Source organism: Pantherophis guttatus, chromosome 4, assembly GCF_059756535.1.
Source record: "Pantherophis guttatus breed Tessera chromosome 4, ASM5975653v1, whole genome shotgun sequence".
NCBI lineage: Eukaryota > Metazoa > Chordata > Lepidosauria > Squamata > Colubridae > Pantherophis > Pantherophis guttatus.
Genome location: NC_142066.1, coordinates 20,795,265 through 20,867,353, shown reverse-complemented (window position 1 = coordinate 20,867,353; position 72,089 = coordinate 20,795,265). Strand labels below are relative to the sequence as shown.

At 38.3% G+C, this 72,089-nt stretch overlaps 2 protein-coding genes across 2 annotated transcripts; both read left to right on the top strand.

The window, feature by feature from the left end:
- The first annotated feature begins 16,954 nt into the window (after positions 1-16,954).
- Positions 16,955-27,485, top strand: LOC132711582 (vomeronasal type-2 receptor 26-like). Its single transcript, XM_060690952.2, has 5 exons — positions 16,955-17,212; positions 20,209-21,060; positions 25,579-25,806; positions 26,383-26,509; positions 26,587-27,485. The coding sequence occupies exons 1-5, from the start codon at positions 16,955-16,957 to the stop codon at positions 27,483-27,485; spliced, it is 2,364 nt and encodes a 787-aa protein (XP_060546935.2).
- An 18,390-nt stretch (positions 27,486-45,875) lies between these two features.
- LOC132711584 (vomeronasal type-2 receptor 26-like) lies at positions 45,876-71,338 on the top strand. The gene is made up of 8 exons (XM_060690954.2): positions 45,876-46,093; positions 46,641-46,926; positions 47,358-48,206; positions 52,519-52,746; positions 63,747-64,042; positions 64,575-64,860; positions 70,234-70,360; positions 70,440-71,338. Exons 1-8 carry the CDS (start codon positions 45,876-45,878, stop codon positions 71,336-71,338), a joined length of 3,189 nt encoding a protein of 1,062 aa, XP_060546937.2.
- The last annotated feature ends 751 nt before the right edge of the window (positions 71,339-72,089 follow it).

The following is a 72,089-nucleotide window of genomic DNA, read 5'->3' as shown; positions in this document are numbered from 1 at the left end:
AATTACATGAGAGATAATAAAATACATCATTACTGTGATATATATCAATATGTTAAATGAAACATGTTGTGATTGGTACTAACCTTTATAAAAAATGTGGCACGGATAATAAATAAAAAAAAGTCGAGAACACTTATTTGGACATTTATTCTCAGCACCATATATAGTACTTGTAACAATAACTAATCAAACATAACACACAACATTTACAAAGAAACAAAATTCAAATAATGAAAATCTTTGACTACAAAAATAAAATACACAATAAAAATTATCATATTTTCTATCAAATTAAATTAAATATATTCAATACATTGAAGATTAAACCAAATTCAATTCAGATAAATTTATTTCATAATAATTCGCATTTAAAGTTTAAGTATGAATTATTATGAATTTTAAGTCTTAAACTAAACCAAAAATGAAACTTTATTCAAACAAAATCCAAAATTCACAAAAAAGAAAATATCAAATTGTATATCATATTAAATTTTATGTTAATAGTTATTTTATTTAAAAACTGATTCAATCCAAGTATACATTTAAAACGAAATAGTAGATTAGAAGAATTTCTCTCTAAACTTTTTCACACAGAATTCTTCTATAAGTTCATCAAAATCTATTTTTCTGAGGGTCTCATTTTCGATGCACAAAATACTCAATGAAGACAACCTCTTCTGGGTCATTGTGCTTCTTAATTGATTTTTGATATTTTTAAGTCTTGAAAATGACCTTTCTCCAGTACAATTAGTGACTATTAAACTGAGAAACAGCCGTAAGATTGATTCCACATTGGGGAAGGCTACTTGAATATTTTCTTTGAATATTATTTGATACAAGTCTGTGGTCTAGGGCAGGGGTCACCAACCTTTGCAGCTTTTAGTCTTGTGGACTTCAACTCCCAGAGTTCCTCAGCCAGCCTTTAACGTGTCCCGCTTCCCTCCCCAAAGCCCTCGAGGTGGCTGCAGGAGGGGCGGGAAGAAAAGAAAAGGCTTTGAAGGAGTGTGTGTGTTTGGCAGCGCTGAAGTGAGCCATGCGATCCTGCCACCTCTGCCTCTTCCTTCTCTCTGCCTCCATAGAAGTCGGAGGGAAAAAAGCAGTTGCTTTGCTGAGCGCTTCTCCGTGTTTCCAGTGAGGGCGGCTGACTTGGGATGAAATGTGGAGAAACGCTCCTTTTTCCTCTCTGACTTCTGTTGGCAGAGAGAGGCAGAGGTGGAGACAGCAGCGATCGCAGCTGGCGTTGTTACCCAGTGGGCTCCCTTCACATGGCTCACTTCAGTGCAGTCAAACACACACACACACACCTTCGAAGGCTTCAGAAGCTTTTCCCCTCCTGCAGCTGCTTGGAGGGCTTTGCGGCATGGAAGATGCCAACTCCCAAGGTTTGGGGAGAGAAGCAGGGCGCGTTAAAGAAAGCTAAAAGGGAAGCAGGGTGGGGGTGGATGGCAAGCTGGGGACACCTGGAAGGCAGCCTGGAAGGCAGGCAAGCATGGCAGAGCTTCAGAGAAGGAAGGAAGCTGCTAGCTCTCTTTCCCACAGCCGGGTGGCCCTGCCATGCTTGCCTGCCTTCCCGGCAGTCCCAGGAGCCAAGCCTGCTTCCCTGTCTTCGCAAGCTGGTCTTGGGGACACTTGGAAGGCCACGTGGAAGGCAGGGAACCATGGCAGGGCTACGGGCTGCGGGGAAGGGAGTAGGGGAGGCAGGTTGGGATGGTGGGGGCGGAGGGGGGCCAGGGGCAGCTAGGTAGGCCGCAACTCGCAGGCTTACCTGGCAGGTGCAGTACTTCAGGCAGGCAAGCTGCAAACAAGGACCCACACAGGATCACTGAGGAGTGACTAGGTGGAGGGGGCGGGGCGAGCGAGCGTCGGGCAGCTGGAGCGAGCGAGTGGGACCGGTTCGGGGGCGTGGCCAGCCAGCAGCAACCCACCACTGTTGCAAGGCCAATTACACTGAACCGTTTGTTAAATTACTGGCTCGCCCCGCCCCGCCCCCACTATTTATTGGCAAGGGGCGAGGCGAGCCAGCAATTTAAGAACTGGCAGAATCCCACCACTGTGTAGGCCCCTCTTGATCTTGAGGCCCTAGGCTGAAGCCTAGTTAGCCTATAGGAAAATCCGGCCCTGGGCATGGGGCAAGTCATCTACTGTATGATCTATGACCTCCAGACCACCCCCTGCTGCCAATGGATCTGTGCTGACTGCACCGCCCCACACAGCCAACAAATGGTGGGGTGTGGGGGTGCCCTGCCTTCTCAGTTCCCACTGTCCAACAGGATTCTAAAGCTTTGCCACACAGCTCTGCAAGGAACTGATTACGTTCCTTCTTCCTGATCCCACACAGGCTAAACTTGCTTCCAGACACTGTCTTGCCCTGTGCGCATGCTCGCCACCTCCTATGCTGGCTACTCTCACCGCTTTGAACTACTCTCTTCTTTGAATTAGGGCTTATTTTGGAGGGGTAGTGCTTATATTGCGAGCAACATGAAAAATCATGCTAGATCATATTTTCGACGTAGGTCATTAATTTTCAATTTTACTTTGTAAAAGTAAGTCTTTCTCCAATTATTTTGTAAATTTTACTGGCAGCCCTTAATGGTGGTCTTTGGGACCTGAATTTCCATTGCTAAGTGATGCAATGGTAAGTTGTGACATCACTTGACCATGCGGTTTAGCAACAATAATTTTGGCAGACCCCAGTTACCATTGTTAAGTGAGAATTGCAGTTTTTAAAGAATGGAATTCATGTGAAACTCCCAATTTCCTTCTAGCTTCCCCACTGATTTTGCTTGTGCAAAGCTAGCAAAATAGACTATAAATCACAATCAAATAACTGTGGAATGCCATGACAGTCAGAAATAAAAGCTAATTCCTGACTTCCAGGATTGTGATCATATAAGCACAGTAAGGAAATCATAAGTATCACTTGTTCTGCACTGTTACAATTTCAGATGGTTGCTGAACAAGCAGTCATTATACAATGAACACCTATACTTAAGGGTTGCTATTATTGTTGTTGGTATGTCACTAAGTCCTCTCTGAATCTTTGCAACACCATGAACCATAGCACTCCAGAACCTCCTATCCTCCACTATCATCTATAATTTGCCCATATTAATGTTCATTGTGCTGATGACACTACCTAACCATCTCATCCTTTGTTATCTTTTCTCTTTTTGCCTTGCGTTCTCATAATCCAGCAAATGAAGGAAATTTGATCTCTAGTTCCTCTGCCTTTTCATTTGTACTTCTTAGTTCTCAGTTCACATACTGCTGAAGCCTACCTTGTACCATTTTGAATATAACCTTGCTAGTGTGTGAAATGAGTTCAATTATATGGTAGTTTTATACATCATAGTATTTATTATACATTATTTTATTTTGTTGATAGTTGTTCATTTTGCAATTCTATGTTAATTTTATTTCAGAAATCTGATATGTTACTCTATCTCTGTTTTAGAATGATAATTATTTATTTGTTTGAGGGCTTACAACTTTAAAGAAACATTCATATGTATGTTTTGAATATATGAATTACTTTTCCCTTCCTTGGTTTGTTCCTCTCTGATTGCCTTTGTGTTTCAGGTTCATTCTTTTCTGAGAAGTGTCAATTTCAACAACAGTGTTGGTGAAAAGATCTCCTTTGATAAAAATGGAGAATTCATTGGTGGAGTTGATATTATCAACTGGATCACATTCCCAAACCAATCTTTTCTTAGGGTTAAAGTTGGAATGATAGATCCCACAGCTCCAGCAGAAAAGTTCTTCAATAATTCTCTAGATTCCATCACCTGGCCAGTAGACTTTAATCAGGTTTGTTTTTTAAATATAGATTTCTCTGCCTTGATTTAAATACCTTTATTTAAAAATCTCACAGTATCATCGCTGACTAACCTGAGAAAACCAATTTTAATTAACTAGCAGAAAAATTGTCTTTGAACAGTGATGATGGTTAATGAATGCTATAAATACAATTTGTGTAGAGATTTTTTTTTTTTTTTTTTTACTTTTCTAGCAATTACTATTGAATATTAGGAAATATACTTTCCTGGCTCCCTGTTAATTACGGGCAATAGTTTTCATGGTTTTGAAGTAAAAGCTGAAGCCAACACACTAAATCTCTTCAGTTTGCTGACATCAAAATTCAGAAGTTGAGAAAACCAATCTTAACTAACTAGCACAGAAATTGTCTTTGAAAAGTGATGATGGTAAACGAAGGCTATCAATACAATTATTGTAGAGATTTAATTAGTTATAATTTCAGAGCAATTACATCTAAAATTATGTCATCCTCCTACTTCATTTTTACTCTGCTGATTCCACAGAAACACTGCAAGCACTTCCTTTCCTCTTTGTATCTTAATATATTCTTCTTCATTTGTTAATAGGTATTACCTGTATCTTTGTGTAACGATCCTTGTGAGACAGGACACAGCAAGGAGAAGAAAGGAGTGCTGTTTTGTTGCTATGATTGCCATCTATGTCCAGAGGGGAAAATATCCAAGGAGAAGGGTAGGAAATTTTCAATTATACTAGACATACTCTCCATGTCCAGAAGATCAATATCCAAATCCCAGGAAAAATATGTGCATTCCAAAGCGGATCACCTTTTTTGTCCTATGAAGAACCCTTGGGGATCAGTCTGACTGTTCTTTCTCTTTGCTTTTCTTTAATGACAACTTTGGTAATAACAATCTTCATGAAACACAAACACACTCCCATCGTCAAAGCCAACTACCGGAATCTCACTTATACACTCTTAGTTTCTCTTCTTCTCTCTTTCCTTTGTGTCTTTCTATTTGTTGGGAAGCCCAATATGATTGTGTGTCTCTTTCGACAACCTGCTTTTGGCCTCATCTTTTCTGTGGCGGTTTCTTGTGTCTTGGCCAAAACCTTTGTTGTGGTTCTAGCATTCATGGCCACCAAACCCGGTTCCAGATTGAGGAAATGGGTTGGGGGAAGGATGGTCAGTTTCATTCTTCTATCCTGCTCCCTTATTCAAATATGTGTTTGTGCTGTGTGGCTGATAACATCCCCACCATATCCAGATTTTGATGCACATTCAATACCTGAAGAACTTATCCAGAAATGTAATGAAGACTCAGTCATGTTCTACTGTGTTTTGGGCTTTATGGGTTTTCTTGCTCTGCTTAGCTTCTCTGCTGCTTTTCTAGCTAGGAATTTACCTGACAGTTTCAATGAAGCCAAATTCATCACCTTCAGCATGGTGTCCATCTTATCATTAATGATTAGCTTAATGATAAGCACCAGCTCATGAAGAGAAAGTTTTAATAAATCTTTATGTTTGCCTGATATTCTTTATATGTACATGTTGGAGAACTTCCTCATTTCAACATTTAAGCTAGAGAACAATGAACAAAGACAGTGATGTTCTATGTTGCCCTGCCCCCTGGAGATTTGGATAGCTAGGAAAGTTTTTTTTTCCTTCTGGATGGCAATTATAACTGGTCATCCTAATTCATATTCAATAGAAAGTGTAAAAAGAAGGGCTTCCGGCATTGACGTCAGCGTTGAGTGGGCGAAGGGATGGGTCTCTATTCCTGAAGCTTGAAATATCTTCACTAAGGGCCTGTTTAGGGCATTACTGATCCTGTAAAGAATGGCAAATTAAAGAGGAAGTTCCAGAGAATCGGGTGGAAGGCAAACCCCCAAGTAGACTGGAGCGGCACTCTTAAAACTTAGTGAAGAAGGAACTGGTCTTTAAGATCAGCCTGGAACGCTGGCAGCCACAAGAGTGGGAAGTGAAAATTTAAAGTGACAGCTTCATTCCGGAATGTGAGGAATCCCAGAAAGTGGTGAGGAGGTTTTGGCAAGAGATGGTGCGAAATTAGTAAGACGAATAAGAGGAAAGACAAAAAGTGTTGAGAAGGCGGCCTCTAAAAGAGAGCAAAGCAGAGAATTGAGAAACAGATTGGATTAAGAAAATCATGAAGAAGGGGAGAGTCCAAATAGAGGAGCCAATAAAAAAGAAAAGATTCGAAACAGATTAAAGAGATTGTGAACGGGAGAGGAAACAGAAGATACCATTGGGGATGTATTGACTGAATGAAAAATGGCCATTGAAGGATTTTGAGAAACTGACATGAAGGATTATAAAAAGTTGAAGGGACAATTGGACAGTGGAGAACGAAGTGTTAACCAAGGAAACTGAACTTTGAGGAAGGAAAAGATAACTACAAACAAGAAATTACTGACACAAAAAAGGGGACAGTTTTTATTGAATATTTTGGAGACATTGAATATACTAGAAGGAAGACAAGAAGAGGAGACATCTGGTGGATTGGTGGATATATTGAAGACAAGGAAAATCTGAAGAGAAGGCAAGATTGCAACAGACAGACACGAGCGGGTAATAAGTGATAAGAAGGAAAATGATTATAGATATTGATGTAAATGAAATGGTCAGAATGAATTGAATTAAGGTATAGAGATATAACTGAATAAGTGAATTGATTGAAGAATAATATTATTGTATTGTAAAGAAATATACTCAGTTAAATAACAGTGATAATAGAAATTTAGAAAATTGTACAATTATAAATATTGCGATTAGAGTTATAAAGTGATAAGAACATCATAAAATATAATATATAAGGGTGAGAGAGAAAACAGGAAAATATTGCTGTTAAAGTATAGTAGAGTTAATCCTCATCTTGAACTTAAATCCTAATACTGGTATATTGATATATGTAAAGTTGGAAGAATATTGTACAGGTGAGAAAGATGTCAAGCACAGCAACAATAACCAAAACCTGCAAAAAAAAAAAAAAAAAAGCAGCCACAAACATTACACCAACAGGTCCTCCTACTAGTCAAAGATCGATAGTGACTATGTTAGGAAAAGAAAAAAACAGAAGAGGCAATGAATACACAAAGTATGCTGATAGCATTACAATTAATACAAGAAACAATGATGAAGACCCAGGAGGCCATAGCAGATAACCACGAGGAGACGAGAGTACATCACAAAGAAATTAAAGATGAAATTGGGAAAATGAAAAGTGAGATAAAAAATATGAATGATAAGATAGGGAATATACAACAAACAATGGTAGAAAATGAACAGTGAATCCAAAAAGTGGAAACAAAAATTGATCAGATTGATAACCCAATGGAAATGTGGGAACAGAAATCGATGCAAATAAAATAGAGAATTGGTCGAATCGATCATATTTCTGGAAATGGAGAAATCTTCTTATTTCCTTAGATTTGAAAATATTTTTGAAGAGAAAGAAGAAGATTTAGGAGAGAAAATGGCAGAAATCGTGGTGGAGATATTAGGAAAAGATAAACAGGAAATAAGATGAACTATTGATGAAGCCTATTGAGTATACACAAAACACTCACGAAGACATAAGTTGCCAAGGGAGGTACACATTAAATTCACGAAACGGTCAATAAGAGACGAAGAATATAAAAGGACCAGAGACATAGAGAGGCAAAGAAATCATAGTATTGAAACAGGTACCAAGAAGGATAAGAGATCAAAGACGCCAATATCAATTTTTAACAAGGCAATTAATTAAATATAAAGTACTGTATCGATGGCTGATACCTGAGAGTTTACTTGTCACATGGCAGTAAAAAAGTATAGGATCGATTCACTGGAGAAGGCAAAAGAATTTTATGAACACCACTTCGTGCAGGGGGATGATCAAGGGAGTAGGGAAGAATTAGAGACTAGAAGTCAGGAGGAAGAGAAATCGGAAGAACTAGAAATAGAGAAAGACTTACAAAAGAAACAGGAAAAAGAAAGGGTAGGAAGAGAAGGAGCAAAAGGAAGGGTAGTAAGAGAGACTAGAAACACAAAAAGACAGATCAAGTAGATGATGGGAGAAGCAATTAAGCTTTTCTCGGTAAATATTAATGGATTAACTATCCCAAAGAAACCGACGCTAATATTTAATAAATTAAGGAAATTGGAAGCTGAAGTGATATGCTTCCAAGAGGTTCATATACAAAAAGAATATAGAAAATTATTAGAAAATAGAAAAATAGGAACATTATACACAACTTTAGCAGATAAAAAGAAAGGGGGTATTGCCATATATGTAAAGGAAAAAATAACATCAAATCTATGATATACAGACGACAAAGGTAGAATTTTGATGGTGGAATTGGAGATAGATCAGAAACAAATGCTACTTACAGTAATTTATGCACCAAATAATGTATTGTGAGCCGCCCTGAATCTTCGGAGAGGGGCGGCATATAAATCGAATTAATTAAATTAAATTAAATTAAATTAAATTAAATTAAATTAAATTAAATTAAATTAAATTAAATTAAATTAAATTAAATTAAATTAAATTAAATTAAATTAAATTAAATTAAATTAAATTAAATTAAATTAAATTAAATTAAATTAAATTAAATTAAATTAAATTAAAATCAACAAGAATTCTTTTACAAATGTACACAAGAAATTAGTAGCATGGACTAGGAAAGGATTTGTATTATTTATTTATTATTTATTATTCGAATTTCTATACCGCCCTTCTCCTTTCGGACTCAGGGCGGTGAACAGCCAAAATAAAAACATTTATACATAAATACAATTAAAAATAGATTTAAAATAATTAAATTTGGCCCATAGTTTAAAATTTATCAATTTAAAATCCATATCAAAATTTAAAACCAACTATAAAATCATAAAATCAAGAGAGACCGGCTAACTGAAAGAGATGAGTTTTTAGGGCCCGACGAAAGGTCCGGAGGTCGGAGATCACTCGTATCTCTGGGGGTAGATTGTTCCAAAGGGTAGGTGCCACCACAGAGAAGGCTCTCCTCCTGGGGGTCGCCAGCCGGCATTGTCTAGCCGACGGCACCCTGAAAAGGCCCTCTCTGTGGGAGCAAACTGGCCGGTGGGAGGCTATTGGTGGCAGAAGGCGGTCCTGTAAGTACCCTGGCCCTAAGCCATGGAGTGCTTTAAAGGTGATCACCAACACCTTGAAGCGCACCCGGAAGTCCACCGGAAGCCAATGCAGCTCGCGCAGGAGAGGAGTCACATGGGAGCGCCCAGTCGCTCCCATAATCCCCCGCATGACCACATTCTGCACCAGTTGGAGCCTCCGGGTGTACCCCAAGGGGAGCCCCATGTAGAGAGCGTTACAATAGTCCAGACAAGAAGTGACGAGTGCTTGAGTGACTGTGCGTAGGAAGTCCCGATCCAGAAAGGGGTGCAACTGGCATATCAGGCGAACCTGATAAAAAGCCCCCCTGGCCACGGCCGTCATATGCCCTTCTAAGGACAGCCGTGCATCCAGGAGGACGCCCAAGTTGCGGGCCCTTTCCATGGGGGCCAATGATTCACCCCCAATAACCAGCGATGGCGTCAGCTGGCTATACCGGGACGCCGGCAGCCACAGGCACTCGGTCTTGGAAGGGTTGAGTCGAAGCCTGTTTCTCCCCATCCAGACCCGCACGGCCTCCAGGCACTGGGACATCACTTCCAAGGCATCGTTGGGATGGTCTGGGGTGGAGATGTACAGCTGAGTATCATCAGCGTACTGATGGAACTCCACCCCAAAACCACGGATGATCTCACCCAGCGGCTTCACATAAATGTTGAACAGGAGGGGCGAGAGGACCGACCCTTGTGGCACCCCACAAACAAGGCACCTCGGGGTCGACCGCTGCCCCCCTGTCAACACGGATTGCGACCGGTCGGAGAGATAGGAGAACCACCGCAAAACAGTGCCCCCCACTCCCAGTCCCTCCAGCCGGCACAACATGATACCATGGTCGATGGTATCAAAAGCCGCTGAGAGGTCTAACAGGACCAGGATAGAGGAGTAACCCCTATTCCGAGCCCTCCAGAGATCATCCACCAACGCGACCAATGCCGTTTCCGTGCTGTACCCAGGTCTGAAACCGGACTGGAGCGGATCCAAATAGACAGCTTCATCCAGGTACTGTGGAAGCTGTCGCACCACCACACTCTCAACAACCTTCGCAATAAAGTGAAGGTTGGAGACTGGACGATAGTTAGCCAAAACAGCCAGATCCAGGGATGGCTTCTTGAGGAGAGGCCTCACCACCGCCTCTTTCAAGGCGGCCGGCAGGACACCCTCACTCAAAGAAGCGTTGATAATTCCCTGGAGCCAGCCTCGTGTAACCTCCCGGGAAGCCAGCACCAGCCAGGAGGGACACGGGTCCAATAAACATGTGGTGGCGTTCAGCCGTCCCAAGATCCTGTCCACGTCCTCGGGAGCCACAGGATCGAATTCCTCCCAGATAACATTCTCAAGGCCTGCCTCAGTCATCTCGTCTGAACTAACCCAGTCAGTGGCCAAGTTTTCCCGAATCTGAGTTATTTTATCATCCAGATACTGTACAAAATCCTCAGCTCGGCCCTGCAAGGTATGATTGGGGACTTTAATTCGGTGGTGGAAGTTGAGAGAGACTATAAAAGTAGTAAAAAAAAAAAAGAAAAAGAAAAAAAGTGTGTTACCAAGAGCCTTTTTTGATATAGCATCTGAGTTCAATCTGCGAGATGTATGCAGTGATACATCTGCAGTGATTCATATACAAAAAGAATATAGCAAATTATTAGAAAATAGAAAATTAGCAACATTATACACAACTTTAGCAGATAAAAAGAAAGGGGGTATTGCCATATATGTAAAGGAAAAAATCATATCAAATCTAAGATATGCAGATGACGAAGGTAGAATTTTGATGGTGGAATTGGAGATAGAACAGAAACAAATGCTACTTACAGAAATTTATGCACCAAATAAAAATCAACAAGAATTCTTTACAAATGTACACAAGAAATTAGTAGACATGGACTATGAAAGGATTTGTATGATTGGGGACTTTAATTCAGTGGTGGAAGTTGAAAGAGATTCAATCATGAAAATACCAATGACTATATCAAATAAATAATAATACATTTAAAAAAAGTGAAGCAATCAACCCGTGGTGAAAAGGCATTCCATGAAAGCCCACAAATAATTTCATTACAACAGCTGGAATGGCATAGAGTGCAATGGGATAGAGAATGTGGTGTAAGAATGAATAGGATGGGATAGGATGGGTTGGGATTGGATCAGTGGTGGGTTTCAAATATTTTTACTACCGGTTCTGTGGGTGTGGCTTGGTTGGCGTGAAATGGCATGGCATGGCTTGGTGGGTGTGGCTTGGTGGGAATGGCAGGGGAAGGATACTGTAAAATCTCCATTCCCACCCCACTCCAGGGGTAGGATACTGCAAAATCCCCATTTCCTCCCAATCAGCTGGGATTTGGGAGGCAGAGAATAGATGGGACGGTGCCAGTCAGAATTTTTACTACCGGATCTCCGAGCTACTCAAAATTTCCACTACCGGTTCTCCAGAACTGATCAGAACCTGCTGAAACCCACCTCTGGATGGGATGGGATGGGATGGGATGGGATGGGATGGGAGGGGAGAGGAGGGGAGAGGAGAGGAGAGGAGAGGAGAGGAGAGGAGAGGAGAGGAGAGGAGAGGAGAGGAGAGGAGAGGAGAGGAGAGGACAAGACAGGACAGAACAAAATAGAATAGAAGTACAGTAATGCCTTTATAAATACATATATTTACAGCTCTATTCCACTTTATGGAGCTAATGTTTTTATTTTTTGTCTTGTGGCTCATGCGTTCCTGCCTCTGCAAGTCCTCACATGTCTTGAAATTGTGAATGAGACATATGTGACTGTCTCACTATCATTATGAAATTAGCCAGTTTACCTCTTCCAAATGCTATGGGACTCCATGAAAATAGGAGCAACTGACACTGAATAATGGTAATTATTGTCCCCATCCTATTCCAACCCATGGCTGGGAGCCCCAAAGCTCTGTGAGTTGATTTGTTAGTATGTTGCACTGCCTAGTTTTGTCTGAAGAACATCTCCAGGAGGCAGATCTCTCTGGTCTATTTCACAGATCTTGTAGCAGACAGAGACATTTCTACATAGAAAGAAGACACTCATCGAAGATGTTTCTATTCGTGGAGATATTGTTAATAGTATTGCCTAAAATGATGTGCAAGAGTCCTATCCTTCAATGTGACTTTTGGGAGCCTCTTCCTATTCGGCACACCTATCATCAGCTTGGAGATATTAATATTGCTGGCATTATTTCTGCATTCGTGATATTTTCTGACCCCATTGAGTTCACTCAACATCCTTCACAGGCATTTCATGATGGACTTCTGTAAGTATATCATTAATTTACTGTCAAGTTCTGAACTTTGTTGGTAAATATATCATTCTTGAAATATTTCCACTGGTGGTAAAAACTCCTGATAGAAACATCTAAAATAGGATGCTTCAGTTTATTTTATCTGATGTTATATTTTACTTCAGTTTCTAAGTAAAGTTGAAATAGTTGAAATGGAGATCAAATCTCCATTTACAACAAATCACATCTCAATATCTATTAATATACAGGTATGTATGGCTTAATTCCATACAAATTAATTCCATATGAATATGAAGCTGTTACTACCGTTAAGGAAGAAAAAGCATATATTTTCCATGACATGTTTTCTCATTCTTTATTTCAGGTACCAAAATGTAGCAATTTCCTTTTGCATATAAGACATTCTTAAAAAGCTGCAGTTTGATAGTGAACCATTCTCACATATAGAAACAAGAATTATTTCACACATTCCACAAAATATGTTGTATGAAAGGATTGTAAGTGCATTAATGTGATTCAGACCTTTCTTTTTTTTTTAATTTTTATTTATTTCTTTGCAAACAAAATATATAACAACATATAGATCGCGGTGAGAACCTTACATAATACATTATCTTCAGTCCAAATATACAAATAAAAAATAAAAGCTACGCTAACCTTATCCTCTTTTTATTCTATTATTTAGCCAAGTATACCATTGGTCCCAATATTGAAAATATGTGGATTCTTTTTGATCTCTCAAAGTTCTTGTTAGCCTATCAGCTTCTGCATATTCAATAATTTTCACTAAGATCAAGTCTTCTGACGTTAGGTCTTTCCCCTTCCAATTTTGGGTGAGACATATTCTTGCTGCAGTTGTAATATATACAATTAAACACCATTTACTCGTGCCTATCTTGTCTGGCCTAATATTTAATAGGTAATATTCCGGTTTCGGTTGCAATTTATATCCAGTGATTTCTAGCAGCCACCTCTGAATAAGTTTCCAGAATTCAATTACCCTGGGACAAGTCCACCATACGTGAAAATAGTACCCACCTCCCCACACTTCCAACAGTTTGGGGAGAGTCCAGGAAACATTTTGGATAATCGAGCAGGAGGGAGGTGCCATCTGTACAGCATCTTATACAGATTTTCCTTATAAGTGATTGCCATTAAAAATTTCAGTTGTCTGGTCCAAATTTCTTCCCATTTCGTCAACTTGATTGAGTGACCAATATTTCTCCCCCAGGCAATCAATCTCATCTCCTATCCAATAACTTATTAAGAGTTTATAGTTCTTGACTAATTTTTTCCTCCTTTCCTAATATGATCTTATCCATCTCCTGCAGGGTCATATTTATACCTCCTTGCTCCTTATTCTTTTTATATTTAGAGTTGATCTGAGAGTAAGACCACCAGTCCAATTCCATTCCCTGTAAATCTAATTCGGTTCTTGTTTTTAGGAGACCTTGGCTATCTAGCAACTCCCGGTAAAATAGATGATTTTCTTTGTTATAAAGCGGAATATGTGTTGTGGCTTCTAACGGGACCAACCAGGAGGGGGTCAAAAAGTAGAATTTATCCTTAATTTTCCTCCATGTTTCAATTAAGATATTTCTTAAGTAATGACCTGCGAAACTTGTGTATTTCTTTACCTTGTCTTGCCACAGAAAATAATGCCAACCCTGTTGCAGCCCTGAACCTTCCAGAATCAATAGCCTTCTCCTTCTCAGCAGAATCCAGTCCCTTACCCAAACTAAATTTGCAGCCTGATAGTAATACTCCCACTTAGGCAAGCCAAATCCCCTTCTGTCCTTCACCTCTTGGAGCATTTTAAGTTTAATTCTGGGCTTTTTATTCTGCCAAATAAATTTTAGAACAACTTGATTTAACTTTTTGAAGAATTTGTTATCTAATCTGGCTGGGGCTGTATAAAATAAATATGTCCATTTTGGGAGAATATAAGATTTTATAGCCGTGATCCTGCCTAACAGAGAAATCTGTAGCTTCTTCCATTTCTCTAAATCCTGTTCTGTTTGTTGAAGAAGTTTCAAATAATTATCTTCCTTGATTGTTGAACATTTAGCAGATAATATAATACCTAAGTACCTTAATTTATTAACAATTTGGAATCCCAGGTTCAATTCTAATTCCTTCCCCTGCTTTATTGTCAAATTTTTAATCAAGACCTTAGTTTTTTCTTTATTTACTTTTAGGCCCGCCACAGTTCCGTATTTTTCTAGTTCGCAAATCAAATTCGGACCCGATATAAAAGGGTTTTCCAATACAAATACAAGGTCATCAGCGTATGCTTGTAATTTATACTGTTGATTCTTAATATGCAGTCCTTTTATTCCCGAATTTCACCTGATTTCCCTCAATAACGGTTCCAATGTTAATATAAATAAAAGCGGAGAAAGTGCTGTCTGGTTCCTTTCTCGATACAATTTTTTTTCCAACACTTCTCCATTAATCAGGATTTGGGCTGACTGTTTCGAATAGATTGTACGAATTGCCTGAATAAACTTCTCCCCAAATTGCATATGTTGTAACAGACCAAATAGAAAACGCCAGCTCACTTGATCAAAAGCTTTTTGCGCATCCACAAAGACCAAAGCCAACTGTTTATCAATGTGGGTTTCAAAATGTTCTAAAATGTTCATAATTATTCTCACATTATCTCTGATTTGCCTGCGAGGTAAAAAACCATTTTGGTCTTCGTGGATAAATTGGCTTAGAAAACCTTTTAATCTATCTGCCAATACCACTCAAATAATTTGTAATCTGCATTAAGAAGTGAGATCAGTCTGTAGTTCTGGATCAAGGACAAGTCATTACCCTCCTTCGGGAGAAGGGTAATTATTGCTTCTGTCCATGAATCCGGAGTCAGTCCCTCCCTAATTATCCCGTTAAATAATTCTACCATGTGGGGGCGTAAAACTTCCCAAAGTGCCTTATAGTATTCCTTTGGGAGGCCATCCATACCGGGAGTTTTCCCCGTTTTTTGTCTTCCCAAGGCTCTTTCGATTTCCCCTTCCGTTATCTCCCTATCCAGTATTTCTCTAGACAAATCCGGGATTTTTGGTAGGTCAGATTCTTCTAGATATTTCCTTATTTCCTCCTCAGATTTGTCTTCTTCTCTATATAAATCAGTAAAAAATTCCTACACTATTCTTTTCTTCCCTCATCATCTATGTCTCTCAAAATATTTTCTTTATCTATATCCAGAATCCCAGCCAGAATATCTGCCACTATCTCTCTTAGAGGCTCTCCCCGGTCTTCCACAACATTCTGTATCCTTAAGTAGAAAGCTGACCTTTCCATCTCCAGGAAAATAATCTGTTCTTCAAGGACCCTATTCACCGAAAACTGCTCCCTCTCATTCCCCTCCAATCTCTCCTCACATCGCCCCACTCTCTTCTCTACATCTTGTATTTTGCTTTCCTGTTGTATCAGCACCCTGAACACCCTCTAATCTCTCATTCAATGTTTTAATATCTTTTCTAACAGCTCCCAACTCCCCCTTGAGGTCTGATGTCAGATCTTCTAAATTTTTGGAGATAACTTCCTGATTCTTTGTCATCACCTCATACATTGCCTGCAACATGCCCTGAAGACTTGATAATGTGGGAGGTTTCCCTGCAGCAGCTAGGTCATCCAAAGATTTAGAAGATGAAGATGAAGATGTAGGTGTAACCAGGGTAGCAATCGTTGGTAGTGTCAAAACTTTTCCCCCCACTTTTGTAGTTGTCACAATTGTTGTATTCGACATCTTGCTTACAGGGGTACAGCCAATCGCTTTCAGATTTAATTATGGTAATTATATAATTAATTAATGACCTAATCAAGAAACAACTTTAAATTAGCCAATTCCAAAAATAGATTATATTCCGAAACCTTCAAATCAGATTTAGACAATAGGAAAATAATCAATGAGGATAGTTCATTCGGTCAAATATAAAAGCAAATTCAGATTACTCCTCTTCTGGGGACTCAGTATATATTGTAATTTTAAAATTCACCACTGGAGGGTGACAAAATACTGTTCCATACAATCAATAATGATCCAGAAGAAAACAGGAAGAGAAGAGCCCTGGGGAGGGATAAATCTGTCCCTTCAAATCACAATTCCTAATCCACATAGAAGTCGCGAGTAATCACCATCCATCGACGAAAGGAGGGTAGGGGGGATCCACCCAGAAACTTTCAAACAATCAAAAAATAAAATACTGTTCTTTTTCTGTAGTATTTCTTTCGATCAGCTCAACTCAGCAGTGGCCAAAGTGTTCATGATGTAGCAAACAAACATCTGCTTTCTCCATTTTAGCTCCAATGAGAAAATAGGCACTCAAATTATCTCTCTTTACGCCACCACATGCATTCAAGATGGGGGGGGGGTCAAAAGGATCAAAGATCCATCTCAGAGTAAGGTAATTTAAATTGGAAAGGGGCTCCTTGCCCGACTGCGATCGGGTTTCCCTTCCAATGCGTGACAGTTTTGGAGCTGCCATGGCTGGCGCCGTCTTCCCAGCCTGTGACAGGAGAACTTCGCCTTCGCGTGCCGGATTGCCACTCCTCACGCACTATTGCTCCTCTCCGCTTACAGCCGCCTCTCCAGGGCCGCTGCCGCTGTAAAAACCGCCCAGGCTAGAAAGTTTGCCAGAACAAGGCAGCAGTGATCTCCATGACCGTCTTGCTAGCACGGTGATGTCACAGGAAACCAATACAGACCTTTGTTAATGTGCTGTTTCTAATTCTGTTTTACAGAATAGTTTTTCAGAATTACCAGCATATCATGGCATTAGTGTTTACTGTAAAGGAGATCAATGAAAATCCCCAGATCCTATCAAATATCACACTGGGCTTCCACATTTTTAACAGCAATTTTAGTCCAAGCCGGACTTTCTTTGCCTCAATGATTCTACCTTTCACTCAGGGCAAATTCATCCCTAACTACAAGTGTGGGATCACAAATACCTTGGCTGCAGTCATTGGGGCACCTGACATGTCTCTTCACATGGCAACTGTATTGGGAATCTACAAAGTTCCTCAGGTAAGATGTGCTGAAGATATACATTATCTTTTTTTTTTTTTTTTGTAAATATTTTTTGTTTATTTTTTCAAATTTAAACATAAAAACATAACTTTCAAGAGCAAAAATCTCGATCTGGTCATAGATGGTTACCACGCTTACATTCCTTTCACAAGCTCAATTCACAATTTCCATTACATCTTTTATAAATAAACAAAAAAAGAAAAAAAAAGAAGATAAAAAAGAAATTCAAAACTTAAGAAAAAAAAAACAATTTTACCTCAAATTTCACATTTTCATCTATATAAATCCATTATATCTATCCAAAATTAGTTTCAAATTCACTTTCACTCATTTTTACATCTGCATAACAATTCTAAACATATCTTTATTCTTCTTTACCTTATATCTTATACAAATCATATCAAAATAATTTTTACAATATTCTAACCTCTTATTAAGTGTTTACCTTACAATTTTATCACCGTTTATTCTTAGTTTCAATTCAATACCACTCCATTTTTATTATATTTTATAAACAACATTTTATTTAATTTTAATCCTTTGACCCTTATCCTCAAATCAGTTTACCTTAGGTTTTTTTTTTCCTCCCAGTTTACATATTACACAGATTTCTCTCAAAGGCATATTTTATTTAATCCATTTTCTAATATATTTTCCACTATATCTCCCTCTAATATTTAACTATCTTCCTGCTTGTTCTGTTTGATTAATTCTCAGCTTGATCCCCTCCAAAACACCAACTATTTAGTTGATTTTAGAATAGTTCCTCAATCTCCTCCAACTCTCCTCCTGTTTGACTGTTTCCAGCATTTTGTGGGCTGATTTCCAGCATAGTCTCCTCCTTAAACTCCCTCCATTGTTTAGCTGATTTCCAGCATAGTCTCCTCCAACTCTCCTCCTATTTATTTGGCTGTTTCCAGCATTTTATGGGCTGATTTCCAGCATAGTCTCCTCCTTGACTCCCTCCATTGTTTGGCTGATTACCAGCATAGTCTCCTCCAACTCTGCTCCTATTTGTTTGGCGGTTTCCAGCATTTTGAATTAATTTCCAACGTATTTCCACCGAGTCTCAAACTCTTATCTAGTTGGTATCCATCCCACACATTTTAACTGTAATATAATTATCTGTTTTATATCATTTTTCCATCCTGCTCTTTCAATTTAAATCTCAGTATATGTCATAATAGTCATCATTTCCCACTTGTATTACCTTAATTCAATCACTAGCATCTGTGTATCTTATATTTTGTTCAATCAATCCTTATTCATCAGTTTAACATTTGTTTGCAAGTTAAAATTAAAACGTATTACATCAAACAGTACATTTTCTTAAAGTTTTCCTGTCTCAAAATATATTCTTCTTTATTATTTTTATCCCCTTGATATCATCCACTATTTTACTAGCCATCTCTTATTTTCTATTTTTATTATTTCACAACCCTTCCTGTTTTTATCCAAAAATCATATATACCTAGGCTTTTAAACTTTATCATATATACATAGGCTTTTAAACTTTACATTTCAGTTAGTCACATTTAAATTTATCCACTTTAATTCTTCCTTTTCTTCCTTTTCCTCTCTGTCCAAAGTGCTCTATTTCAAGGTTCATCAGTTCAAAGTAAAGAATTTCTGTATGTCCCTTTAAAACTTTTAAAATGTCTGATCCAAGCGTAGTGCATCAGCTTCCTGTCTTTGTTAACTATGCCACACCTAGTTTTATCAGTCTCCATTGTTAAAATCCAAAATGTTCTTTCTTTCTTCTTTCTTCTTTCTTCTTTCTTAAAATCATCTGGGACAGAGTAGGAATCTCCAAAATCCTTATATCCAATATTAATTTCAAGTAATCCAAGGTAAAAAGCCAATTAACATGTTTCTTTTCCACCCAGAAAGGGAAATCTCTTTAATCCACTTCTCTGTTTAATCACTGCAGACTCCATGGCTATTTCTCTATCTTCATTAGCTTCATTTTCTTTTAGAGGCATTAATTCTCAGGAATATCCATTTCTCCTCTCTACTCCAGTTAAAGGCACAGTCAAATTTCAGAAATTTATTAATACCAAATCATCCAGTTTAAATTTACTGCAACAAAATTCAATTTGGGTCTTTTACCCATTTTTTTTTCCTTTTCAATCTTTAAGCCCCGCAGTCCAACAGCCGCTTTTAATTTTGGGGTCTTATTTTCCAATAATTCCAAATAGGTACGTTATTGCCTGGGTTGGTGTCACTCACCCGGCTTCTTGATTTTTGCTCTTTCTTCATCTTCTTCCTCCAGCACAATCCTTGTTCCCGGTTGCCGCAGTTTCAGGGCAGCCACCATGGCTGCCGTCCTGCTGCCGCCAGCATGAAGGAGAAGCCTCCGGTCCCGAGGAACCCGCCCGTTCCTCTTGGCCGCCCAAGGCATTCCTTCTTGTCCCCCTATCCCTACAAGACAGGGGAGGTCCGCAGACCTATCGGCGGCAGCTTAGCAGAGGGGATTTGGCAGGGCTCAGCGAAGCTCGCCATTTCCCCGTCTGTGTCCCAGCGACGCCAACCGGAAGTTGGGAATCTACAAAGTTCCTCAGGTAAGATGTGCTGAAAATGTACATTATCATTTTGCCATATCTCCGCAAACGTTGGTACACTTCTTTTTGTAAAAAGAGAGATCTTTCAGATTCTTAGATATTATTTTCGGCTTGATAGAATCATCATAGCATCATGAATCATTGTCATTTTGAACAGATGGTGGGGATATTTGACACAGCAAAATGTGCCCCAGTTCCAGACATTGAACTAAGGCTCAAATCTGAAATATTCACAATGAGACTATTTTCGGAAAAAAAATATATTTTCTGATACCTCAAGAGTTACATCTTGGTTGATATTCTATAATAAACGCAACTAGTTGCATAATTTCAGTATAAAAGGTGAAAGATACCCAACTGAAATGAATATATATGATTTCAGAGGCTCATGTGCAATAGAATTTTCAATTGCATATGTTTATCTTTCTGTAGTTGACCTATGGCTCTGCTCCAGTTATAGATAAAGAGACTCAAGCAGTTTTCTTCCAACAAATGTTTCCAAATGAATCCCACCAATGTAAGGGCCTCCTGCAGTTATTGCTGTATTTTAGATGGATCTGGATTGGAGTTCTTGTACTAAAGGATGAGAAAGGAGAGAAATTCCTCCAAGAAATACTCCCCACATTTTCTGAGCATGGCATCTGCATTGAATTCATAGCAGAATTCCCAAATGCGGCTTTTTGCAGTGATTTTGATGAAACCGTAGATGAATTGCTACATATATACCATGTTCTCATGAACAGCACAGCCAATGTGATAATCTTATATGGTGAAAAGTCCTTAACAGTTCTGAGAACTATCCTTCAGATTTCAGAAGTGGAGGATATACCAAAGAAGGATAAGATTTGGCTTATCACTGCTCAAACAGATTATACTTCAATTTCCTTTCATAAAACTTGGGATATAAATTTTCTGCACGGTGCTTTATCCTTTGCAGTTCACACAAAGGAGATTCAAAACTTCCAGGAATTTCTTCAAAATCTAAATCCAAGCAATGATCAGAATGATCATTTTTGGAAAGATTTCTGGGAACAGGCATTCAGTTGTTTCTTCCCAAACTCAAAAATGGAGGAGTCTCAGAAGAAATGTACTGGACAGGAGAAACTTGAAACTCTTCCTACATCTGTGTTTGAAATAACCATGAGTGGCCAGAGTTACAATATTTACAATGCAGTCTATGCTGTGGCACGTGCTTTGCAATCTCTCTATATATCCAAATCTAAAGAAACAACAATGATGAAAGAAAGAAGGAAACATTTTCCTGCCAATCAAGTGTGGTGGCAGGTAAGTTTGCTACCAGGGTGAGAAACCACCATATCTGTAGTTGCAACATGTGTCCAAAAACTCTAGCAAACAATATTCTCCTGGGATATTGATGTCTGAAAACCCAAAAGTGAGATGTAATAATGGATTAAGTAATCAAAATATTCATAGGCTGATATTCAAATTGTAAATGGCATTCTACAAAATTTCTTAAAATATGTTTCTCTCCATGAAATTAACCTCCTATCAAGCCCAAAATCAAGAATGACAGATAGTAATTCTTCTAAAATGATTTCTTCTTGTTTTACATCTATAGATAAAAGTTTGTCAATCTGAGCACTCTACTATCTGTATCTGCAATTTACTCTGTGAATTATTGGGGGGGGGCTATGTTAGTTCTCTTTCTCACAGACACAATATCCAATCTGAAATGTCTTTTACCTCTCTGAAATGCTCCCTCTCCATCCTGGGAAGCCACTTCCTTATTGTTCCATAAATTCAGTCTATGAATAAATGGAAGGAGGTTATTACTGAATGTTGAAGCTGTATTGGTGGTTGTTGTTGTTATATATGCTTTATTTGGAATGTTTGCATTTGCAGACACAATTCATTGATTCTTGAAAGTACAATCAGGCCAGTGGTGGGTTCCTACCAGTTCGTCCAGGTTCACATGAAACGGTAGTGGCAGCAACGGGAGGCTCCACCCACTGCCCAGACTTCATCAGGGACATTCTGTGCATATGCCTTCATGATAGCGAATCCTAGTAGGCCGTGGGATGAAATTGCTATGGATTTCATCATGGAACTCCCAGAAAGCAATGGCAACACAGTAATATGGACTGTGATAGTTCTATTCTCCAAACAGACCTATTTTATACCATGTAGCGGGCTACTGTCAGCCAGACGGTTATCAAAACTATTTATCCAACATATCTACTGCTTACACGGGGTACCTAGGTTGATCATCCAGATAGAGGGGTACAGTTTATGGCCAGGTTCTGGCGAAATTTCATACAGTCCATAGGGTCAATGCAAGGACTCAGTTCAGCCTTTCACCCTAGCACCAATAAAGCAGTTGAGAGAGCCAATGCTATGGTGGAATGCTATCTGAGGTTGTTCTGCCCCAGCTACGGACCCCAAAGAACACAGCACACACAAAGTCTGTACAAAACTTAAATTTACTAAAATAACTCAGTCTTTTCCAAACAAAGGCTGTTAATAAACTTTCTTAACAGCCTACAAGAAACCAAAGATAAAGTAATCACAATCTTACTAAGGTTGGCAGAAAGCCCAGAAGCAATTTGCAGAGAATCCAGATGCGAAGTAGAGTGAACTAAAGTTGTTCCCTACAAATTGCTTTATTCAGTGTTCCTCCTTAAATAGGCTAAGGGAGTTGCCAATTAGCCCCAAGCCTTACTTTCGAGGAGACCTCCTCCTGAGGAGTCACACTTGCCTTTTGGCAGCTCTGCGCGCCCGTGCATCGAGAAGAGGCTCCTCCTCTTCATCCTCTTCACTTAAAGGAGCTTCTGGAGGTTCTGAAGGCCTGGCTGAATCCCTGCCTCTGGCACCACATCTTCTCCAGCCTCCTCATTGTTTGACTCGAGTGCCAGCTTCACAGGCTGCTGGCGCAGCACCACACCAGCCTCCTCACTGTCAGAATCAGCTACAATCTGCCCAGGCCGCTGACAGGCCACAGCGGAGGTGTTATATCTCATATCAACAATCAGAGTGGTCATACCTCTTGCCATTTTCTGAGGTAGCTTATAATAACGTGGTGCACCACAGCACAGGATTTACCCCTTTCCAAATAGTTACAGGACTTGAATTCCATGCTATACCTGAACTGTAAATACCATCCGATACAGAGACCTTACTGAGTGAATGGGCTGATAGAATACGAACACTATGACCACAGATCAAAAAAGCATTAGATAAGGCAGCAAAGGAATACCAGTGCCAAGCGGATAAGAAGAGAGCAGATACAGAACCGTTCCAGTGGGGGATCGGGTATACCTATCCACTAAATACATAAAATTGAGAGTACCAAACTGGAAACTAGGACCTAAGTATTTGGGGTCATTTACTGTGACCAAGGTCATTAATCCTGTGACCGTCACTCTAAAGCTTCCATCACTATTGGGTAAGATCCATCCGGTTTTCCATAGCAGTCTCCTAAAGCTGGTAACAGCAATCAGAGACACCCCAAAACATCCTGTAAAGGATGGATATTATGAAATAGATAAGCTATTAGACTCCAGAATCTACAAGGGTAAACTTAAATACCTGATTAGGTGGAAGAGTATCCTTATGAGGAGGCCTCCTGGGTGGCTGCAAAAGACATTAACGCCAATCAGTTATTACACCGGTTCCATAGAGATAACCCACAGAAACCGAGGGCTGCTGTTAACATGCCTATTTTATCTCTTACAGAGGGACTCCTGGTAAAGGGGAGCCTCCTGTCAAGCCCATCATTTCACTAAACAACACAGGGAAGGGAAGGAGGAGTGGTGAAGGAAATGGACCTGCCTCAATGCTGAGCGGGCTATTGTTTCACAGGGTGTGGTGATGGTGGCCACTGGGTGTAGGTGACCGAAGCTGGGAGAACCGAGAGCATCAGGCACAGGAGGGGAATGATGTCACCAAGGAATGCCCTCATGGAACTGATGTGGAGGATGGGCAGCTCATTGGAAAGCCTTTCACAGCTGAGAAAAGCCCAGATGGCGAGTGGGCAGCGCAGCTCTACAAAAAATGCTGAGAGGCGGATGCTCTCAGCAGTGACTTTGATCTGCTTGAGCTCAGTGTTTCCTCAGATCTAGCTTACACTACATTAAACCATTATTACAAACCCAGATTTTACTCATTTCAGAGTGGTTTGTTTCTGCTGATGAGGTTTGTCCAGGAAGGCTGAGACTCTGTCCCAATGCTTGCTGGTCCTGCTGCTGCAAGGACACTTCTCAACTGCTGGCCTCCAAGCAGTGGCTGCTACTGCTGCTGGCCTCATGGGGACTCTTGGCCCTCCTGATAGTGCTGCTCTCGGCTGCCCCGCTGGGCTGCTCCTGCGTGGCATGAGGCGAGTCGTCCCAGATCTATGACCTTCAGACCACCCCCTGCTGCCAGTGGAGCTGTGCTGACTGCACCGCCTCACATAGCCAGCAAATGGTGGGGTGGGGGGTGGTGCCCTGCCTTCTCAGTTCCCACTCTCCAACAGAGTCCTAAAGCTTTGCCACACAGTCTGCAAGGAAAGATAGGTGGTGGAATGTATTATGTTCCTTCCTCCCTGGCCCCACACAGGCTGAACCTATTTCCAGACACTGTCTTGACCTGTGCGCGTGCTTGCCACTTCCTATGCTGGCTACCCCCGCCTTCCCACCACCGCTGCTGATTCTCTGAACTAGAGCTTATTTTGGAGGGGCAGGGCTTATATTGCGAGCAACATGAAAAATCATGCTAGGTCATATTTTCGAGGTAGCTCATTAATTTTTGATTTTACTTTGTAAAAGTAAGTCTTTCTCCAATTATTTTGTAAATTTTACTGGCAGCCCTTACTTAATGGTGGTCATTGGGACCTGAATTTCCATTGCTAAGTGATGCAGTTATAAGTTGTGACATCACTTGACCATGCGGTTTAGCAACAATAATTTTGGCAGACACCAGTTACCATGGTTAAGTGAGAATTTCAGTTTTTAAAGCATGGAATTCATGTGATCACAACTTCCAATTTCCTTCTAGCTTCCTCATTGACTTTGCTTGTGGAAAGCTAGCAAGACAGATTACAAATCACAATCAAGTAACTGTGGAATGTCATGACAGTCAGAAATAAAAGCCAATTCCTGACTTCCAGGATTGTGATCATATAAGCACAGTAAGGAAATCATAAGTATCACTTGTCCTGCACTGTTACAATTTCAGATGGTTGCTGAACAAGCAGTCATTAAACAATGAACACCTATACTTAAGGGTTGTTGTTATTGTTGTTGGTATTTCACTAAGTCCTCTCTGAATCTTTGCAAACCCATGAACCATAGCACCCCAGAACCTCCTATCCTCCACTATCATCTATAATTTGCCCATATTAATGTTCATTGTGCTGATGACACTATCTAACCATCTCATCCTTTGTTACCCTTTTCTCCTTTTGCCTTGCATTCTCATAATCCAGCAAATGAAGGAAATTTGATCTCCAGTTCCTCTGCCTTTTCATTTTTACTTCTTAGTTCTCGGTTCTTATACTGCTGAAGCCTACCTTGTACCATTTTGAATATAACCTTGCTAGTGTGTGAAATGAGTTCAATTATATGGTAGTTTTATACATCATAGTATTTATTATATATATTATTATTATTTTTTATAGTTGTTCATTTTGCAATTCTATATTAATTTTATTTCAGAAATCTGATGTTACCTCTATCTCTGTTTTAGAATGATATTTATTTGTTTGATGGCTAACAACTTTAAAGAAACATTCATATGTATGTTTTGAATATATGAATTTTTTCCCCTTCCTTGGTTTGTTCCTCTCTGATTGCCTTTGTGTTTCAGGTTCATTCTTTTCTGAGAAGTGTCAGTTTCAACAACAATGTTGGTGAAAAGATCTCCTTTGATAAAAATGGAGAATTCATTGGTGGATTTGATATTATCAACTGGATCACATTCCCAAACCAATCTTTTCTTAGGGTTAAAGTTGGAGTGATAGATCCCACAGCTCCAGCAGAGAAGTTCTTCAATATTTCTGTAGATTCCATCACCTGGCCAGTAGGCTGTAACCAGGTTAGTTTTTTAAATATAGATTTCTCTCCCTTCATTTCAATATCTTTATTGATGAAAATCTCACAGTATCATCGCTGACTAACCTGAGAAAACCAATTTTAATTAACTAGCAGAAAAACTGTCTTTGAACAGTGATGATGGTTAATGAATGCTATAAATACAATTTGTGTAGAGATTTTTTTTTTTTTTTTTACTTTTCTAGCAATTACTATTGAATATTAGGAAATATACATTCCTGGCTCCCTGTTAATTACGGGCAATAGTTTTCATGTTTTTGAAGTAAAAGCTGCAAGGCAACACACTAAATCTCTTCAGTTTGCTGACATCAAAATTCAGAAGTTGAGAAAACCAACCTTAACTAACTACCACAGAAATTGTCTATGAAGAGTGATGATGGTTAACGAAGGCTATCAATACAATTATTGTAGAGATTTAATTAGTTATAATTTCAGAGCAATTACATCTAAAATTGTGTCATCCTGCTACTTCATTATTAATGTGCTGATTCCACAGCAACACTCAAAACACTTTCTTTCCTCTTTGTATCTTAATATATTCTTCTTCATTCGTTGATAGGCATTACCTTTATCTTTATGTAATGATCCTTGTGAGACAGGACACAGCAAGGCCAAGAAAGAAGGAAAGTTGTTTTGTTGCTATGATTGCCATCTATGTCCAGAGGGGAAAATATCAAACGTGAAGGGTACGAAAATTTCAGTTATACTGGGATTAAGCCAACACTATAATTTCCTATATCAATTCATCTGCATTCTTTTTCAGACACAGATGACTGCTCTCCATGTCCAGAAGATCAATATCCAAATCCCAGGAAAAATATGTGCACTCCAAAGCGGATCACCTTTTTGTCCTATGAAGAACCCTTAGGGGTCAGTCTGACTGTTCTTTCTCTTTGCTTTTCTTTAATGACAACTTTGGTAATAACAATCTTCATGAAACACAAACACACTCCCATCGTCAAAGCCAACAACCGGAATCTCAGTTATACACTCCTAGTTTCTCTTCTCCTCTCTTTCCTTTGTGTCTTTCTATTTGTTGGGAAGCCCAATATGATTGTGTGTCTCTTTCGACAACCTGCTTTTGGCCTCATCTTTTCTGTGGCGGTTTCTTGTGTCTTGGCCAAAACCTTTGTTGTGGTTCTAGCATTCATGGCCACCAAACCCGGTTCCAGATTGAGGAAATGGGTTGGGGGAAGGATGGTCAGTTTCATTCTTCTATCCTGCTCCCTTATTCAAATATGTGTTTGTGCTGTGTGGCTGATAACATCCCCACCATATCCAGATTTTGATGCACATTCAATACCTGAAGAACTTATCCTGGAGTGCCATGAAGACTCGGTCATGTTCTACTGTGTTTTGGGCTTTATGGGTTTTCTTGCTCTGCTTAGCTTCTCTGCTGCTTTTCTAGCTAGGAATTTACCTGACAGTTTCAATGAAGCCAAATTCATCACCTTCAGCATGTTGGTCTTCTGCAGTGTTTGGCTGTGCTTTATTCCAACCTACCTAAGCACTAGGGGAAAATATACGTTGGCTGTGGAGATCTTCTCCATGATCTCCTCCAGTGCTGGATTATTGGTGTGCATCTTTTTTCCCAAGTGTTTTATCATTGTGATGAGACCTGAACTGAACGATAAGCACCAGCTCATGAAGAGAAAGTTTTAATAAATCTTTATGTTTGCCTGATATTCTTTATATGTACATGTTGGAGAACTTCCTCATTTCAACATTTAAGGTAGAGAACAATGTACAGACACAATGATGTTCTTTTTTCTTTTTTTTTTCCCGAGGGCCAAAGCGTACAGTTTATTGATATTGCTGTACCAGGAGACGCCAGAGTCGAAGAAAAAGAACTGGAAAAAAATCACAAAATATCATGACCTGGCCATCAAAACTACGCAATTATGGATGAAAAGTGTGACAGTGATATCCATTGTCATCGGGGCACTTGGTACCATGTCCAAGAATTTTATAAAATACATCAAGAAATTGCAGCTTCTGAGGTCTGTAAAAACATAAATTACAGAACAAATTAATGTATTAACATTATTGATTTATTGACATATTGTAGTATGTTATGGCGAGCTCTGATTAAATGTATCGGTTAAATGTGAATTGTAAATTTCTCTTTACTGGTCATCCTAATTCATATGCAATAGAAAGTGTAAAAAGAAGGGCTTCCGGCATTGACGTCAGCGTGGGGCGGGCGCGGGGATGGGGCTCTATTCCTGAAGCTTGAAATATCTTCACTAAGGGCCTGTTTAGGGCATTACTGATCCTGTAAAGAATGGCAAATTAAAGAGGAAGTTCCAGAGAATCGGGTGGAAGGCAAACCCCCAAGTAGACTGGAGCGGCACTCTTAAAACTTAGTGAAGAAGGAACTGGCCTTTAAGATCAGCCTGGAACGCTGGCAGCTGTGAGAGTGGGAAGTGAAAATTTAAAGTGACAGCTTCATTCCAGAATGTGAGGAATCCCAGAAAGAGGTGAGGAGGTTTTGGCGAGATACGCCGTGAAATTAGTAAGGCAAATAAGAGGAAAGACACAAAGTGTCAAGAAGGTGGCCTCTAAAAGAGATCAAAGCAGAGAATTGAGAAACAGATTGGATTAAGAAAACCGTGAGTAAGGGGAGAGTCAAAATAGAGGAGCCGATAAAAAAGAAAAGATTAGAAACAGATTAAAGAGATTGTGAACGGGAGAGGAAACAGAAGATATCATTGGGGATGTCACTGCGTTTTTGTATTTACCAACTGAGCTCATATTTTTGGACTTTAAGATTTTCCGTAGCTTGCCAAACTTCTTATCAGTAAGCTAACTACGCATGTCCACATTCCTTCTACTTCACACTTTTCTTTATTCTCTTGCCAAAGAAGTCCGGCTGCTGAGAGGTAGCCAGCAGGAACGTTGCCAAAATGTAATTATTTTAGATAGTTATATGTTTTATTTTCTTTATAACAAATAAATGAGTTTATTCTTTAAAAAAATATCTTCGGGGCTTATTTTCTTACAAAAGTATACACAAAGAAAATGCCACAATCCACATCTCTAAATCAAGGTGCGATTACCCAGAAGCAGAATGGGATTAATCAGCGCCCTGACACCTGGTAGCAGACGGACGGTTGATTTGTGGCTTTTTCCTTGCTTGTTACTTTGATGATTAGACGTCTAGGCTAGTTTAGCCAGATGATTATTTTTTGTGACTGAGGAACACTGATTAATTGTCTGCTAAGATGCCAAAAAAGAAGAAAAAAGGAAAAATGAAATCAAGACCACTCTTCGTAAATGATTTGATTGATTTCTCCAACAAAGAGGAGGCAGAAAGGAGGTTTTCAAGTTTCCAACCGCTTGCCTCAGCCACCCGGCTAGAGGGAGCTGTGGGAGGAGAAGAAACAGATGAAATGCTCTTACGAAGGCTTCAGGAGGAACATAAAGGCAGAGCTGCTTTTGAAGGTGAAGCACTATGACTGAGGTCAGTAACGCCCCCTTCCAATTATGCATGCTCTCAAACTATCCTCCCAGAACCTGAATTTGAAATGCTTGGTGCAAAGCCAAAGTTTCTACAAACTGCCAAGCATTTTCACCCCCATGCAGAGACAGAAACAATTCATTATTCTCCTCGAAGCTCTGAGCTCACCCTGGATGAGCAAACTATAAAAGCCTATCATAACCATATAAAATTTTTTGAACATGAGCTATCCCAGGCAAAAATGGCTTTATCTATGTTTGAGCAAGATAAGAGAAAGTCTAGTGTTTTTAAAATCTCTGAAAATGCCATTTTGCCTTCTCCTTCGGAGCCAAAGACACACCCCCTGGTGGATTTTGTGCCAGGCCAATCAGAACAGAGAACTGTGCACATGTCACATGTGTCACATGATCATCTCTATTCTCAAATTACAAATGCCACAAAAGTAGAAAGATTACCTGAGCTGCCTAAAACTGAAGTTGCAGCATCATCTGCTGGCGAAAGTAATTCACTAGAGAAAGCTGAAATGCACCGCATCTTGAGAGAGCAATTACAATTGTTGCAGAAAACTCTATTAGAGATATCTTTAACTCACTCAGATATTCAGGCTGCAATGCCACAAGTGTCTCCACAGGCTCAATTTTCAGCACCCCCTGATGGTGCTGGTGTCCTTTTATATGGAGTACAACAAAGCTTAATGCAGCAAAGGCAAATGACTGTGTCCTCAGCAAGTCATGTTAATATTGCAGCTCAAATGCAACAGCCTCAACCACAAATGCATGCACAGGTGCCTCCAGCTGTACAACCAGGGCCAATCTCCAGCACAACAAGTACAGCAAATACCACAGGTATTTTTACCAGCACAGCCAGCATACCAAATGCATATTTCTCACCAGGCATTTTCTGTTGCTCCACTAGCTGGTGAGTCGAAATTAAAGATGTCAGGACAGAATTATAAGGCCTGGGTCAGTAAGATTGGATTATTACTTCGCAGATAAGGTACTCACTGTATGGTTTTTAATCCTCCTGCTCAGCCATGGACTCCTGCAATAAGAGACTTAGAGACTAAAGCTTGCACAACATTATTAATGTCCATGGATACTGAACTGCAGGTTACCTTTCCGCCTGATGCAACAGCCCAACAAATTTAGGCCCAATTAGAAAATTGCTACAGGCCTGTTTCAATTGAATCTTCATGTTTGCTCATGTCTGAGTTCCATGGTTCGAGATTGAAACCTGGTGAACAAATTGGAGGACATTTGACCAAACTGAAAGGAATCAGAAGAGAATTGAGAGAAAGAGGCTATAATATTGATGATATTCAAATGATCAGCATTATTATTAACTCTTTGAATTATGAATGGAAAGATGCCATTACAAAGACTTATCTAGTGCCTATTGCTCAACGCACAGTGGACAATGTATGCAGACTTTTAATTGAAAAAGAAGCACTCATGTTAGCTGGAGCTAGAGCTCCTAGCTGGAGCTCTTGATGTGGGTGGTCCTCTCAAATGTGGAGTCCTCCACATTTAAGAGGACCACCCGCATCAAGAGCTCCAGCTAGGCGCCCCTTCCGAGGAAGGACCTACGCTCCAAGGATGCCAAGATGCTACATCTGTAATCATCTGGGATATGCCACCCGGGATTGTCCCCAATGAATTCCAGCTCCCGTCACTTACCAGCCCAGAGGAACAGACTCCAGAGGCAGAGGCAGAGGCGGAAGACAAGGTCGTCGTGATCCCTGGCATGATCCACAAACTCCACTCACCACATTGGCTTTAACCAATGATCCACAACCCCAACCAGAGTACGACAGACGACTCCTGTGGACTTTGGACAGTGGTGCAGCGTTGCATGTTACTTACAGAAAGGAACATTTCACAGAGATGCACGAGCCTGAACCTGAACTACGTGAACTTTATTCATTTTCAAATCATCCTTGTCAGGTCAAAGGAAAAGGAACTGTTTATGTTGAAGAGCTCGATGCATTCATTCCTAATGTTTATTACATACCAACAGCAACTAGTAATTTGCTTAGTCAGAGTCACTTGTCTAGAATGTTAAAGTTCCAGGTTCACCACCTTGAAAAAGCAAGTTACATAGTTAAAGATGGAGATATTGTTGCTGAAACCATGTTAACTGGTGGTGTTTATTACTTAAAGCCAAAGCCTAAACTGCAAACACAGGCAAGTATACAAACTCCAAAAAGGGAGACACAGGCCCAGAAAGAGATGCTCCAGTGAGAGATCCTGTTGCTGCTCCAAAGACTCCTAAAGCCAACAAAAAGAAAATTAGGAAACAGGTTGCTCAGAGCAAGCCTGAAGTTCCTCATAAAAATGTTAATGTTGAGAATTCACTAACTGGTAAACCTTTGCATTCCAGGTGTATCCATAAATGGCATAGAAGATTGGGGCATGCCAGTTTCCGTGTTCTTAGGAAGATGCCAGAGTTCGCAAAAGGTTTGGATCTAAAGGGGTGTAATGTGTTTTTGGATTGTGCTGTATGCAAGAAGGCCAAATCCAAAGAAGCAGCCATTCCCAAACACGCTAAACGCCTGTCAACATGCATTTTTAATTTGGTTCACACTGACATAGTTGGTCCTTTTTCGCCAACATTGGTGGTAGAAAATATTTCCTAACAATTGTTGATAATTACTCTAGATATGGGTATGTATATCCTATGAGAGAAAAATCTGAGACCTTTCAGATCTTTAAAGATTTTGCTGCTCTTGTTTCTACCCAACACCAAGTTCGCATTGCCAGAATCCAGAGTGATTGTGGTGCTGAATTCATGTCTCAGCGTTTCCAGGACTGGATGCGTAAGAATGGAATTCTTCATCAGACATCAGCTCCTTACACACCGGCTCATAACGGGGTCGTAAAGAGACGACAAGGGGTCCTGCAAACCATGATGACTTGTCTCCTAGAAGACGCCAACCTTAGTGGGGTGAAGCTATCAAATATGCAAATTACATTGTCAACCATACTTGGAGCAGTGTAATAAATCAGACTCCTTTCTTCATGTTGTATGGCTACAAGCCCGATCTCAAAAACATCCATATTTTTGGTTCATACGCTATGGTGAACATTCCCTTAGCTCAAAGAAGAAAAGGAAGTCCAGCAGCAAAGAGACTGAGATTTATGGGTATTGATGATAACTCAAAATGGAGCAAATTTATTGACTCTAAACATGTAATTGTGATTTCCCAATCTGCTAATTTTGAGGAAGATATTGACTGGTCCAGGATTCATTTCAATTATCCTGGAGTTTATTTTCCTAGAGATGATACTGCTGATGCTGCGCAGATTGATGACCAAGACTCCACTAGTTCTTCTCAACCTGATGTTTCATCTTCGCAAGCCGCAGATGCTGATGCTAGCGACAAATGTGAGGACGAGGACGAAGCAGAAGAAGACTGGACTGTTGTTCCGAGATGTTCCAAGAGGGTCACAAAAGGAATCCTTCCACAACGATATTCTTGGCAACTGATAAAAGCACCCTTGCCTTTGATTTGCAATGTTACACTTCCACCTGATAATTTCACACAAATCAAGCAGCTTCCTGATTCAGAGCAAGACAAATGGTATGGTGCAATGCAGGTTGAAATGGACAGTCTAAAGAAACTTAAAGTGTTTACACCTGCAAAACCTCCAGCAAACAAAAAGGTCATTGGCACTCGACCTTATACAGAATCAAAAGAAGCCAAATGGTGAGGCATTGTACAAGGCCAGACTTGTAGCTCAGGGTTTCGCTCAACATTATCCTGAGGACTACACAAATACCTACTCACTGACAGTCTGAACTGAGAGTGTAAAAATTGCTTTAGCAACTGCAACTATCCTTGGTTTAGAAGTTTTCCAGTTCGATGTTGACACGGCTTATCTACATGCAGACCTAGATGAAGAGATCTACGTGAGAGGTCCTCCAGGATTCCGACAGCAAGAAGGGGATACCTGGTTTCTAAACAAAAGTCTTTATGGTCTGAAACAGTCTGGTTTAATGTTTGTCTTACTGACAAACTAAATTCAATGGGCTTTATTAAGTCCGAAACTGATGAGTGCGTGTTCACAAAAAGATCTAACAATGCATACAAGATAGTTCTTGTTTATGTTGATGATATTGTTTATATTGTCCAAATAAGCAAATGAGTGAAATTTTTGCCAAAGCTTTGCAGAGATACTTCACATTGAAATCATTGGGTCATATTAGCACTTATTTAGGTGTTCAGATTGAAAAAACACAGAAGGGATTTAGTCTTTCACAAGAGGATAAAACTGAACAAATTTTGCATCATTGCAACATGAAGGATGCTAACACAACAAAGACACCCATGCAAACAGATTTTCACAACTTGACACATGAAGCAAGTCCTGAGTTCGAGGATCAAACACTTTATCGTTCAGTTATTGGGTCACAGTTGTATATTAGTAGTTGGACCAGACCCGACATTGCACTTAGTGTTAATCTCTTGTCTCGACACGTAGGTAAGGCAAAACAGTTTCACTGGTCATGTGTTAAGAAATTATTGAAATAACTAAAGCACACTAAACATATGAAGTTATTGTTAGAACCAACACATACTGATTATGCAGAATTATGTTGTTATGCAGATTCTGATTGGGCAAGTGATAAGAAATCACGTAAAAGTACTTCAGGTTATATGATGTTCTTAAATGGATGTCCTATTTATTGGCAAGTGCGTAAACAGAATTTTGTTTCTTGTTCATCTACCGAGGCTGAATATGCTTGTGTTTCAGATGCATGTAATTCTGTAACTTGGTTTGATGCTTTAGTCACAGATATCTGGACACACCCGATCCGACCGATCACCGTGATGGAAGACAATGAATCGGTGGTTTATATTTCTGAATCACATTTCACAGATTCTAGGTCCAGACACATTGACATCCATTATCAATACATAAAACAATTAGTGAGAAAAGTTTTTGTTAAAATGCAGTATGTATCTACACATGATCAGATTGCAGACATGCTAACAAACCGTTTCCAGCAGCTCAACACGAGTATCTGCGTAAGAAGATGTGCCTTATTTGATGATGTACTTGATATTCACTCAACTGGCAAAAGAAGGGGTTGTCACTGCATTTTTGTATTTACCAGCTGAGCTCATATTTTTGGACTTTAAGATTTTCCATAGCTTGCCAAACTTCTTATCAGTAAGCTAACTATGCATGTCCACATTCCTTTCTTTCTGCTTCATACTTTTCTTTGTTCTCTTGCCAAAGAAGTCTGGCTGCTGAGAGGCAGCCAGCAGGAACGTTGCCAAAATGTAATTATTTTAGATAGTTATATGTTTTATTTTCTTTATAACAAATAAATGAGTTTATTCTTAGAAAAAATATCTTCAGGGTTTATTTTCTTACAAAAGTATACACAAGGAAAATGCCATGATCCATGTCTCTAAATCAAGGTGCGATTACCTAAAAGCAGAATGGGATTAATCAGTGCCCTGACAGGGGATGTATTGACTGAATGAAAAATGGCAATTGAAGGATTTTGAGAAATTGACGTGAAGGATTATAAAAAATTGAAGGGACAATTGGACAGTGGAGAACAAAGTGTTAACCAAGGAAACTGAACTTTGAGGAAGGAAAAGATAACTACAAACAAGAAATTACTGACACAAAGAAGGGGACAGTGTTTATTGAATATTTTGAAGAAAAGGCTGATGCAAGATTGCAACAGACAGACACGAGCGGGTAATAAGTGATAAGAAGGAAAATGATTATAGATATTGATGTAAATGAAATGGTCAGAATGAATTGAATTAAGGTATAGAGATATAACTGAATAAGTGAATTGATTGAAGAATAATATTATTGTATTGTAAAGAAATATACTCAGTTAAATAAGAGTGATAATAGAAATTTAGAAAATTGTACAGTTATAAATATTGCGATTACAGTTATAAAGTGATAAGAATATCATAACATATACTATATAAGGGTGAGAGAGAAAACAGGAAAATTTTGTTGTTAAAGTATAGTAGAGTTTTGTTTTGTTTTTAATTTGATTTATATGCCGCCCTTTTCCGGAGACTCAGGGTGGCTTACAATGCGTTAAGCTGAGTTAATCCTCAGCTTGAACTTAAATCCTAATACTGGTACATTGATATATGTTAAATTGGAAGAATATTGTACAGATGATAAAGATGTCAAGCACAGCAACAATAACCAAAACAAGCAAAAAAGCAGCCACAAACATTACACCAACAGGTCCTCCTACTAGTCAAAGATCGATAGTGACTATGTTAGGAAAAGAAAAAAACAGAAGAGGCAATGAATACACAAAGTATGCTGATAGCATTACAATTAATACAAGAAACAATGACGAAGACCCAGGAGGCCATAGCAGATAACCACGAGGAGACGAGAGTACATCACAAAGAAATTAAAGATGAAATTGGGGAAATGAAAAGTGAGATAAAAATATGAATGATAAAATAGGGAATATACAACAAACAATGGTAGAAAATGAACAGTGAACCCAAAAAGTGGAAACAAAAATTGATCAGATTGATAACCAGATGGAAATGTGGGAACAGAAATTGATGTAAATAAATAGAGAATTGGCTGAATTGATCATATTTCTGGAAATGGAGAAATCTTCTTATTTCCTTAGATTTGAAAATGTTTTTGAAGAGAAAGAAGAAGATTTAGGAAAGAAAATGGCAGAAATCGTGGCGGAGATATTAGGAAAAGATAAACAGGAAATAAGATGAGATATTGGACTTCCGGTTGGTGACTTGCAGCGACAGGGTGTTGAGTGAGAGCTCGCTGCTCCTCAACACCTTTAAACATCGCGTTTTGGGGATCCCCTCGGGGGACGCGGGACCCGGAGAGCCCTGCGGGCAAAAGAGGAAGCCAGGCAAGCGGGAAGTGGGTGCGATCACCTCTCGCTGGACCAGGCGGCTCTGCCTAGCCAACGCGGTGAGCCGGCCATTGATGGTGGGCGCGAAGCAGCAATAGCCAACAAAGACGGGAAGCTAAGAAGAAGATCGGAGGTGCGGTGATAGATTTAAGCCTATTCCCCTACACTTACGATCGTGCGGCAGAGAGGGGATCGGTGGTGTCGGGAGAGGAGTGCTCAGAGCGGCGAGAGGCAGAGACGGAGAGGGTGGAGCAGCTTGTACTCCCGGCGATCCGACAAGCCGAAGAGCAGACGAGAAAACGGGGAGAGTGGATTGCGTCTGTAAGGAGCTTTGGAGAGTGCGGTGCGGTGAGAGAGTAAAAGAAAAAGGAAAGACTATTGGTGTGGCTGGCTTTTGGTATTGGGATTGAGTGGAAGAAAGCAGAAGAAATAGGCTTTCAGCAAACAGGAAGTGCTTCCATTGAATCGGAAGAGTGGAACAGCAGCGGTTGAACAAGAAGACGCTCTGGCAGAGACTATTACCATCGAGTTTGGTTGGAGCCCAGCAAAGTGGGAAATTGAAGATCTCCTATTTGTACTCTAAAATTCCGTAAATACTATAAACACTATAAAACAATATACTTATACCCATATATTTATATGTTTATATCTTTCCTATCCTTCTCTTGAGTATCTGTGATATTAATAAGTGAACTCTGTTTTTCTCTCTAACTTTATAATTTTATAATTAATATTAATTAGACCTCTTAAGCCATTTTATAGATATATACAAAAAAAAAAAGGTTGATTATATATGAGAATTTAGATCTCTATAATTATTACTAGTTAAGGGAAGAAAGGGTTGGATTTGTATCTTACTAATTAAATTATTATATAGGATTTTATATTTATTTATATTTATTGTAATTTATTTATACCTATTTATACTTATTTATATCTATTATATCTATTTATATCCAATCTTTATTAAGATCTGAACTTAGAATTTATTAGTTCATTAACTTATTGTGGTCAACTTATATAATTTAGAATATCTATCTGTATTTATCTATATCAATACTACCTATTAGGAACTGAAATTAGAATTTATTAACTTAAAATAATTACTTGTATTGCTAGCCTTTAACAATTTATATATATTACTTACTCTTTTCTAAGATTGAATTTAGATTTTACTAAGTGATTAATTGATTTGTATCGATATTTTGTTTACCTATTTGGAAGAGAACTATATAATTATATAATTAGTGATTGTTAATTGGAAACTTTATAGTAGCCCACTACAGTACTTTGGAAACTTAGAACCTAGTATTAATTGGAACTTATTGAGAGTGCAGAGAGGACCAATAAAGGAGCGAAATAAAGGTCTAAGAAAGCTCCTCAGAGAAAACGTGGCAAGTGCCACTGGATGAGAATTTGGAGAAAGATAGAGGAGAGAATAAGAGACCAAAAATTGGTTCTGAAAGAAATGGCAAGTCTGACCTCCACAATTGCAAAAAATGCTAAAAAAGCGACATCTATACCTACCTTGGCGATGTCTTCCCCAGCCACCCAGAAATCAGTAGAAGGTCTCCAGAAACTAGACAAACCCTCTATAACTCCTACACTGCAAACGGTACAAGCATCCCTTCAGTCAATCCAAGAAACAATGCTTGCGATGCAAGGAAAACTTTTGAATAGTCACTCCGAATTAAAATCAGACATCCATGCTCTTGATTTTAAAATGAATGAGATTCAAACTGCTATTGCTAGTAACGAAAATAGAATTTTAAAAGCAGAACAAAGAATTGAAAAAAACGAGGAAAAACTGGACACAGTAGACCAAACTTTGTCGGCACAAAACAAAGAAACGGAAGACGCGCTGATCCAACTTGAGATGGACAAGGCCTCATTTTTCTTGCGTTTCCAGAACATCCTGGAAGATAAAGATGAGGATTTAGGTGATAAGATAGCGGAGTTGATTGCAGAAACTCTGCAGCAAGACAAGCAGGAAATAATTCGTGAGATTGATGAGGTGTACAGAGTCCAGACAAATTACGTAAGAAGAAACAGACTCCCCAGAGAGGTCCATGTGCGCTTTGCTAGAAAAAAAGTTAGGGATATCCTGTATAATATAGCTCGGGAGGAAAAAATTACCTATGGGGGAAAAGAAATTAATATTCTGAAACAAATTCCGAGAAGAGTGAGGGAAAGGAGGAGAAACTATAGGTTTTTGACAAATCATCTAAACGGGAGAAATATAATTTTTAGGTGGCTTTTGCCGGAAGGACTGCAAATTTCCTGGCAAGGGAGGAAAATAAGAATTGATTGTCTAAGTGATGCTCAAGACTTTTTAGAACAACTAAGGGGAGGAGAGGAGGAACAAACCAGTAAGGAGGATAACGAGATAGTAAATACGGAAGAAGAGATATCCCAAGAGCAAATTACTAGGGAAGACATAGAAGAGGAGAAGAAAAAGGAGGATACTGAGGAAAGAGGGAAAAAAATCAAGACCAGTGAGAGCAGTAACTTTAAAAGGTAAATAAGAACAAGAGACTAGAAACTAATTTCAGGAATGAACGATACCAAGATCATATTGGTAAATGTGAATGGATTAAACGATTACAAAAAAAGAAGGATAATATTGTCGAAATTGGTGAAACAAAATCCCGATATTATCTGCATCCAAGAGGTCCATATAAAAAAAGATGAAGCTGAATATTTAAATTACTGTAAATTTGGTAAAGTATTTTCCTCACTAGCTGAGAAAAGGAAAAGGGGGGTTGCTATCTATGTTAAGAAAGGAATAACGGCAGAATGTAAATATAAAGATGAAAAAGGGAGAATACTCATAGTTGAAATAATGAGAGGTAACTCTAGACTGTTATTAGTAGGGGTTTATGCACCGAATAAAAAACAAGGGAAATTCTATAGGAAACTGCAGGAACAGTTGGCAAATTGGGCACATCTTGAAATATGTATGCTAGGGGATTTTAATGGAATTGATCCAAAGCTTGATTATAAGTGCGATATAACCAAAAAGAATAAAAGATCTCCCTTACCAAAGATTTTCTTTGATTTGGTGGATGAGATAAATTTAATTGACATGTGGCGTACCTTACACCCCCAGGACAGACAATATACATTTTACTCCATCCCACAGAACTCCTGGTCCAGAATCGATATGGTTTGGGTTACTAGAAAATTGGCATTAGAAATTAAGAAAGTTAACATGGGCATCAATACTTGGGCAGATCATAAGCTCCTTGAAATCAGTTGGTCCCATGATACGAAGAAAATACAACAGAGATGGAGCTTAAGGACCAATCTCCTAAATGAAAAAGAGTTCACACTCAAATTGAATGAAGAAATCAAACGCTTCTTCTTAGAAAATGGAAATTGAGGGACAGCCAAAGAAATTGTGTGGGACACTATGAAGGCCTATGTCAGAGGAGTAGCCATCTCATATACTGCCTTTAAAAATAAGGAAAAAAGAAAGAGTAGAGAAGAACTTACTCAAAAAATTATTACAAACTGAGGCTGAATTACAGCAACGACCGGGAGATGAGGCGACGAAACAACAGTGGTTGATGATGAGACATAGACTGAATCTATTGGACCAGGAGGAGGTAGCTCAAAAAATAAGAAGATCTAAGCACTATTGTTTCGAGAACGCTAACAAGTCGGGGAGATGGCTGGCATATAAATTAAAAAAAGAGAAGGAAAAAAACCAAATACTAGCTTTAGAAGATCCACAGGGCATCCTGTTGACGAAGGAAGAAGACAAATTAGAAAGCATAAGAAAATTTTATGAATGTCTTTACAAAAATGAAGGAATTGAGTTAAACAAGGTAGAACAGTATTTGTTGGAAGCCAACCTTCCTCAAATTCCGGAAGAAGAAAAGGAAATGTTAAATGAAAAGATCACCATAGGGGAGTTAAAAACCGCCTTATCCAAAATAAAGAAGAACAAAACCCCAGGCCCTGATGGTCTCCCCGGAGAATTATATCAAAAATTTGATGATGCTCTGAACCTGGAATTGTTAGAAATTCTAAATGATGTTATTGCTGGCATAACAATCCCAGACTCCTGGAGGGAAGCGTACCTGACGATCATTTTGAAAGAAGGTGCCGACCCGAAGCAGATCTCCAACTATAGACCTATCTCACTGCTTAACGCAGATTACAAATTATTTATGACTATAATAGCGGAGAGATTCAAGAAAAATTTAAACCAATGGATACATAAGGATCAAAATGGTTTTCTCCCAGGGAGACAGATTAGAGACAATTTGAGAACAGTTTTAAATGCCATTGAATATTATGAACAACACCCTGGAAAACAGATGGCTTTAATGTTTGTCGATGCCCAAAAGGCATTCGACAATCTGAATTGGACCTTCATGATAAACCAAATAGATCTAATGGGATTCGGGACTAACTTTAGGAGGATGATAGAGAATATTTACCAAAACCAGAGGGCAAATATATTAGTTAACGGAGACAGAACCCAGACATTTCAGATCCAAAGAGGAGTCAGGCAGGGATGTCCCCTATCCCCCTTACTTTACATTCTAGCATTAGAGGTCTTACTTAGAAGGATTAGAACTAATGAAAATATCAAAGGCTTGAAGATTAGGAAGGAAATATTTAAAACACAGGCTTTTGCGGACGACGTTGCCTTCATATTAGAAGACCCATTAGACACCGGCTCAAAATTAATGCAGGAAGTTCAGAATTATGGAGAAGTCGCGGGCCTTAAACTTAATAAGAACAAAACCAAAATAATTGTGAAAAATATGACAAACCTACAAACGAAAGAATTAGAAGATTTATTAGGCCTCCAGGTAGTTAAGAAGATAAAATATCTGGGAATATGGATTACGGCGAGACTCTCTTCATTAAAAGATGATAACTATATCCCTTTATTGCAGAAAACTAATCAAGACCTTGATAGGTGGAGGAGGCTTAAATTGTCCCTGACTGGTAAAATTGCGGCGATCAAAATGAATATTTTACCGAAATTTCTATTTCTATTTCAAAATATACCGATATCACTAGATAAAAATTTTTTCTCGGATCTGAATAAACATATCAGGAATTTTTTGTGGGAGGGTAAGAAATCAAGGATTTCTCTCAAGACACTTCAAGGGAAAAGAAATTTGGGAGGGTTCGGGCTCCCTGACTGGGAATCATATCAAAAGGCGGCAAAAATAATTTGGATAAAGGAATGGATCAAATTACAAGAAGGTAGAATCTTGACACTAGAAGGACACGATCTCCTTGAAGGATGGCACGCTTATCTCTGGGACATAAAGGATAGGAAGAAAACTCATTTCTATAAACATAAAATTAGAGAGACATTGATCCGTACGTGGCTGGAAATTAGACAGAAGATATATACCAAGGTTCCTAGCTGGTTGTCGATTATGGATGCTCTAGTGGCCCCAAATAGAAGAGGGAACTATAAAATGGGCACATATAAGGATATCTTGGATGAAGAAGGGAAGCTCAAGCCCTTGGAAGTGCTGAGGGACCAGGGGTTTATTCTGGATTGGTGGAAATATCTTCAGATTAAGTCTAGATTTCAAGAAGATAGAGATAAATGTGGTATTGAAATGAAATATGGATATTTTGACAAAATTATTTGGGGACCAGATAAGAAAATGCTATCGAAAATCTATAACTTTATATTAGATGAGGATAGAGCCGAGAAGATAGCTAAAAATCAGCTAAGCATTTGGGAGAAAAATTTAGGATATGGCCTTAATTTCAATGACTGGGAGATAGCTTGGAACAGAAATCTCAAAATAACGAAATCGGTAACATTCAGGGAAAATCACTACAAAATGTTGCATAGGTGGTACCTAGCCCCGGACAGGCTGGCCAAAATATTTCCAAACTCCTCTGCTTTATGTTGGAAATGTGGAGACGGTCGGCACCTTTTACCATCTGTGGTGGACTTGCCCTGAGACCAAAAAGTTTTGGTTAAAGATCCGACTCTGGCTCTCGGAAATAATGGGACAAGAGATAGCCCTGGCCCCAGAATCCTTCCTCCTAGGTATGATTGAAGATGGTCTCGACAACAATAAAACCCAACTGGCAATTCAAATTATTACTGCGGCTAGATTAGCCTTTGCGAAACTCTGGAAATCCAACTCTACCCCCTCTGAAGAAGCATTAATAAATAAAATTCTAGAGTGCACAGAGATGGCTAAATTGACGAGCGAGCTAAAAAATGAAGAGAACTTCAAGTACTACGAAGTATGGGGAATTTGGTATAACTGGTTAAAGAATAGGATAAAAATATGATAATAGGCTACGATTTGTTAGACACCCGAAATGGACTTAATTGTATAGAAATGTAGAGAATTGTATAGAACTGTATATTGTATAGCTATGGATGGAATTCACTTAATGTTTGATCTATGAAATGTGTAAACATTGCACCTCGGATCAAGATTGTGATTGTACATTGTCTTTTTAAAAATTGGAAAATTCAATAAAGTATTTTTTTTTAAAAAAAAAGATGAGATATTGATGAAACCTATCGAGTATACACAAACTACTCACGAAGACATAGGTTGCCGAGGGAGGTACACATTAAATTCACGAAACGGTCAATAAGAGACAAAGAATATAAAAGGACCAGAGACATAGAGAGGCAAAGAAATCATAGTATTGAAACAGGTACCAAGAAGGATAAGAGATCAAAGACGCCAATATCAATTTTTAACAAGGCAATTGATTAAATATAAAGTACTGTATCGATGGCTGATACCTGAGGGTTTACTTGTGACATGGCAAGAAAAAAAGTATAGGATCGATTCACTGGAGAAGGCAAAAAAAATTTATGAACACCACTTCGTGCAGGGGGATGATCAAGGGAGTAGGGAAGAATTAGAGACTAGAAGTCAGGAGGAAGAGAAATCGGAAGAACTAGAAATAGAGGAAGAAACAAATGCTACTTACAGTAATTTATGCACCAAATAATGTATTGTGAGCTGCCCTGAATCTTCGGAGAGGGGCGGCATATAAATTAAATTAAATTAAATTAAATTAAATTAAATTAAATTAAATTAAATTAAATTAAATTAAATTAAATTAAATTAAATTAAATTAAATTAAATTAAATTAAATTAAATTAAATTAAATTAAATTAAATTAAATTAAATTAAATTAAATTCAACAAGAATTCTTTTACAAATGTACACAAGAAATTAGTAGCATGGACTATGAAAGGATTTGTATGATTGGGGACTTTAATTCGGTGGTGGAAGTTGAGAGAGACTATAAAAGTAGTAAAAAAAAAGAAAAAGAAAAAAAGTGTGTTACCAAGAGCCTTTTTTGATATAGCATCTGAGTTCAATCTGCGAGATGTATGGAGAGAGACACATAGAACACAAGCAATATACATTTTATTCATACCCACATCAATCGTGGTCCAGGATCGATATGGCCTGGACAACAGCAGAAATTCAAAATGAAATAGAAGAAATTGAAATAGGAGTAAATGATTGGAATTGCCAATAACAATCCAATGGTCCAGGATCCAAAAGTCCCTTGGGAGTTGGGTGGCATAGAAATATGATTAATTAAATTAAATTAAATCCAATGGTCCAGGATCAATATGGCTTGGATAACAGCAGAAATTCAAAATGAAATAGAAGAAATTGAAATAGGAGTAAATGATTGGGCCGATCACAATCCAATTATATTAAAATGGAAAACCCAAAAACAAAATAAATGATGGACAATGAATCAGAATTTGTGTAAAGAAAAAAATATAGACAGATGTTAGAGAGGGAGTGGAAAATATTTTTTCAAATAAATAAAAAAGAAGATACTTCGATACAATACTTGTGGGATACCACAAAAGCCTATATAAGGGGATTGACAATCGCATATAATTCTAAAAAAAAAAAAAAAAAAAGAGAGTGCAATTAGAAAATTTGCAGGAAGAATTAAAAAAAATTGATTATGAAGTACAAAAGGATCCACAAAATAAAAAGATAAAGGAAAAATGGAACATTATGAAACATAAGAAATATAAATCACATAAATATTTTCAAACGCATTGGATCAGGAATGTATTGCTACAGATTTGGAAAAAAATAAAACAAAAACACTATATTAGCATTCCAATGGGGTTATCGCCAACAGGAGCATTGATATACCCAAATTTATTGGAGAAAAATAAGATAATTAGATATAAGGAATTGGTAAATGATCAAGGAGATTTGAAAATGAAACAAGAATTGGAACAAGAAATTGGTAGGGTGATGGATCGGTGGACATTTGCACAAGTGCAATCTAAATTTTCAAGAGATAAAAAGATATATGAAATATGAAAGGAGCCACAAGATTTAGATAAAATTATTTGTGGAACAGAGATAAAATTAATTAGTAATATATATCAATATCTACTGGGTATAAAATGGAAGAAGAGGTAGTTAAAGATACCATGATTAGATGCACCAAAAATTTTGGCTACAATATAGAATTGGAGAAATGGGGAAAATTATGGGAAATAAATATTAAATTGACTCTTTCAACGGCATTCAAAGAAAACCAGTTAAAAATGTTCTACAGATAGCACTTCACACCAATACGACTTGCTAAAATGTCTTTGAACAATTCTCCAAATTGTTGGACATGTAAAAAAGTCCCCGGAACATATTATCATCTCTGGTGAACATGTCCCAATGTGAAAAAATATTGGATTAAAATTAGAAGTTGGATAGAAGACATAATTGGCTATAATATGGATTGGAAACCAGAAACGTTTCAAAATTATTTACTACCGGTTCTGTGGTTGTGGCTTGGTTGGCGTGGCATGGCATGGCATGGCATGGCTTGGTGGGTGTGGCTTGGTTGGTGTGGCAGGAGAAGGATACTGTAAAATCTCCATTCCCACCACACTCCAGGGAAAGGATACTGCAAAATCCCCATTTCCTCCCAATCAGCTGGAACTTGGGAGGCAGAGAATAGATGGGGGCGGGGCCAGTCAGAATTTTTACTACCGGTTCTCCAAACTACTCAAAATTTCCGCTATCTGTTCTCCAGAACTGGTCAGAACCTGCTGAAACCCACCTCTGGATAGGATGCGATGGAATAACATAGGATAGGATAGGATAGGATAGGATAGGATAGGATAGGATAGGATAGGATAGGACAGGACAGGACAGGACAGGACAGGACACGACACGACACGACACGACACGACACGACACGACAGGACAGGACAGGACAGGACAGGACAGGACAGGACAGGACAGGACAGAACAGAACAGAATAGAATTACAATAATGCCTTTACACATACATATATTTACAGCTCTATTTCGCTTTATGGATCTAATGATTTTATTTTTTGTCTTGTGGCTCATGCGTTCCTGCCTCTGCAAGTCCTCACATGTCTTGAAATTGTGAATGAGACATATGTGACTGCCTCACGATCATTATAAAATTAGCCAGTTTGCCTCTTCCAAATGCTATGGGACTCCATGAAAATAGCAACTGACACTGAATAATGGTAATTATTGTCCCCATCCTATTCTAACCCATGGCTGGGACCCCCAAAACTCTGTGAGTTGATTAGATAGTCTGTTGCACTCCCTAGTTTTGTCTGAAGAACACCTCCAGGAGGCAGATCTCTCTGGTCTATTTCAAAGATCTTGTAGCAGACAGAGGCATTTCTACATAGAAAGAAGACACTCATCGAAGATGTTACTATTCATGGAGATAGTGTTAATAGTATTGCCTAAAATGATGTGCAAGAATCCTAGCCTTCAATGTGACTTTCGGGAGCCTCTTCCTATTCGGCACACCTATCATCAGCTTGGAGATATTAACATTGCTGGCATTATTTCTGCATTCGTGATATTTTTTGACCCCATTGAGTTCACTCAACATCCTTCGCAGGTAATTCATGATGGACTTCTGTAAGTATATCATTAATTTATTGTCAAGCTCTGAACTTTGCTGGTAAATCATATCATTCATGAAATATTTCCACTAGTGGTAAAAACTCCTGATAGAAACATCTAAAATAGGATGCCTCCATTTATTTTATCTGATGTTATATTTTACTTCAGTTTCTAGGTAAAGTTAAAATAGTTGAAATGGAGATCAAATCTCCATTTATAACAAATCACATCTCAATAACTATTAATATGCAGGTATGTATGGCTTAATTCCATACAAATGAATTCCATACGAATATGAAGCTGTTACTCCCATTAAGGAAGAAAAAGCATATATTTCCCATGACATGTTTTCTCATTCTTTATTTCAGGTACCAAAAGATAGCAATTTCCTTTTGAATAGAAACCATTCTTAAAAAGCTGCAGTTTGATAGTGAACCATTCTCACATATAGAAACAAGAATTATTTCACACATTCCACAAAATATGTTGTACGAAAGGATTGTAAGTGCCATAATGAGACACAGACCTTTCTTAATGTGCTGTTTCTAATTCTGTTTTACAGAATAGTTTTTCAGAATTACCAGCATATCCTGGCTTTGGTGTTTACTGTAAAAGAGATAAACGAAAATCCCCAGATCCTACCCAATGTCACGCTGGGCTTCCACATTTTTAACAGCAATTTTAGTCCAAGCCAGACTTTCTTTGCCTCAATGCTTCTACCTTTCACTCAGGACAAATTCATCCCTAACTACAAGTGTGGGATCACAAATACCTTGGCTGCAGTCATTGGGACACCTGACATCTCTTTTCACATGGCAACTGTATTGGGAATCTACAAAGTTCCTCAGGTAAGATGTGATGAGGATATACATTATCATTTTGCCATATCTCCACAAACTTCGGTATGCTTCTTTTTGTAAAAAGAGAGACCTTCCAGGTTCCTAGATATTATTATCTGCTTGATAGAATCATCATAGCACTATGAATCATTGTCACTCTGAACAGATGGTGGTGATATTTGATACAGCAAAATGTGCCCCAATTCCAGAAATTGAACTAAGGCTCAAATTTGAAATACTCACAATGAGAATACTTTCAGAAAGAAATATATTTTCTGATACTTCAAGAGTGACATCTTGGTTGATATTTCATAATAAACACAACTAGTTGCATAATTTCAGTATAAAAGGTGAAAGATACCCAACTGAAATGAATATATATGATTTCAGAGGCTCATGTGCAATAGAATTTTCAATTTCATATGTTTATCTTTCTGTAGTTGACCTATGGCTCTGCTCCAGTCATGGATAAAGAGACTCAAGCAGTTTTCTTCCAACAAATGTTTCCAAATGAATCCCACCAACGTAAGGGCCTCCTGAAGTTATTGCTGTATTTTAGATGGATCTGGATTGGAATTTTTGTAATAAAGGATGAGAAAGTAGAGAAATTTCTCCAAGAAATACTCCCCACATTTTCTGAGCATGGCATCTGCACTGAATTCATAGCAGAATTCCCAAATGGAGCTTTTTACAGTGATTTTGATGAAACCATAGATGAAGTGCTACATATATACCATGTTCTCATGAACAGCACAGCCAATGTGATAATCTTATATGGTGAACAGTCATTAACAGTTCTGAGAACTGTACTCCAGATTTCAGAAGTGGAGGATATACCAAAGAAGGATAAGATTTGGCTTATCACTGCTCAAACAGATTATACTTCAATTTCCTTTCATAAAACTTGGGATATAAATTTTCTGCATGGTGCTTTATCCTTTGCAGTTCACACAAAGGAGATCCAAAACTTCCAGGAATTTCTTCAAAATCTTAATCCAAGCAACAATCAGAATGATCATTTTCGGAAAGATTTCTGGGAACAGGCATTCAGTTGTTTCTTCCCAAACTCAAAAATGGAGGAGTCTGAGAAGAAATGTACTGGACAGGAGAAGCTTGAAACCCTTCCTACATCTGTGTTTGAAACAAGCATGAGTGGCCAGAGTTATAATATTTACAATGCGGTCTATGCTGTGGCACATGCTTTGCAATCTCTCTATATATCCAAATCTAAAGAAACAAGAATGATGAAAGAAAGAAGGAAACATTTTCACAATCAAGTGTGGTGGCAGGTAAATCTGTTACCAGGGTGAGGAACCACCATATCTGTAGTTGCAACATGTGTCCAAAAACTCTAGCAAACAATATTCTCCAGGGATATTGATGTCTGAAAACCCAAAAGTGAGATGTAATAATGGATTAAGTAATCAAAATATTGGTAGGCTGATATTCAAATTGTAAATGGCATTCTACAAAATTTCTTAGAATATATTTCTCTCCATGAAAGTAGCCTCCTGTCAAGCCCAAAATCAAGAATGACAGATAGTAATTCTTCTAAGATGATTTCTTCTTGTTTTACATCTATAGATAAAATTTTGTCAATCTGAGCACTCTACTATCTGTATCTGCAATTTACTCTGTGAATTATGGGAGGGGGGGGGCTATGTTACTTCTCTTTCTCACAGACACAATATCCAATCTGAAATGTCGTTAACATCTCTGAAATGCTCCCCCTCCATCCCGCGAAGCCACTTCCTTATTGTTCCATAAATTCAGTCTATGAATAAATGGAGGGAGGTTATTATTGAATGTTGAAGCTGTATTGGTTGTTGTTCTTGTTGTTATACATGCTTTATTTGGAATGTTTGCATTTGCAGACACAATTCATTGATTCTTGAAAGTACAATCATGCCAGTGGTGGGTTCCTACCAGTTCGCCCAGGTTTGCGTGAACTGGTAGTGGAGGTGGCGGGAGGCTCTGCCCACCGCCCAGATGTCATCATGGACGTTCTGGGCATCTGCATTCACAATAGTGAACCGGTAGTGAAGGCAAGTGGAACCCACCACTGAATCATGGCAATATTTTTTGGTATTTCCTGTTGAGGATGTTCCCATACATTCCATGGGTGGAAGAGGAAGGACTGATATATTGTGTCATTCTTATTCAAAGAAGATTCAGCCTGCTTTATGAGGCATTGGTTCTGACCTCTTCATAGACCATTTGAGAGTCACCTGCATTTCTACACCCAGTTATTCACAACACATGCATAGATTTAGAGCAAATGGATGGAATGAGATCAGCCTTATAGGAACACAGCTCTAGGAGAAGAAGGGAAAGGAGTAAAAGTATTTTTAATATCTCAGGCACTAAATAAAAGAGGACCAAGGTGGGATGTTAATTTGAGCCTATGTAAGATATTATGTGAGACATTTAGCAATAGCAATAGCACTTAGACTTATATACTGCTTCAAAGTGCTTTTAAAGCCCTCTCTAAGCAGTTTACAACATTGTTCCCAACAATCTGGGTTCTCATTTTACCCACCTCGGAAGGATGGAAGGCTGAGTCAACCTTGAGCTGGTGTGATTTGAACTGCTGAACTGCAGCTAGCAGTCAGCTGAAGTAGCTGAAGTAGCCTGCAGTACTGCACTCTAACCACTGCACCACCTCGGCACAGTGTACTCCCATTGGATGAAACAATCATAGATTTCAAATGATGGACATCTCAGCCATCAAATTCAGCATCCGCTTAATGCAGGATTTTAAATTCCAGCAGCTCCTGTTGATATTGACTCTGGTTCTACTTTAATGCATCCAATAAAACAAATGTCATTGCCCTTTGGTCCTCAATTCCCATTGCCTAACCTCTTCTACTGAGATTTTATTTCCTAGGTAGAATATACCGTGTTTCCCTGAAAAATAGGCCCTGGTCTTATTTTCTTTTAGGCCCCAAAATAAGAACTTGCGTTTATTTTTGGGTGTCTCTTATTTTTTTCAGGTACAGGGAATAGAAAGCCCACCAGCCCCAACCTCTCTGTCCCAATGCTAGCTGGCCCTGCTGCTACAAGGACACTTCTCAACCGCTGACCTCCAAACAGTGGCCTGTGCTGCTGCTGACCTCATGGGGGCTCTTTGCCCCCCTGGTAGTGCTGCTCTTGGCTACCCAAGTCGTCCCAGATCTATGACCTCCAGAACGCCCCGCTGCTGCCGGTTGAGCCATGCTGACTGCACCGTTTCTCACAGCCAGCAAATGGTGGGGTGGGGTGGGGCCATGGCACAGCCCCTGCCTTTTCAGTTCCCACTGACAAGTGGGGTCCTCCTTTGCCACACACTCTGCAAGGAAAGACAGATGGTGAAATGTATTACATTCCTTCCTCCCATGTGCCATAAAGGCTGAACCTGCTTCTGGACATCGTCTTCCCCATGTCCATCCTTGCCACCTCCTATGCTGGCTACCCCCACTGCCCTACCCCCACTGCTGATTCTCTGAACTAGGGCTTATTTTGTAGGGGTAGGGCTTATATTGTGAGCAGCATGAAAAATCATGCTAGGTTATATTTTCGGGGTAGGTCATTAATTTTCAATTTTACTTTGTAAAATTCAATTATATATATTAAAATTAAAATTCTTCAATTATATTGTAAATTTTACTGGAAGCCTTTATTTAATGACAGTCATTGGGACCTGAGTTTCCATTGCTAAGTGATGCAGGTATAAGTTGTGACATCACTTGACCATACGGTTTAGCAACAATAATTTTGGCAGACCCCAGTTACCATTGTTAAGTGAGGATTGCATAGTTTTTAAAGCATCGAATTCATGTGATCACAACTTCCAATTTCCTTCTAGCTTCCCCATTGACTTTGCTTGTGGAAAGCTAGCAAGAAAGACTACAAATCACAATCAAGTAACTGTGGAATGCCATGACAGTTAGAAATAAAGGCCAATTCCTGACTTTCAGGATTTTGATCATACAAGCGTAGTAAGGATCTCATAAGTATCATTTGTTCTGCACTTACATTTTCTTATAATTTCAGATGGTTGCTGAACAAGCAGTCATTAAACAATGAACACCTATACTTAAGGGTTTCTGTGCTATTTCAGTGATTGTTGTTGGTATGTCACTAAGTTGTTTCTGAATCCTTGCAACCCCATGAACCATAGCCCTCCAGGCCCTCATATCCTCCAGTATCTTCTACAATTTGCCCGTATTAATGTTCATTGTGCTGATGACACTATCTAACCATCTCATCCTTTGTTATCCAGTTCTCCTTTTGCCTTCAATCTTTCACAAACTCAGGGTGGTGTCCAATGAGTCCAAAGTGTGCCAAAGTATCTGAGCTATGTGGGCATAAGCTGAAACATATGGCAAACATTGCAAGTAATTATACTGCTAGTGTCCATTTCCATCACTTTTTTTCTTTGTTTGTTTGCTAAAAAATTAAACATTTCTAAAAATTTAAATATATTCCCCATTGCTAATAGTTTATAAGAGTTCTTGACCATTTGTTCTCTTGAAAAATTCATCACTATCTTTCCTGTCTTAAGCATCTGTCTCTTTTTTCTGTGTTTTTTTATTTATGTTTCCACTTAGATCATTAAGAATTTAAAAATTTCTACAGAATTAAAATAAGTAAACTATATGTTTTCAAATGTTTAGTTGAAAAAAGAAATGGAAAAAGATGTAAAAACTGAAAAGAAATAATTAAAAATTAAAAATAATATTTAAGAGTTGAAAAAAGATTAAAATTGGGAACAAATAATTCAAAAGTTGAAAAATTGAAAAAAGCAATTTGAAAATTTGAAAAGGATTTTTTCTTTTAAAAAAGGGGGGATCTGCAGTGATCTTGGATCCCATGAAAATAAAATCTGTTTTCATTTCTTCCACTTCTATTTGCTATGAAGTGATGGCACCAGGTGCCATAAACTTAGCTTTTTAATATTGCATTTCAAGCCATGTTTTGCACTCTACTCTTTTACCTGATCAATTGGCTCTTTAGTTCCTTTTCACTTTCTGCCATTAGCGTGGCATCGTTGCATATCTGAGGTTGTTGATATTTCTTCCACCAATCCTAATTCTGGCTTGTGATTCATCCAGCCTGGCATTTCACAAATGTACTTTCCATATAATTTAAATAAGCAGGGTGACAATATATAGCCTTGTTGTACTTATTACCCTTTTGAAGCAATCAATTGTTCCATGTCTGGCTCTAACTGTTGTTTCTCAGCTGTCATGCAGATGTCAGATCTGCCCCAAACTGATCCCTTAGGAAAGGAAGACCTTTGACTCCATTTGGTAAAAGCAAAGGGTTCTTTTACTAAAGGTGTTGGTTGTAGTAATGTAAAGCCAGCTCTGAATTCTCCAGCATTTGCAAGATACAAAACAGGTTCACCAGGAGTCCATTCTTACCCCCCTGTAACCAGTCCATTTCCAGCCAACCACAGCTCAGCAAGATGTTTTGAGAATGCTGAGATGTTTGAGGATAATCCACATATTTCTCTTGAGGGCTTACAACTTTAAAGAAACATTCATATGTATGTTTTGAATATATGAATTACCTTTCCCTTCCTTGGTTTGTTCCTCTCTGATTGCTTTTGTGTTTCAGGTTCATTTTTTTCTGAGAAGTGTCAGATTCAACAACAATGTTGGTGAAAAGATCTCCTTTGATAAAAATGGAGAATTCATTGGTGGATTTGATATTATCAACTGGATCACATTCCCAAGCCAATCATTTCTTAGGGTCAAAGTTGGAGTAATAGATCCCACAGCTCCAGCAGAGAAGTTCTTCAATATTTCTGTAGATTCCATCACCTGGCCAGTAGGCTTTGACCAGGTTAGTATTTTTAATCTAGATTTCTCTGCCTTCATTTAAATATCTTTATTGATGAAAGTCTCACAGTATCATCTCTGACTAATCTAGGTAGAAATTTCCTAGAAAAGGAAAGATATCAGTAAGGTTTTTTTTTTTACTTTTCTAATAATTACTATTGAATATTAGGAAATATACTTTCCTGGATCCCTGTTAATTATGGGCAATGGTTTTCATGGTTTTGAACTAAAAGCTGCAAGCCAGCACACTAAATCTCTTTAGTTTGCTGACATCAAAATTCAGAAGTTGAGAAAACCAACCTTAACTAACTTGCACAAAAATTGTCTATGAAGAGTGTTGATGGTTAACGAAGGCTATCAATACAATTATTGTAGAAATTTAATTAGTTATAATTTCAGAGCAATTACATCTAAAATTATGTCATCCTGCTACTTCATTTTTAATCTGCTGATTCCACAGCAACACTCAAAGCACTTCCTTTCCTCTTTCTATCTTAATATATTCTTCTTCATTCATTGATAGGCATTACCTTTATCTTTATGTAATGATCCTTGTGAGACAGGACACAGCAAGGCCAAGAAAGAAGGAAAGTTGTTTTGTTGCTATGATTGCCATCTATGTCCAGAGTGGAAAATATCAAACGAGAAGGGTAGGAAAATGTCAGTTAAACTGTGATTGAGCCAATACTATAATTTCCTATATGAACTCATCTGCATTCTTTTTCAGACATAGATGACTGCTCTCCGTGTCCAGGAGATCAATACCCAAATCCCGGGAAAAATATGTGCATTCCAAAGCGGATCACCTTTTTGTCCTATGAAGAACCCTTGGGGATCAGTCTGACTGTTCTTTCTCTTTGCTTTTCTTTAATGATAACTTTGGTAATAACAATCTTCATTAAACACAAAGACACCCCCATCGTCAAAGCCAACAACCGGAATCTCACTTATACACTCCTAGTTTCTCTTCTCCTCTCTTTCCTTTGTGTCTTTCTGTTTGTTGGGAAACCCAATATGATTGCGTGTCTCTTTCGACAACCAGCTTTTGGCCTCATATTTTCTGTGGCGGTTTCTTGTGTATTGGCCAAAACCTTTGTTGTGGTTCTAGCATTCATGGCCACCAAACCTGGTTCCAGATTGAGGAAATGGGTTGGGGGAAGGATGGTCAGTTTCATTCTTCTATCCTGCTCCCTTATTCAAATATGTGTTTGTGCTGTGTGGCTGATAACATCCCCACCATATCCAGATTTTGATGCACATTCAATACCTGAAGAACTTATCCTGGAGTGCCATGAAGACTCGGTCATGTTCTACTGTGTTTTGGGCTTTATGGGTTTTCTTGCTCTGCTAAGCTTCTCTGCTGCTTTTCTAGCTAGGAATTTACCTGACAGTTTCAATGAAGCCAAATTCATCACCTTCAGCATGCTGGTCTTCTGCAGTGTTTGGTTGTGTTTTATTCCAACCTATCTAAGCACTAGGGGAAAATATACATTGGCTGTGGAGATCTTCTCCATGATCTCCTCCAGTGCTGGATTATTGGTGTGCATCTTTTTCCCCAAATGTTTTATCATTGTGATGAGACCTGAGCTTAATGATAAGCACCAGCTCATGAAGAGAAAGTTTTAATAAATCTTTATGTTTGCCTGATATTCTTTATAAGTACATTTTTGGGAACTTCCCCACTTCAACATTTAAGCCAGAGAACAATGTATTGAGACAGTGATGCTCTATGTTGCCCCGTCTCCTGAGATTTGGATAGCTTGGAAGGGTTTTTTTTCCCCCTTCTGGTAGGCAATTATTAGTGGGGTCTATAAAGTTATAAACTACAGGACCAATTAATGTATTGACATAGTTATTGACTTTATTGATTTATTGACATATTGTAGTATGCTATGGTGATCTCTGACTAAATATATTGATTAAATGTGAATTGTAAATTTGTCTTTACTGGTCATCTTAATTCATATGCAATAGAATGTGTAAAAAGAAGTGCAGTTAAATACAAATGAGGATTTGTTTCAGAGGAAAGGACTATGATTTTTTTTCTGAAACAATCGGACAGAGGGAATTCTCTGATGCACATCACTTGCAGTCATCACCCACAAAATATGGGGTAAATTTAAAAGCTGGCCATATGTCTTCTTCTCAATAGCAAAGATCAAAGAAATCTCTGGCACAAAAAATAATTCTAGTAAATTTAAATAAATTCCATCAGAAGTCCAATTCATGCTAGTGTCCAATTTGCATAATAGTCTCCTTTTAAGAGATTCAATTGAGTATGATGACTGTGCAGAACTGTATGTTTCATGGTCATAAGTCTGTTTGAGTAGGTAGTTTTGCAATCCTTGAATGAGATGCAGACAGTTATTCTAAGTGGCAGTTGATGAGATGTCTCGGTGAGCCCTGGCTGAAATTTGCGAAGAATTTGAAACCAAGTTATCTGAGGAACCATCCAATGGGTTTAATGCATGCTGGCAGAAGAGGCATACTGGGGATCCCATTGGTCAAGGAATTTTGGCTGACAGGGTAGAGAGAAAAGTCTTTTCTGCTGCGGCTCATGTACTTCAGAATATCAGCTCTGCTGAGTTGATTAATTAGTTGCTACCACCTCCTCATGCATACTTTACTCCCCTGTCCTTTCTTGTCTAATTGAATTTAAACTGAATTATTTATATATATATATATATATATATATATATATATATATATATATATATATATATATATATATTATTGCAAAAGTTTTACAATTACATTTTCACCCCTTTTCCCCCCCCACCCCCCCACCCAAACTTCCCAACCTCCCTAACCCTCCCTAACCTTCCCCTCCCCCCAGACTTCCCTATAATATACTCATAACTCGTAAAAAAACACACACACACACACAAAAAAACCTTAATATGACACTTATGTGTAAACTTGAACCCCTCCCTCCCCTGTATAATTTTTCTTTTTACCTCATTACATTAAAATATTTCTAAAACATTATTTTCAAATAAAAGCTATTTGATACTTTCTAGTTTGATATTTGTTCTGAACATATTCTATCCATCTTTTCCATTCCCATTCATAAGTCTCTTGTGAGCAATCTTTTAAGTATGCTGAAATCTTCGCCATCTCTGCAAAACTGGCCATCTTCAAAGTCCATTCCTCAATAGTGGGCAAAGCTTCATTTTTCCAATATTTACCTATCAACAATCTTGCTGCTGTTATCATATACAATATCAGTTTTATTTCACCCGATGTAAAACCCTTAACTATACCCAATAAAAACAATTGTGGAGAGAATTGAATTTTTTTCTTCAAAACATTCTGCATGACCCACCAAATTTTTATCCAAAAAGCCTTAACTTTCCTACAGGTCCACCAAACATGATAATACGTAGCATCCAAACATTCACATCTCCAACATTTTGGCAGAACATTAGGGTACATACATGACAACTTTTTGGGATCTAAATGCCATCTATAAAACATTTTATAGAAATTTTCCCTCAGATTCTGCGACTGTGTAAATTTAACATTCTGAACCCAAATTTTTTCCCATGTTTCCAACATCACTGGTTCTTCAAAATTTTGTGCCCACTTAATCATACAATCTTTAACTAATTCAGTTTCTGAGTCCCTTTCTAGCAAAACATTATAAAGCCTTTTGATATGCATTGGACCTTTCTCTTTTATATGTCTAACCAATTCTTCCTCGTGCAACATAATACCAGTTTTTTGGTCCTCTTTCCATCTCAATTGTAATTGATTATATTGTAACCAAGTTAAATTAATCCCTTCGTCCAACAGTGTCTGCAATGTCTTCAGCTGCCATCTGCCCGCATCTGTAATAAGAACCTCTTTGTATAACCCCCCCCCCGAGTGACATTATATTTGTATTCCACAAAGTATGACCAAGATCCAGCCATAGCGGTATTTTATAATCCCATTTGAGTCGGTGCTTCTTCCAAACTCTCATCAAAGAGTCTCTAAGTATATGACTTTTAAATACTTTATCAACTTTGTCATCATAAAATAAGTAAGCATGCCATCCAAATTCAAGATCAAAACTTTCGGCATTCAATATTCCAGCCTTTTTACTTCCAAACCAATCACTTGTTAAAGTTAAAGCTGCTGCATCATAATATAACTGTAGGTTTGGAAGTTTAAGACCTCCTCTTTCTGGAACATCTTGCATAATTTTCAATTTCACTCTCGGCTTTTTCTCGTTCCAGACAAACTTATTGAGTCCAGTTTGCCAGACTTTCAATTGTTTATCACTTTTAAGCACCGGAATCATTTGAAAGAAAAAAAGAAATCTTGGCAAAATGTTCATCTTAACTGCTGCTATTCTTCCAAGTAGAGACAGCTGCAGTTTTTTCCAAGTCTCCATGTCTTTCTGCACCTCTCGCCACAAAACCTCATAGTTATTTTGAAACAATTTCATATTTGATTCTGCAACCTGAACTCCTAGATATTTTACCTTAGGTACAGTCTCAAAACCTGCCCTCCTTTCAAGCTCATGTTTACGATCTTGTGTCATGTTTTTAGCTATCATTTTAGTCTTTTTTGAATTCAGTCTAAAACTTGAAACTTGCTGTAAGCAATTCAGTTGCTACAAACCTACCATCTTCATCTGCTTCTATAACTTTAGCTGTTAACTTTTTATTTACATAAATAACCACACCATTCTTTTTTTGCGAAGTTGAAGATATAAAATGTGTTCCTAGTTTGGAGTTTGTCAAATATTTTTGATCTTGAGTTGTGATATGCGTTTCTTGTAAACAAATTATATCATTATTAAATTGTTTCAAATATGTAAATAATTTCTTCCTTTTCTGTGCTGAATTCAACCCATTAACGTTCCAAGATAAACACTTAAACGTCATCTTCATCTTTCTGGAGCAAAGAGCAGAATAATTGAAGGTCATCCGAAAGCTTCGATCTCGCTCCCCCCATGGCTCCAGTCTCTTGTGCAGTACTCTTAACTGCCTTCTTATCTTGTCTTTCCTGTTGTTGTTGTTGCTTTTGTTTAAGTAACTTAGATTGTGCTCGAGTTATACGTTGATCCTTAACTTCAATCATTCAAACCGGGTCCAAGATTGGAGAAGATTCCAGCAAAGGCTCATCCAGAAAACCTCCTTCTGCGCCTTGCATTTCCTCTAATTCCTGCTTAGACTGTTCTTGCAGTTCTCGTTGAGGTTGCTTCTCTTCACTCTCCTTAATCTCCAAAACTGTAGATGTACGTGGAGATGGTGTTCTTTCCTTAAGAATAGTAGTATAAAAGTGCTCTGCCTTCTCCACGGTATTCAAGCGATATCTTTCTCCCTTGTATCTGAAAATTATACCAACTGGGGCGTCCCACCGAAATGGTATCTGTAAATTTTGCAATTCCTTAACAAGAAAGCCAAATTCTTTTCTAGCTTTCAGCATTTTAGGAGGTAATTCTTTATAAATTCCAATTCGTGAGCCCCCCACTTGCACAGAAGTGTAAAAGGATTTTTGCAGGATGTCGTTTCTTATTTCTCTATCTGTAAAATATATGACCACATCTCTGGGCAATTGTCTTTGTCTGGCCACCCAAGAATTCACTCTGTAAATTTTATCTATTTTGTGAAAAACCACATCAGGATTAACTTGTATAATCTTGGCCAGGGCCTCAGAACAAACTTGTCTCAAATCCTGTCTTTCCTCTTCTCGAATTCCTCGAAGCCGTATGGCAAACTCCATTGACCTGAATTGTACCATCACAATCTCATTTTCAACTCTTTGCATTTTATTGTCAACATCAGCAATTTTATAATCATTGTCTTTCATCTTAACATTAACTTCTGATTTAAGTTCTTCAACTTTAGAATCAACTTTCCCAATAAATTCTGCCAGGCCAGATGCCACTTCTGATATTTTTTTGGACACCTTGTTTTGGTTCTGTTTCACCATATCTTTAACTTCATTAATTTCCTGCATAAATTCCTGATGTGATTTTTGAAGTTTATCATCTATCTCCTGTTGAGATTTTTGAAATTTATCATCCAAAATTTTAGAAATAAATTCTTTTAAATCTCCCACATCAAAATCTTTTTTCTGAGTCTGTATCTGTTGTGCTGGGGGAGGCTGTGCTTTATGTGTGGGAGATCCACCTCCTGTTGCCTTCGCTTCCTGCTTCTTTGAGGCCATCCTGCCACATAGGCTGGTTTTACTAAAAAGGGAAGTTCTTCTTCCTCTCCCACCTCCACAAAGACTTCTGAAAAAGTCCCCCAGATTTAATCAAATAAGAACCAAAGTAAAGCAAAGTCCAGTATTGAAAAAGGAGAAATTTCTCTGTTATTCTCTTGCTACAAGCGAAGCAACTTTATAGCAACTTGGTAACTTTATAACAAAGCAAGATAACTTCACCAATCCACACTTGCTGACTCGTTAACTCTAATGCTGAGCGCCATATTTTTTCAAGTCACTTTCACTCATTCGCATTTTTTCTTAAATTGAAAAGTCAACAAAGCGCTAATACTTGCGATTCCAAGTTTCAGGGTTCAAGTGTATATCCGCTGCTTGTTAAAGTTGGTTCCTTTCGCTTTGAATGTTTACTGCAGCCGGCTTGTTCTGCAGAAGCAGAATCGTCCCATGCCGCCCGGAGTCTCAGCAGGTTGGGAGGGAGCCGCGCCTGTTTCCTCCCCAGAAACAATTCCCTGGGGGGTTACAGGGGCTCGACCTGTGCCCTGCTATCTCTCCTCCAACAATCCTCAAGATTTTGAAGTTTTCGAGCCGCTTCTCGATCGCGAAGCGGCTCTACAGGCGGCGGGGCTGGCGGAGCTTCAAAAGGCACCGCCGCCACCGAAGGCTAGCAAACCGGAAGTCTCTATATATATATTGTTGTTTCAAGGTTCTTTATCATATTTTAATTATATGAATATAAATCACTTAGGATCATCTTGGAAAGACATTTAGTAATAAATAAATCTCACCTTGCTAATTTTATTTTCCAGCCTGATCTTTCATTTTGGTGGCACACTGTTTCCCATTTTTCTTCTTTGTTGATTTTGCATCTTAGGTATTCAGTTATAACTGCAACTGAAGCTGTATATTGTTTCTTGCAATGAGCTTGTGCTTATTTTTGATATTACAGTATTCCTGTCTTTTAATGCTTATGCTAGTTGTTTCTTTGGAACAAGCTTTAAAGCAGGCAACCTGATTCTGTGGTTTTTGTGCTGTTCAAGTTACTCATTTATTCTTTGCTTCAAGTCTTCTAGTTCTTTAGTGACAGGGCTTTGTTCTTTTTGAGGTAAAGAAGAGGGTGCTTGGTTTCCAAATGAAAACAATTCTATAGGTGTGCTAGTTTCCTGCATTGCCAATTTCTCCTGGTTTGCCACTATAGTCTGAGTTACCACTGGCAAGAGTTAGATTTCTTTGTCCTGGGTAGACTTTTTCTTCCAATTCAGCTTCTGTGAATACTTTATTTCATATTATAAATAATCACTGATCCCCTGATCTCTGTTTTGTTATTTCTGATTTTAAATATCGTTTTATTTTCCAGAACTGGTCCATTTATTTCAAATGTCCTCTAAATCCTGGACTTTATTTACAATCATTATATGTTTGTGATGGATAATCACCTTTCCTTCCAGTAGTTCTGCAGATGCTGGCCCTGGTTTCTTAGCCAATAGTCGTGTAGCCCATTTTACACCAGAAGTCCAGGAACTTCAATACCTTAGCAAGGTCCTTGCTGATCTTGTCAATGACTGAGCAAGTATGTGTTTCTGTAAATTATGCAAGATATTTTTTGATGGGAGAGACACTTTTTGTCTGACTCATCTGATGAAACCTGCCCAGAATGGTTGAATCTCTGGCATAGCTTTCATCTTCCTCAGAGCACAATAGCCCCATAACTACATCAAGGTAGTACCTCACTGGCACTCAAGGAACTGCCTCACTGGGGATTATTATGTTTTGTCATACAATTGCCAGATGTTCAGATTGGATTTGGCATTTTTATTTACATATCAAATCCTTCCCAAAGACCAATCATAGACAGATGTAGATATTGCATGGTGTTATAGTTATCATCACCAGATGTAAGCTGCTCCAAGTAAAGCTGCCTTTTGCAATTGGTTGATGAGAAATTTGTCAGTGCCAATGTTGTTCAAGTGGTGCTCCAGTTGTTTTGGGATTGCACCCAAAGTGCCTATAACTATTGGTTCTACCTTTGCTTTCTTTTGCTGTAGTCATTCTATTTCTATTTGCAGTCTTTGTATTTTGTTATTTCTCAATTCTTTCACTTCTATTCTGTTGTCTCCATCTACTGCCACGTCCGCTATCCAGACTTTTTTGTCTTTCTTACAACAACCTTTAATCTGGAGTGTTATGCAGCAGGTGCCTGTATGTTTGAAATCTAAAGTCTTAGATCAATTTAACTTCTTCATTTTCTATGACTTTCTCTATTTTATGATCCCAACAGTTCTTGCTTGCAGGCAAATGGTATTTCTTGCAGATCTTCCCAAGGCACCATTGTTGCTCCTTTGCCAAGCTGTTGTTTGTGGTCAATCTGTGCAATCTTCTTGCCAGGTGATTCCCGATTTCTTCAGCTTCCTTGCAGAGGTGACGTTTGCTATTTGTTGCTGTCTTCTCAATTCTGGCTTTGTATGCATTTGTTCTTAAGGTTTGGTTTTGTGCAGCCAGAATTAGCACTTCTACCTCTTTCTTCAACTTTCCTGCTGGGAGTCATTCCATGTCTTGCTATTATCTGTTTCCCTGCTATTTGTTTTAATGCAGTGGCCATGCAATGTTTTGTCTTTCCATGTCTCTTTGTAGTTTTTCCTTTGGTTTTTCTTGTAGGCCAATTTTGTCTCTCCAGTACTCATTAGGCCTTCCTGATATGTTAACTTCAGTGCAGCTTCCTCACTGTCCCATTATTATTATTTAATTGATTCATAGTTATATTTTTCAAACTCAAGATGGCGAATATACTTCATAATTTTTCCTCCTCCTATTTATGCCTTAATACTAATCTATTAATTATATTGATGATCTGACGTGTTTCAATTATGTACATTTCCCAGAATCACATGCAAGTGAGATGGGTGGCTATATAAATTTGATAAATAAATAAATAAGTAAATAAGTAAATAACCCCACTCAAGTTCTACTTAGCATGATTGTTTTTCCGTTATAGCATCAAAACAAAACCATAAAACTCCAGCCATCCTTCATTTTAGTTATCACCTTTAAAGCGCTCCATGGCTTAGGACCTGGGTACCTACGAGACCGTCTTTTGCCACCAATAGCCTCCCACCGACCAGTTCGTTCTCACAGGGAGGGACTACTCAGGGTTCCGTCAGTCAAATTATGCCGACTGGCGACTCCCAGGGGGAGGGCCTTCTCTGTGGGGCTCCAACCCTTTGGAATGAACTGCCCCCGGAGATACAGAATATCCCTGATCTCCGTGCTTTCCGCCGTGCCCTCAAGACCCTGATGTTCCAACAGGCAGGGCTAAACATACGAACATGTGAATGATTTTTTAAATGTTATCTAATTCTGGGTTTTATTTGATTGACCAAACTAAGTAATAATTTTAATTAGCAATTTTATGATGTTTGTGTGTCTATATTTTTCTTGACTGTACACCGCCTTGAGTCCTATGGGAGAAAGGCGGTATAGAAATATAATAAATAAATAAATAAATAAATAAATAAATAAATAAATAAATAAATAAATAAATTTTAATTTTCCAAATATGCCTCCAGAATGTTTTCTTATGGTCTTCCACCAATGTCCAACGTCTTTGTTTCTTTTGGGGTACTTGTTGAGAAGTTTAAAGTCTGGGGTGTAGACATCATATACATGCTTCTAAATAAATAGACATAAAATAAAGTTTGATTGATAACCTTTGTGTGCATTTCTTCCTTGCTAGGTGTTAAAGGAACTATGATTGCTGTGAATGTTATAGGAACTGTCAACCAACCCAAGAAATAAGATCTACAACATTGCAGGGACCAGAACATAAATTGGGGATTGGTTTGTTATAATGTCTTGCAAATTTGCTTTTATTCACTTGTTTCTCCCCCTCATCCTCCCCTCTCCAAACCTGCAAACTTTCTTTCTGGCTTTGAAGAAGACAGATTTTGTGTCCCTTTCCCTGCCCTCTAGTGGTGAGCTGAGACATTTGTCAATATGATCTAAAACTTCAGGTAGCCTGCAAATACAAACACAGTTGGGACCCCAACATTCATTATTAAGTGGTGCAATCATTAAGTGAGGCCTTGTTGAACTGTGGTGGCACAGTGATTAGAATGTAGTACTGGAGTCTAATTCTGCCAACTGCCAGTAGTTTGATCCTGACTGGTTCAATATTTTGTAGTCTAATGGATTGTGAAAAATTGGAATTTATATCTTTCCCCACCTCGATGTCTGTATGATGCAAACTTGTGTCCTTTTTTTCCTTTATATTGAACCTATAGGATATTTTCTTCAGTCTCATCCTGAACTCATGAATGAAAAAAATTGAAGGCTCTCTTAGTTGGACCAGAGTTGGAGTGCAGTGGGGTAGAGAATGTGGTGTGGTGTAGTGTAAGTATGGATAGGATAGGATAGGATAGGATAGGATAGGATAGGATAGGATAGGACAGGACAGGACAGGACAGGACAGGACAGGACAGGACAGGACTGGGCAAGAGAAAAATAGAATAGAATAGAACAGAATTATAGTAATGCCTTTACACATACATATATTTACATCTCTATTTCTCTTTATGGATCTAATGATTTTATTTTTTGTCTTGTTTTTCATGTGTTCCTGCCCCTACAAGTCCTCACATGTTTTGAAGTTGTTCACATATGTGACTGTCTCACTATCATTATGGAATTAGCCAGTTTGTCTCTTCCAAATCATATGGGACTGAATTTTAGTGTCAATTTAGTACTTAGTGTCCCCGTCCGATTCTAACTCATGGCTGGGAGGCCCAAAGCTCTGTGAGCTGATTTGTTAGTATGTTGCACTCCCTAGTTTTGTCTGAAAAACATCTCCAGGAGTCAGATCTGTCTGGTCTACATCAAAGATCTTGGAACAGACAGAGGCATTTGTACACAGAAAGAAGACACCCATGGAAGATGTTAGTATTGGAGTTACTGTTAATAGTATTGCCTGAAGTGACGTGCAAGAATCCTAGCCTTCAATGTGACTTTCGGAAGCCTCTTCCTATTCAGCACACCTATCATCAGCTTGGAGACATTAATATTGCTGGCATTATTTCTGTATTATCAACATATTCTGATCCCATTGATTTCAGTCAAGATCCTTCTCAGGGATTTCAAGATGGACTTCTGTAAGTATATCATTAATTTATTGTCAAGCTCTGAACCTTGCTGGTAAATCACATGATGCTTGAAATATTTTGCTCTAATGGCAAAAATGTCTGATAGAAACATCTAAAATAGGATGCCTAGGGTTATTTTATGTAAAGTTATATTTTATTTCAGTTTCCAGGTAAAGTTGAAATTGTTAAAATAGAGATCAAACTTCCATTTATAACAAGTCACATCTAAATATCTATTAATATATAGGTATGTATGGCTTAATTTATCAAGCTGTTACTACCATTAAGGAAGGGAAAGCACATATTTCCCATGATATGTTTTCCCATTCTTTATTTCTGGTATCAAAATGTAGCAATTTCCATTTGCATTTAAGCCATTCTTTAAAGCTGCAGTTTTGATAGTGGGCCATTCTCACGTACAGAAACATAGAAATAAGAACTATTTCACACATTCCACAAAACGTGTTGTACAAAAGAATTGTAAGTGCCATAATGTGAAGCAGGCCTTTCTTAATGTGCTGTTTTTAATTCTGTTTTACAGAATAATTTTTCAGAATTACCAGCATATCCTGGCTTTAGTGTTTACTGTAAAGGAGATCAATGAAAATCCACAGATCTTACCCAACATCACTCTGGGCTTCCACATTTTTAACAGCAATTTTAGTCCAAGCTGGACTTACTTTGCCTCAATGTTGCTGCCTTTCGCTCAGGGCAAATTCATCCCTAACTACAAGTGTGGGATCACAAATACCTTGGCTGCAGCCATTGGGGCACCTGATATCTCTCTTCACATGGCAACTGTGCTGTGCATCTACAAAATTCCTCAGGTTAGATTTGCTGTAGATAAATATTATCATTCTGCCATAGCTCCACAAACATTTATATGCTTCTCTCTGTAAAAAGGAGAGACCTTTTGGATAAGTAGATATTACTTTTTGCTTGATAGGATCAGAATAGCAGCATGAACAATTGTAACTCTGAACAGACGGTGGGGATATTTGACACAGGAAAACATGCCCCTGTTGGAAGATATATCTATCTAGTTCAGTTCCAAGCTGGGTGGAAGACATTGGAAACATGGAGGCTGATTGGAAAGAGGGTGAAACAGAAGCACATGGGTGGTTCTGGACAGCTGGCCACATGGAGTTGAGAATGAGAGTTATTTATACCTTGTCCTGGGCCTTGCCCTTGAGCTTCCTGTTCCTGTGCAAGAAAATGTATTCAATTGTCTGTTGTAGGTTTTCATAGCTAACTCTGTAGGTTGTCTGAGAAGTCTGGTTAAAGCCTGAAGGATGATGCAATCTCCCCAGGTTCATTTGTAATGTGGTGTGCTCTGCTGCTAGATAATCCTCTTATGTCATGGAGAGTCATGTCTTAATAAGTATAGGTATAACTTTATTGTCATTTTACATGTATACACAGTATACCCATACAACGAAATTCACATAACACCCAAAGACCATGACCAACACACATAACAATCTCCAAACACATTCCCACCCACCACAAATTCCCCAACCCTCAACCACCCAAACAGCTACACAACAGACCAAGTAATGCTGTCCAACAGCTCACTGATGGTGGCCCTTTAGTTCATTGTTGAGTGCAATCATAGCTCTGGGATAAAAACTATTCAGAAAATGTGTGGTTGGAATTATAATTATTCGGTATCTTCTGCCAGAAGGCAACAGTAAGCAAGAGTGTAATCCCATCACCCTGGAGTTTAAGATCTTTTGTTTTGTAGATAGGTTGGCTCAGTCCTTCTCTCTCTCTTTTTTTTTTTAAAGATTTTTATTAATAATAAAAAATACAAACAAACATAAATACATTAAGACAACATACTAAATGAACAAGCATCAATTCAGTCCAGTGACTGACTCTTAGAAGTTACTACAACGGTGGGTTATTTTCATATTTCTCTTATTTTTCTCTATTTGTATCTATATCTACATTCACATATTTACATGATTATATATATATATGTATAGTTGACTCTTTATTTACTTCTATGCATTTCTATTGAATAGTCGAAAATTATCTTTAAATTCCTATTTTTGTCTCCAGCTTCGGGGATATTGACTACTCTTTAGGAGCACCTAAAGAGTCTGTTGTGCCGCCACTTTGGCCACGCCTCACCCCTCGCCCTGGGCCTTGCCCTTGAGCTTGCTGTTCCTGTGCAGGAACATGTATTCTATTGACTGTTGTAGGGGTCATAGCTAACCCTGTAGTTTGTCTGAGAAATTTGGTTGAACCCTGGAGGATGATGCAATGTCCCCAGGTGATTTTGCAATGTGGTGAGTTCTGTTGCTAGATAATCCTATTATGTCATGGAGAGTCATGTTTTAATCCCATCACCCTGGAGTTTAAGATCTTTTGTTTTGTAGATAGGTTGGCTCAGTCCTTCTCAATGGGCACCAAACATCTGCTTGGGCAGGGAGCCGAAGCTCTGAGTTTCTGTCTCCCTTAAGATTTTTTATTTCTCTTTTAGGGGAAATCTTTTATTCTGCCTTTTTTTTTTAATATTTCTCAAAATATTTCATATCTGAAATATTTCAATTTCAGACATTGAACTAAAGTTCAGATTTGAAATGTTGACAATCAGACTATTTCCAGAAAAATGTATTTACTGATACCTCAAGTGTGACATCTTGGTTGATATTTCCTAATAAACACAACTAGTTGCATAATTTCAGTATATAACGTCAAAGACACCCAAGGACTCAAATAAATATATACATTTTCAGAGGCTCACAGAGAATTTTGCAATGCATATGTTTATCTTTCTGTAGTTGACCTATGGCTCTGCTCCAGTCATGGATAAAGAGACTCAAGCAGTTTTCTTCCAACAAATGTTTCCGAATGAATCCCACCAACGTAAGGGCCTCCTGCAGTTATTACTGTACTTTAGATGGATCTGGATTGGCATTCTCATAGTAAAGGATGAAAAAGGAGAGAAATTTCTCCAGGAGGTCCTCCCCACTTTTTCTGAGCATGGCATCTGCGTTGAATTCATAGCAGAGTTCCCAAATGTAGCTTTTTACAGTGATTTTACTGATGCCATAAGCGAAGGATTACATATATACCATGTTCTCATGAAGAGCACAGCCAATGTGATAATATTATATGGTGAAATTCAGTCCTTAGCAGGTCTGAGAACTTTCCTCCAGTTTTCAGAAGTGGAGAATATACCAAGGAAGAAAAAGATTTGGCTTATTACAGCTCAGATAGATTATACTTCAATTTCCGTTCATAAATCTTGGGATATCCATTTCCTACAAGGTGCTTTATCCTTTGCAGTACACACAAAAGAAGTCCAAAACTTTCAAGAATTTCTTCAAATTCTAAGTCCAAAGAACAATCAAAATGATCATTTTCGGAAAGATTTCTGGGAACAGGCATTCAGCTGTTTCTTCTCAAACTCAAAAATGGAGGTGTCTGAGAAAAAGTGTACTGGACAGGAGAAGCTTGAAACCCTTCCTACATCTGTATTTGAAACATGCATGAGTGGCCAGAGTTACAATATTTACAATGCAGTCTATGCTGTGGCACATGCTTTGCAATCTCTCTCTATATCCAAATCTAGAGAAACAACAATGATGAAAGAAAGAAAGAAACATTTTCACAATCAAGTGTGGTGGCAGGTAAGTCTGTTACCAGGGTAGTGAGAAACCACCATATCTGTAGTTGCAACATGTGTCCATGAACTCTAGCAAACAGTATTCTCCAGGGATATTGATGTCTGAAAATCCAAAAGTGAGAGTAACGGATTAACTAATCAAAACATTCATATGCTGATATTAAAATTGTAAATGGCATTCTACAAAATTTCTTAGAATATGTTTCTCTCCATGAAATTAACTTCCTATCAAGCCGAAAACCAAGAATGACAGATAGTAATTCTTCTAAGCTGATTTCTTCTTGTTTTACACCTATAGATAAAATCTTGTCAATCTGAGCACTTTACTCTCTATATCTGCAATTTACTCTGTGAATTATTTTCCTCCTCTTTATCACAGACAAAATATCCAATCTGAATTAACTTTTACTTCCCATTCTGGGAAGCTACTTCCTTATCATTCCATAAATTCAGTCTATCAATAAATGGAAGGTGGTGTTTATACCTTCCACTTGATATTAGAGTGATATCATCTGCATATATGAAGTTGTTGATATTTCTACCAACAATCCTAGTTCTCGCTTGCGATTCATCCAGCCAGACATTTCACACAATGTACTTTGCATATAATTTAAATAAGCAAGGTGACAATATATAGCCTTTTTGTACTTATTACCATATTTTGAACCAATCAGTTTTTATATGTCTGGTTCTAACTGTTCCTCATTGGCTGGCATGCACATGCCAGACCTGCCCCAATCTGATCTCTTAGGAAAGAAAGACCATCAACTCCATTTGGCTAAAGCAAAGAGTTCTTCTACTAAAGTTGCTGGTTGCTGTAATGTGAAGCCAGCTCTGAATTCTCCCGTGCTTGCAAAATACAAAAAAAGGTTCACCCACATCTCATTCTTCCCCCCACCTCTGTGACCACTCCTTTTCCAGTCAACCAGAGCTCACCAAGATGTTTTGAGAATGCTGAGATGTTTGCAGATAATCCACATATTTCTCAGGATTGGCCTTGGGATGCTGGTGCAAACAAGATCTGGCTGCTCTGGTCTTTATCACCTGTCATTCCCCTTCCCAATTTCCTATCACATACACCCACACAGCTTTATTGCCCTTCCCTCCTCCCCACCTCTTCTGGCCTTTGACGGCAGGAAGCTGTAAGGTTCCCAGATGAATCAGGGGGAACTGACATTAGCCTTCTCAGGTTACAGTTATGGTAGTCTGGTACTCCCAACACTTTAAGAACTTGCCACAGATTGTTGTGATCAACATAATCAAAGGCTTTAGTATAATCAATGAAGCAGAAGTAATGGTTTTCTTGAACTACGTTGCTTTCTCCATAATCCAGCAAATGTTGGCAATTTGATCCCCAGTTCCTCTGCCTATTCAAAACACAATTTGTACTGCTGGTCCTTCTCTCTTCACCTACTGCTGAAGCCTAGCTTGTAGGATTTTGGGTATAATCTTGCTAGCAGGTGAACTTAGCAAAATTACATAGTAGTTTTATGCATCCTAGTATTTGTTATATATTTATTGGAAGTGATCTGGCTTAAGTAGCTTTGAAATTAAACTACAGAGCTTAATTTTATTTTTTTGCTGGTTGTTTATTTTTCAATTTTATATTAATTTTATTTCAGTAGTCTGATATGTTACCTCTACCTCTGTTTTAGAATTATTGTTATGTTATTTGTTTGATACAAATATCAAAATAAAATAAAAATAAAATAAAATAAAGTGTTCATATTTTCTTTGTTTAAAGAGATATTCATATGTATGTTTTGAATATATGAATAATTTCTCCCTCCCTTGGTTTGTTCCCCTCTGATTGCCTGTGTTTCAGGTTCATTCTTTTCTGAGAAGTGTCAGATTCAACAACAGTGTTGGTGAAAAGATCTCCTTTGATAAAAATGGAGAATTCATTGGTGGATTTGATATTATCAGTTGGATCACATTCCCAAACCAATCTTTTCTTAGGGTCAAAGTTGGAGTGATAGATCCCACAGCTCCAGCAGAGAGCTTCTTCAATATTTCTGTAGATTCCATCACATGGCCAGTAGGCTTTAACCAGGTTAGCTTTTTGAATCCAGATTTATCTGCCTTCATTTAAATATCTTTATTGATGAAAGTGTCACAATATCATCTCTGACTAACCTAGGTACAAATTTTCTGGAAAAGGAAAGATACCAGTAAGGTTTATTTACTTTTTTAGCAATTGCTGTTGAATATTGAATTCTTTACTGGCCCTCTGTTAATTATGGACAATGATTTTTATGTTTTTGAAGTAAAACCTGCTAGATTTCATCCGTTTCCTGATTTCAAAATTCAGAAGTTGAGAAAACCAACTTTAACTAACTAGCACAGAAATTGTCTTTGAAGACCAGTGATGATGGTATCGAAGGCCATAAATACAATAATTGTAGATATTTAATTAATTATTATTTCAGAGAAATTACATTTAAAGTTATGTCATCCTGCTATCCATCTATATTTTTCATCTATTGATTCTGTACTAACAGTATCTCTCCAAGCATTTCCTTTCCTCGCTGTATCTTAAAAGTTCTTCTCCATTCATTGATAGGCATTACCTTTATCTTTGTGTAATGATCCTTGTGAGACAGGACACAGCAAGGTCAAGAAAGAAGGAAAGTTGTTTTGTTGCTATGATTGTCACCTATGTCCAGAGGGGAAAATAACAAAGGAGAAGGGTACGAAATTTCCAAATATGCTGGGATTAAACCAACACTATGTAATTTCCTATATCAATTCACCTGCATTGTTTTTCAGATGTAGATGACTGCTCTCCATGTCCAGAAGATCAATATCCAAATCCTGGGAAAAATATGTGCATTCCAAAGCAGATCATCTTTTTGTCCTATGAAGAACCCTTAGGGATCAGTCTGACTGTTCTTTCTCTTTTCTTTTCTTTAATGACAACTTGGATAATAACAGTCTTCATGAAACACAAGCACACTCCCATCGTCAAAGCCAACAACCAGAATCTCACTTATACACTCCTACTTTCTCTTCTCCTCTCTTTCCTTTGTGTCTTTCTATTTGTTGGGAGACCCAATACGATTGTGTGTCTCTTTCGACAACCAGCTTTTGGACTCATCTTTTCTGTGGCAGTTTCTTGTGTCTTGGCCAAAACCTTTGTTGTGGTTTTAGCATTCATGGCCACCAAACCTGGTTCCAGATTGAGGAAATGGGTTGGGGGAAGGATCGTCAGTTTCATTCTTCTATCCTGCTCCCTTATTCAAATATGTGTTTGTGCTGTATGGCTGATAATGTTCCCACCATATCCAGATTTTGATGCACATTCAATACCTGAAGAACTTATCCTGGAGTGCAATGAAGACTCCGTCATGTTCTATTGTGTTTTGGGCTTTATGGGTTTTCTTGCTCTCCTTAGCTTCTGTGCTGCTTTCCTAGCTAAGAATTTACCTGACAGTTTCAATGAAGCCAAATACATCACCTTCAGTATGTTGCTCTTCTGCAGTGTTTGGTTGTGTTTTATTCCAACCTATCTAAGCACTAGGGGAAAATATACATTGGCTGTGGAGATCTTCTCCATGATCTCCTCCAGTGCTGGATTATTGGTGTGCATCTTTTTTCCCAAGTGTTTTATCATTGTGATGAGACCTGAGCTGAATGATAGACATCAGCTCATGAAAAGGAAGTTTTAAAAAATCTTTCTGTTTGCCTGATATTCTTTATATGTACATGTTGGAGAACTTCCCCACTGAATTTGTAAAAAGAAGTGTGGTTAAGTACAAATACAAATTTGTTTAAACAGGGAAGGTTTATGATTATTTTTCTAAAGCAATCAAACAGAGGGAGGTCCCTGTTGAGGAAGCTCAAACTGGCCAAGGAACTGCTGATCCACTTCTAGAGAGGAATTATTGAGTCTGTCATCTGCACCTCTATAACTGTCTCATTTGGTTCTGCAACCCAACAAGACAGACACAGACTTCACAGGATAATTAGAACTGCAGAAATTACTACCAACCTGCCTTCCATTGAGGACCTGTATACTGTACGAGTCAAAAAGAGGGCTGTGAAAATATTTATGGACCCCTCACATCCTGACATAAACTATTTCAACTCTTACCCTCAAAACAATGCTATAGAGCACTGCACAACAGAGCAACCAGCCACAAGAAGTTTTTTTCCTGAACGCCATTACTCTGCTAAACAAATAATTCCCTCAACACTGTCAAACTAGTTACTAAGTCTGCACTACTATTAATTTTCTCATCGTTCCTATCACCCATCTCCTCCCACTTATGACTGTATGACTGTAAATCTTGTCACTGCGTTATTTTATTTACCAGCTGAGCTCATTATTTCTGGACTATCTGACTCTCCGTACCTTGCCAAGAATTGTTATCAAAAGCTACTACGCATGTCCATCCACCCACATTCCATTCCTTCACA

What these genes read in the sequence shown, in the direction of transcription:
- LOC132711582 (XM_060690952.2), top strand. Translation starts at nt 16,955, where the DNA reads ATGGCATTAGTGTTTACTGTAAAGGAGATCAATGAAAATCCCCAGATC. An exon ending in CCAATCAAGTGTGGTGGCAG is followed by an intron (nt 21,061 to 25,578) that starts GTAAGTTTGCTA and finishes TTTGTGTTTCAG; the next exon opens with GTTCATTCTTTTCTGAGAAG. An exon ending in GGCCAGTAGGCTGTAACCAG is followed by an intron (nt 25,807 to 26,382) that starts GTTAGTTTTTTA and finishes ATTCGTTGATAG; the next exon opens with GCATTACCTTTATCTTTATG.
- LOC132711584 (XM_060690954.2), top strand. Translation starts at nt 45,876, where the DNA reads ATGTTACTATTCATGGAGATAGTGTTAATAGTATTGCCTAAAATGATG. An exon ending in GTAATTCATGATGGACTTCT is followed by an intron (nt 46,094 to 46,640) that starts GTAAGTATATCA and finishes TCTGTTTTACAG; the next exon opens with AATAGTTTTTCAGAATTACC. An exon ending in GGCCAGTAGGCTTTGACCAG is followed by an intron (nt 52,747 to 63,746) that starts GTTAGTATTTTT and finishes AAACATCTCCAG; the next exon opens with GAGTCAGATCTGTCTGGTCT.